Below are 71,366 nucleotides of genomic sequence, written 5' to 3'. Positions count from 1 at the left end.
CTCCAATGCTCACAATCAACTGTGAATTTTTAAAATCATTATTTATATAGCTCTCCTTTCAGAAGTGCAGATGACTGCAGTTACACAGCGGTGTCAATAGGGAACCTGGGGTAGGAAATGGGCATGGGGATTCCTCTGGGTGTGCAGGTAAGAAACTCACCTTTGCCAGCTTTTGACAGGCCTCAGAAGCAGATCTGTCAAATGCTTACAAAGCCCTGAGCAAGCTTTGCTAGCAAAAGGGTGGGTGGGTGGGGGTGTTCATAGACCACCTCCTTTGCAGCAAGAGCCTTGGTGGAGGTGTTCGCACAGGTAACTTAACCTGCTTGCTAGATACAAACTATTCAGACAAGTATGCAATGCCCTGTGTGGAAACTGCCTGCTACCACTTCTTGCTGAGTAACAAAACAAAACAAAAACAAGCAAAATGCACATGAAAGGGGGCAGTGACCGGTGGTGCCAGCACCAACACCCCGCAATTCCAGGCACCCTCCAATGGTGCCAGGCATGGTAAGCAGGGGTAGGTGGGAATCCACCCTGGTACCAGCATTGCTGGGGAGAATGAATTCTGAGTCATTTAGGAAAATATCCCCAGGCGATAAGAATACTGAAGGCCTATTAGCAAGCCTTCGGCTACCACAGCATTCCGCCGCGCTTGGCTCGTGCTGATTAAGACAGCAATGCTCACAAGAACAGGGCATGGTTTGATTTCGACTTGATACTTAAAAGTGCCGAGCAGCATGTTTCGGAGCTGTACTCACGATCTGACTGGTTAAAGAGGCTGTAAGCAGCCTGCACTCCGGGCCCAGTTAAGGAGATCTGAGAGGTGAAGTTGATGGTGACACCAGCGCTGGACACCACTGGGATCCTTTCAGCGTAGGCCTGCAAAGTCCGCAGGCCACACAGCCTATTTTTTTAGAAGCAGAAGAACAGGAAGAATCACTCTAAAGCCAACAACGTTGGCTTCACGTGAGGTGGGAATTTAGGAGAAAAGCTGTTGAAGCTAGTCCAAGGCCAGATTCAGGGCTGGTTACAGGTTTGAGAGATCCCATGGAAAAGAGCCCCTGGTGGCAGTGGCAGAAGCACTGGGCACCAGTAGGAGTGCTTTGACCGCCTGCCGTTACAATTGCCCACAACCGCCCAAGAGAGGGTCGGGATTACAGTCTCCCAGGCCCAGTCACTTGGCCCAGGAGGCCTTGGAATGGAATCTGTGGTGGGCCTGGTTGGGGTAGCAGAGCTCCAGCTGCTGCCCAGGGACTTTGGATGCTGGTGGCATCTCCAGCCAGTTTAGAAAACAGGAGGTGGTTTTAAGCTGAAAAGTCACAGTGGGAGGAAAGGAACTGCCCCTGTGACAATGTGATGTTACTTCTGAAAGAAGCAAAGAGAAACTTACATGCAGTAAGAGCTAACTCAGATTTGGATCTCTTTTTAGGACTGATCTGTGCACATAAAAAGCTAGTATGTTCTCCTTTGATGCAGTGTACCTAGTCCCTAAATTAAGCAACCCTGAATGTGTTGGGCAATTGTACTTGTATATTTCTCCCCCAGATCTGATTTAAAGTAAAGGAAGAATGCCACTTTTTCTCCTGGCAGAGACTTGGTGCTCAAAACAAAAACAAAAGTCCAACAAATGTCTTTTTCCCAGCATGAAGAAGTCACCAAAAAAGAAAAAAAGAAGAAGCATCTCTTGATTTTCTGCCTGTTGTGCAGCTGTTAAAAGTACAGGACCAGAAGAACTGAAAGAAGCAGAGGATATGATGTCAGAGGAGCAGATGGAGAGAACATTTCTTAGCAGCTGCCTCCTTGAGACATGGGCAGCGGGCGATGGTGGGTGGAGTGGGGAAACAGAACACAAGTCTGGGAGATAATTTCCACTTGCTAAGCAATGAGCTGGAGGGTACATGAAGAAAGTTATTTCACTGCAGGGCATAACACAGATCTGGCAAGAAACTAATTTGACACAAAACTTGTGAAATGGATCCAGTAATTTGTCTAGAAAAGGTTTCATAAGATGGCAAATGTTGTGCCACTGATACATTTCACATGTACATCAACAAGTTTGGTTGGGGGTAGGTCCCATTCAACCCAACAGGGCTTACTTCTGGTTAGACATGCACAGGATTGCCTGGGTGATTGCTCCTCCACACCTTCAAAATGATCAGTCCTCACCATCTAGAAGGCACTGAAGCACCTTGCTGTCCTCCCCCTTTGCAGCCTCAAGGATGCAGAGGTAGGTATGGAAGAGGGCACCACTGAAAGTTTTGAGTCTGCCAACCAATAAAGCATCTTTAGGTCTTTGCAAGGCAGGCTTTTACTGCCACACTGATGAATCAAAACAACATATTTAAATGCGAGTGGGGGGCTTCAGAATGATCACTCTCATTTTGAGCCAGCCCCCTCAACACAGAGAAGAGGATTGCCTTCTTTACTTTCGGTTCTGGATGGTCCATTGCCCTTGAGTGCATGGGAGGTCATATTTCTGTCTCCTGAGAGTGTAAGCATCAAACCAAAGGACAACACCATATTCCAGAGATGGGACCTGCAAAGATAGAATAGTTGCTTTTCGTTGTAATGAGCATATTTGTTACAATGGAATTGTTAATAGCAGCTTTGCCCATGGGCCTCAAATACAGAAGGCAGTGCAGCAAAACATGGGAGAAGAGAGAGAGAAGTGGGCCAAACATATGAAAACTTTATGGACTATGAGAGAGATGCCCTTGATGCTGAAAGGCAGCCTCAAAATTAGGTTGAGATCCATGGATAACGCCTTAAAGGTTCAAATGAAAACCTGGAATGGATTCACTACCCTGCAACATTGCGGCCACCAGCTTCTACTGGTTATGTGCAAATAACCTGATCAAAGTAAGGGAACAGAGGCAAAGCGGAATTGTGAATTATGCCTACCTGGACCCTGAGGTCATTGTCCGAGGTCCTTCTCAAAGAGCCCCCTCTTAAGGAAATAAGGAGGGTGGCAACTAGGGGAAGGGCCTTTTCAGTTGTGGTTACCCAGTTGTAGAATCAGCTCTCCAAAGAGGTACACCTGGCTCCGACTCTATTTTGGTGCCAGGCAAAAACCTTTTTATTTAATAGGTAAATGATTTTAATTCTTTTAAAACCAATTTTAACTCTGCATTTATGTTGTATTTATTGTTCTGCTGCTGTACCTTTGGACTAACTTGAATGCAGTTGTTGTAGGCCTGCTGTTGCTTTATATTATATACATTTGATTTTAATATTACTGATTTTGTTATTTGGTATTTTATTTTGTGCTGTTGGATTTTTGACTCAGTGAACCACCCAGAGAGCTGCTTTGGGCTTATGAGATGCATAGAAATTCATAAATGAAATAAATCATGAACAAGGCAGCCCAGGTCGACATTGCCATGGACCTGGACATATTGGCCAGTCAGTATCTCTCCAATTAAACAACCTCACAGATTGCCTAAGTGTGACTGAGAGCCAGGGACAGAGAGAAGAAAAGAGAGAACTATGTATACTGCCCTGAGCTCTTTGAAAGAAGGGCCAAATAGAAATAATAGTAACATTAAGAACAGTGAGGCGTGCTGCTCACAACCTCATTGTTATCACTGTGTGCAGCACACATGGGGCAGAAGTTAATTTTCTTGTTGAGGTGGAGAAGTGCACTCAGTTCAGGGTCATCTAGGAAGGACAAGTTCTCACCGTCATGTGCCAAGTGCACTGCGTGTTGGGGGCATAATAACTGGGGTAGTATGGAGTTTTGATGCTCCCTTGCAGCTCCCAGGTCCCACGCAGCGTTAGAGTCATCTGGCAGGCTGAAAAGAGAGGTGGATCTGCACGTCAGCTGAGCCACACTCAAAATGTTGCCTGGGTTCCCAGTCCCCCTGCCTGAGATCCTGTTAAGTGGAGATGCCAAAGCTGAAACTCCGAAGCTGCTGCAAGCAAAGCGTGTGCTCCACCACTGCATGACAGCCCCAGTCCATGACAGACCATAGATGCACCAGAAAGCGATGCCCTGATCCCGCAGGACTGACCGTTGTCCCTCTTCTTGGCTGAGGATCTAATGTGGGTAATTACAGCACAACCATGTGCCTCAGTCAGGTGCTCTCATTTAGGGCAACAATTTGACTTACGCATTGGTGCTTAATGTCTGCTCTTATTTTAGTGTTAAGGTTCTTTCCAGCCATCAATTAATTCCGGGCCAAAGTGTTGCATAATGTTGCTAGTCTTACTCAACCTCAGTTATGCTGCACCTCAGACATAAAACTGTTGGCAGAATGTATAAAATCGATTGAAGGAAGCTCATGGTTTGCTCCCTGCATTGGCTCTCCCCTTCCTCCCCAGGTTTTCCAGGGTGCTGGCCCCTTGCTCACCTTCCAAGGGCACAGCCTGGGCAGAAAGGATGAAAGGATCGTAGTAACTGTACATCCCCTTCTTCCACACCACAGACATGACGGGACCTGAAGACAGCACCTCTACTACAGGCTCCTGACGGCTGCAGCCATAGAGCCTGAGGCAAAGATTGAAAACACAGGAGATGCATGTATTGACGAAATGGTAGGAAGCAAAGGAAAGTGGAAGGGGGCTTTGAAGAAGAAAAATGAGGCAGAAAGAGGTTGAAAAGATGTTTTGTTGGCCCTTTATCAATCATTGTGTGTGTGTTGCTGAAATAACTGCTGATGGGAAGACTAGCAAAGGTGTGGAAAGTACAGGTGCGTAAGGTAAGGGCAGCAGAAATCTTTCATGATTGTCCTGCCTGGATGGGAGGTTGCTTTGGAACTCTGTGTATATCTCCATGAGCTTCATGGCAGGAAAAGCAGGATATAATCAAATGAGAGAATAAATAGAGACAATAAATATTTCACGTGACAATGAATGAAGGCTGTGTGGGCTGAGTATGCAGTCATACAGAACACAGATGCCCCTTATTCAGAAGTATATCCATTGCCATGAGGGCTTGAAACTTACATTACTTTGTGTATTTATTTTAAGCAAAAGTTGTTGATGCTAAGCTGTGCAATAGGGGGAAATTGCCAGTCCTGCATGTAGCAAGCTGTTACTCAGGATCCTGGATTACAATTTCTGTGTGAAATCACAAATCAATTTGTGACACATAAAGAAAAAGAGAATAAAATCACACAGATATGCTAAGAAAAACCTGAATGGGAGCATGTAATGAAGTTTTGATCAGCTCCTGGAGTTTTCTTTCTTTCTGTTGATGATTTAAAGATTATTTAAGATATATGTGTGTATGCTTTTGTGCTGTCCGTTTATAGTTTGTGATTTTTTAAAATACTATGCATAATGTATTCTTAATTTTTTAAATCCTTGCAAACACCCAGAAAGCTGCAGCTATTCGGAACTACAGAAGTGTAATAAATGACATGAATGAAAGGATGGAGATTACAACATGCATAAAGTAGCTAGTCAAAAGTGACATCTTCGATTTAACTTTTTTAAAATCTGAAAAGGGCTATTTGTTTCATCTTAACAGCATAGCTACAAGGCCTTTGATTCAGCAGATTAATCAGGTCAACCACACCAACTGGATCATAAAACTAAAAAAAAGATGATCTGCTGGAAGTCCTGACAAGTGCCTTCCTTATAAATGGAAAACTGGAGAGGAGGAATTGGGATACATGGCAAATCTGATATGGGGGTGAAAATCTAACACATTTTCTCAACTTGGCCCCATAAATGTTCTTTCAACCCTGTACTGGTTATAGGCTATGATTTGCTTAATTATTATTTTGTTTTTAAAGCTGGTGAAATCTGCACAAAATTTAGGCTTATACCCTGCAATTTACGCACATTTGCACAAATTGTGAAATTGAGGCCTGAATTTTGTATAAATCTGCAGGCAAATACCAGAAAATTCAAGGTGACCAAGGCAGACTGTGTGCATATGTAGTGAGGAAGAGGCTTCTGTACTTCTCGTGTTAAATGTTGCAACAAGAACCACCTCAGCTAGAAACAAACAAGTTGGCCCTGATTTGTATGAATTGTGCTAGAGGCACAAAGTTTTCAGCAGCAAATTTGCACAAGTATTTCAAGTATTTGTGGAAGTAGAACTCCCTCCTGTCTCACCTCAATTTACTTCTGGCTGCTGGATCCAAAATGTGTTAAAAACCCATTGAGCTCCAATGGAGTGAGTTTTGCAGCAATGCACATCATGAAGAAGCACCCTAAGACTGCCTGCATTTCCCCTCACCATTCATACTCCTACAGTTTCAAGGCTACCTACGAAGTGATGAGCCGCTTCTCTAATGGTCCAGCTGCGTCATACATGACCAGTCGGTCCCGGCATTCAGAAAGAGTCCATTCCAGGCGTATCTTGATCATGTAGCCTTTGGGGCCATGGAGGTGCCAAAGACAGCTGGAGGCGAGGTAGTCTGGGCCCTTCAGCTTGAGGATGGCATCTTCTCGGATGTAGCTGTACCTGTAGCAGCCTGAGTAGAGGAGACAAAACCAACTGCAGAGCTGAGGGAGGGCCACTAAGGTGGAAAAAGGTTCCTGGGGGAGAAGGACACTTCACATACTCTCCGTGTATATAAAGATCAGGCAAAGTGCTGCTTTAATCCAGGCACTTCTGATGTGTCTGGCCCCACTCTGGTGACTCTCCTCTCAGCTACTTAAAGCCTTGCTAGTCTCATTCTCACGCACAACTCCTCTTAAAGGTAAGCATGTTTGCCTCTGTAATTTCAGTGGGGGAAGGTAAAGCACATGCTCAACTCCCCCATTGAGATAAGTGGGATTTCAAAAAATGTACTCAATTTTGGCTGGATGGCATTCTCTGCTTCATATATTAGATTTTGTAATGTACGAAAAAGTAAACTTATCAGCGTGGCTATCAAAAACAAGTATTTTGGAGTCCATCCACCATTGCTGACAGAGTTATGGGACTGACTGCAGCTTTGTGCTGACAAACCCAAATCTGTTGCCATTTGATGCTGGAAACAGGCCTGTGTTGCTTTGTTTCCTGGCTCTTTCCAACTTGGATCCCCTGAGCAATTTTAGTGGGCCAGTTTGCGCATCAGAACAACCAGGGTGGGTTTTCTTTGTTTTTAATTGGATGATTATAAACAAATGGGCGTAGTGGTGCAGAGTGCCCAATCACTTCCACTTTGAGCAAGAGTGGCAAATAACCCAAGGACCCTCCGTCTCTGGGTTGCTTATTGCAACTTGCAAGCTGAATATTCTGCCTTGTTTCTCTGCTGAGAACCAACAAGAACTTGTCCAGCTTTTTGCAGGAGAGACAAGCCAGAGTTCTTGGCAACAAACTAATAGGGACAGAGTGTCCCTGGACTGTTGTATTGCAGTATGGCATTGCCCAAGTAACTCCTGCAGCACATGACTACCTGCTTTTCTGTCACTGCCCCTCTCCCTCTATTCCTGGATGCTCATAGCCAGCTTCATTCCAGCTGTTCCCCTGCTTGTGCTGCAGTTGTCGTATACGTGGCATTTCAGGTGTGCTCAGCGGCAGCTGTCCTTACCCCCTGTGGGGGCAGGGGGAGAAGAACTGTTCCACCTAGGCTTGGGCCCTGCAAAACAGGGCAACAATCCTGACCTTTCAGTTGCTTTCCTCTTGCATCCCTGCTCCCTGACTTGAAAATGCACCCTCCCGGGAAAATAAAATGTGGCGTCTTTTCATGTCTTCCTAATTGCTCTCTTTGCCTCTTGCTTGAGAAGCAACTAGCTGCAATGCACATCTACTCAGAAGTAAACCACATGACCTTCAGCAGCCTTACTCGCAATGAAATCCCACTGACCAGTGGTTCCAACTCCCGGGGCCGTATGCAGGGGAGGGAGCTGTACTGGCCTGCTTCTGGGTTGAGGGAAAGGGGGTGCTGGTCTCACTGGCCTCGAAGGTCAGCAGCAAGTGGCAGCACCCCTTCTTCTCTGTGATTTTTTTGGGGGAGAGCTGCATTTCTCCACCCTTTTTTGCTGCTTCACACCTGTGCAGAACTAACAGAGCTAAACACAAGCATGCACAAAAGGACGGCGACTTCAAGGGCCCCTTCCCTGCACACAGCTCTTTCCTTTCAACTCCTCCTGCCATGCTCTGAACTAATGGCAGCCATGAACAAGCAGGTGAGCACATAGCATGAGGGAGTACGTATGCAGCACTGGAAAGCAGCATGCAAACTGCAGCTCTCCAGCAGCAAGTCTTGCCATGTGCAGGACAAGTAAGGAATCAGGAATGTGGGCACAGCGGCATCCTGATGAGATCCTAATGAGATGAGGTTCAGAGCAGATCCAGCTCTGCTTATAGCAGGAGCAATCAAAGCCATGTGCAGCAGAACATCGCCATGCTCAGAACCCTGGATGCTTGTGACATTAAAACAGGGCTTATGTGTACACATGAGACTTACGTGTAACACACATCAAAGTGCTTCAGAGACCCTTAACTACTTTGCACCTTAGCTGCTAATATCGAAATAATTTATTCATCTTCTATGATCCCCTCCACCACTCTCACCCTTCAGTGCAACAAACATAAAATAAGGGGGGAAATAAAAAGCCTACCCAATGTGGATTTCAGCACTATTACGTCTCTCACACTGGACTCTGTCAAAACAAAACACAAAAAAACATAAAAGACTAACAGATGAGAGCAAAAACGTAAAAACACTTGAAAGAAACATATTAGAGCTGCACAGATTAGCCCCCCCTGCCCCACTTCCATCCCCTCCTCTCTTCCCCTCTTTCCCAGAAAAGAAGTTTGGAAGCATTTACTTCTGGGCTTGAATCAACTGCAATTTGTCATGATCTCTGCAGTGGGAACTCTGGTTTAGCAGTCCTGTAAACTCAATCCAGGCTGCCTCAGGGCCCAATCGGGTCCTCTGGGGTTTTCCAAATGCGCTCACCCTCTCCTCTGGCCCCAGCCCTTTCTAATGAATTGCTAGTTGCTTGGTGATTTCTTGACTTTTGCATGCCTTCCCCATTCTAAAGTCAACAGAGTTAGTTATTTACAGGAAGAGATTTAAGCTAAAATATGCTTGCATTTTGGTATTCTGACTCCACCTATTTTCCCTCTGTTTCCATCCTCTACTGGAAAATGTCCCCCAAGAGCTTCTCCAAAAATGATTTGGCCTTTGAGCTAGAAGAGGTATAATGACTCTGGTTTATTAGTAGAACTCAGTTGCAGAAACCACTGTTTGATCATGGCTTGTTTCAATAAACTGTAATTTAAATGAAGCACAATTTGTCCTTGTCATGGCAAACATCAGTTAGCCGACATCCAGAGGTGGATGCTTCTGGTCTCCCCACAGCTGGGCTGGAGGAGCACAAGCGGGGGAATGGTCCACATGCAAACCTGAGGCACACCCACACGATTTCTGCAGCACTGTGCCCAAACTGGTCTGTGATGCGCTGCCTGCAGCAGAAGAAACTCTCACAGAGTTTAATGGATTTTTGTCCAAGCCAGCATCCCTGCAGTAGATTATTATGCATGCCTTCCCCCACATCTCGCAGCTAGAGGTAGGCTGCAGCTGGACATGAACTTTCAAGTTTGTTATTGAGGCTGGTAGCCAACATGCTTTTCCTCCTTTTCCAAAGCCATCTCAACTAGAGGCCATTCTCACATTGCTCCGCAAGTTAACTACTCCTTGTATGCAATGAAGTCCTCCTCTCTTTTCCTTTGTCCTGAATGTACTTCCAACAGGTCACCCAGAGCACTAGCACTACACACTCATTTCTACCCTGCCTTCTGTTGCAAACAAAAACAAGTGAAAAAGCAAAACACAAGAACAAGTTTGCAAAAGTTTAAAAGTGCAATAAAATAATAAAATGGACAACAATAGAAAAAGAAAGTTCACAATGACAAAAACAGACACCTTAAAACCGATTGCTAAAAGTTGGACACAGCAGATTGGCATCATCTGCTGCAAAACATGCTGAACTGAGAGCATCTGAGAGGTACGGAATGAGTAATTCCATATAGGAATTCACAAAGACCACATTCCACAATCATCCCAAGTCACCCCATTCATTTTGTTGAACTGAAATTGCAGCTTGCTCTTCAGCCACAGGCTTAAAGACCAGCACAATAAGGCAGACTCTGACTTCAGGCTTACAATCTCAAAAAGGCAGAACACATAAAGCAAAAGTGGTGGGGAGGTAAAAGGAAATCAAGAGCCAGTGGGTATAGGGTTGGACTGGGACTTGGGAGATCGATCCACAGCTGTACTTGGCCCGAAGCTCACTGGATGACTTGGGGCACCCACAACTCTCAGCCTAACCTACCTCCTAGGGTAGTTGTGAGGATGAAATGGAGAGGAGGAGGTTCATGTCAGCTGCCTTGGGTTGTTCATCTTCCTCTCATTACTACCTGAAACATTTTAAAGCGAGGAGGTGAGCCAGTCAAGTGGCCCTGCTTTGTATCACTCCCTCTTCTGCAAGCTCAGGCCGTGGCTGCCAGTGACAGCAGGGATGGGCTGAGAGTGGCCCTGCTTTCCTTTAACTACTCCTGTGGCAAACATATCTTTCCAAATGTACTCTTAATGCTGGGAAGGGCTATAGCTCAGTTGCAGAATCCTTGCTGTGCATGCAGAAAGCACCGGATTCATTCCCAGGCATCTCCAGAGAGGGTGTGTTATATCAGGCCCAGGTCTGAAAGCTCGAGGAACTGCCACTAGGCATTTACTTCCAGGCAATCATGAGTTACCTGGAGCACAGGTCAGATTTTGTCTCCCAAGGCAGCATCATTTATTTTGTAGCTGGCAACCAGCAAGCAAGCATCCTTCCCCAGCCTGGTACTCTCCAGAATTTTGGACTACAGGCCCTGGAATCCCTGACTCCCAGTCATGGTGCCTGGCCTAATGGGAGCTGGAATACAAAACATCAGGAGATCAGTGGGAGATGAATGCTGATTTATAGTATCTTTCCTGCAAGCCTGTTCTGGCCCTGCACTGCCCACCCTTCAGCGCCCACTTTTCCCCACTTTACCACAACCCCTTCTTCCCCCAGCTTATCTATAATCTCTCAGCGGCTTCAGGTCTTTCTTTGTCTCCCTTTTCATCCTTCCTAATAACCTGTCCCTGGACTCTTAAGCACTTCCCAATTTGATTTTTCGGTCTCTCTTCTTTAATTAAAATTTGCACTTCAATGCATTCTTTGAGGGGAGGGGTGAATGCACTTAGATCACGTTCTGTCCAGAGTTTCCAGCACGACTGCTTTTTGACTATAACATGAAACAGAATTTGTGGGGAGTGATGCCTGTTAAAAACTGGAACCATGTTCCACTGGGTTTCCTCCCGCCTGCTGCATTCTTCCCAAGGGCCTGTGCTACACATGCTGGGATTTCAGGGTGGTCTAGAGCTAGGGTGGTGGCACATCGTATTGTAAAAGCTGTTGTCTATCGACCTCAACAACACCAAAGATGGAGAAATAGTCTGAAATCAGAATAATAAAGGAGACACTCACAATATCTATGCACAGTAAATGCTAGCAAGGTTGTAATGGGGTGTGTGTGTGTTGGTGGGGGAACATTCAAAGGGATGAATCATCTTGAAGACACATTAAAAAGCTCTGTGCCCTATTCAGAAATCTCCACTGAAAGAGAAGAAGTATTTCCACTGAATTTAATAAGTGTGTATTGCATTTAAGAGAAGAGGCGAAAAGAAAGTGGAAAGTGAATGGACCCAGGTGAGTGATGTACAATAGAAGAGATACTCAGCTATTCTTTAATGCCAGATGGTTATGACAAGGGAAATAAAGGAAAAGACATTTAAGGAGAGGAAAAATCAACAGCTTGCTATGAATAGAGTGGAAAGAAAGAGGAAAAATATTTCAGGTATAAAACAACAGAAATGAAGGTGTCAGTTACCAATGATGGTGTACTCTTGGGGTGTTTTTAGGATGGAGCCCTAAAACTTTCCTCAGTCATTGCTGTTGTGCACAAATCACAAAGCAGAATTGCAGCGGCATCCAGTCTCCTGCTTTATCCCACAGCTCTCTCCAGCCTCCAACCAAGCCATTTGCCGACAAGTTTGGGGTGAGGAAACCTTTGATCAGGGCCAGCATCAGGAGCTGGCATTGCATGACGTTGGCCTAATCATGCTGCAGATATCCCTGGAGATTTGTGGAAAAGAGCCTGCGTTCTCTGGTTCTGAATGGTACTGGCCAGTGTTTATTCCCTTCCCCTCCTTTCCTTGGAATAACATAGATCAAATGCCGAGCTGAAGGTCTGGGGGGAGGTTTTAACATTTTTATTTTAGGAACAAAGAAGATTTGTGTGCAATTGACTGACTCAGCACTGCCAGGCAATTTCAAAACTCAGTTAGTTGGTGTCTGCTTCTTTCCCCCAGTCTTCAGCAGTCTTCTCTAATACCCAGATACACTATCATCAGGTTTCAGTCTCTTGCTCTCCTGTCTACACCAGCAAGAAGTGGAGGCAACAAACTTTTGCACTCTCCATTTTTTGGGTGTGAGTGTGTGTGTGCCTGGAGGTTGACTAGCAAGAAAGACTGGGTGTGAAGGAAAACTGCAGCCAGGAAGGCAGGAAGACCTGGAGTGGATTTATTTGGGGAGAAGGGGAAAGACCATGCTTCCAAGTTCTTTAGTCTTGGATATGAAAACAGATGCCATTCTCTCGGCTGTGCTAGCAAGAGGCAGCAATCATTTCCAGAAAAAGACCTGTTGCAAATTCAGGCTTATGTGGAAAAAAGTCATCTTTGCTTTTGGCCTTCCGCATTATTCTGTGGGAGTAGCAGGTTGGATAGAAAGGGAAAGACACTCTGTATTTGTTAAGAGATGCTTCTGTGACATTCTTTCTGGCGAATAGATTGCAATGCTTCTCATCAGCATTGCAGTCTGCTTGTCCACCACAGTCAAGAAAAACTTGTTGACTGACTTTCTCCCTGTCCAGCAGGCAAGAGGTGGCAGTGATGAGACAAGGAGCAATAGCAACTGGTGACCATGACACTGAGAAGATGGTCTCAGTGAGAAAGGGGCCACACCAAGGAGGTCTTGCTGAAGGGCCATCAAAAATTAGGCACCTCTGCTCACTACCTGCAAGTGACTGCCATGAGCGCAGGCATTTTGTATTCTTAAGAGAGTGAGGAGGAGACAGAGAAAAGGAGCAGCTGCTTCTGACAGGAGCTGCCTATTTGCCATGATATCCAGCCCATACCTGCCCCAGACAGTTTCTATCTCTGCATAAATCCCTGCTTGATTTGGAAGGTTTCACACTGAAGCTGTGTTCCTCTGAAGCAGCTTCCATACATGGTTAGAAATTATTCCCAAAGCTAGTCAGGTTTTTGGTGGTGGTGGTGGTGTTCCTTTCAGATATGCCTATTCCCAATTTTAAAAATTCAAAACTACATAAAGAGAGTTAATGCAGAACAAATCCCTCAAGTTAAGAAGCTCTTAAGGCATTAGAAGAATTTGCTATCAAACTGAGTAAAAATGAAAGATCGTTTTTGCTGAGAGGTTTCCTCAAAGTTACAAAAGTCTTTTCTGTTCCCGCTGAATAATGAATCATGCTTCTTTGCACTTAGTAGGGGAGAAAAGCATTTTCTCTTTCCATCATCATCATCATCATCATCATCATCATCATCATCATCGTATCATCAATCTGCACAGCACCGAACTGATAGGCAACAAAGGAGAGAAGAAATTAAAGATATGGCAGACTGGATGATGACATCAGTAGAACCTTGAGGAAGAAAATGGGGCTTCAGAGGATGAGAACATCAACCTTCAACTCGATGGCTGTGCAACCCTGAGCCTCCGTGTGGTGGGGGCAGTGACGAGGCAGAGCAAAAAGCTCTGCAGGCTCTCATGCCAGCCATGGAGTACGTGCAGAGGTGAACCCAGTGCCTCCTGCATGGATCTCGTCATATCCTGTACATCTTTTTAATCCCCTGCCCCTTGCAATAGGCTGGGATGGAGGGGAGGCATCCTAGAGCCTCTCCAGGAAAACCAGGCCTTGGATCTTCCATCCTCATACATAAACTAACCTTCTTCACATGGTGTTTGTAAGGGTCATAATAACAATGCCTGAGAAGCAATTTTAAAATGCTATATAGTGGCTTGTATTAGCACTAGCACTAGTGCTCTTAGAATCACCCATGTCCTATAATATACTGCATGCCCCACATTATGCTCAGAAGGCCTTTGGGCTGAGGTAGCAGACAATGAGTCCATAAATAAATATTCAGAAGCGTGGGCATTCAGACATATCCTCCAAATAAAGACTCAGCTTGGATCTTAATAGTGAGACTTGACTACTACAGCTGGATTTGTCTGAGGCAGACCTTGAAGGTAGCACAGCAGCTTCTGCTAGCAGAATCCACCACAATCACATTGGGACTGAGCCTTGTGGCCATCTGTGTTAGTACATAACTTTTGCCACTAAGATGCACAGAAATGCATCCTTCACTTCTTTGCTAAGTGTGCAAAGGTATAATGCACATATTACTTAGCAATGGGTACCATCACACAAAATGCCCCAGGAATAAGAAAGCTTTAAATTAAAAAAAAAATTAATTTTGGTCTTTTAATACAGAGAAATTTGAGATAGCACAGAGGTTTGATCTCACTTACTATTTCCAGCAATAACCAGGGATAGAAATTAAAAGCCAACATTTGTTCATGGACAAGAGCAAAGGAGAGAAACGTCTGATACGTTAAGAACTAATGAAGCTCAGTGTTCAAGCGGTTGCCATGCGCCACTGTGCGATTCTCGGAGTAACAGGAGGTAGTGGCAAAGCTTATGAGGCAGCCCACACAGTTATCAGCAGGGCTTTATAAATGTTGGGTTGAATTACAAGTCAGGTATTATTTAGGGTTGTCATAATCTCCCCCTCCACCCCTGGAGTTGTCCAGCATGTACAGAGGGCTTGAAAAAGATGAAATCATGGTATTTCAGAGTTGGTGTTCCACATTCCAAGGACACGCTCAGGCTATGCCTTCTAAACAACAAAGCTACGCCTTCTTTTATTTAGACAAAGCGTTTCCCCTGAGCTCTCTCAGTCTGTGGTCTTTCCCCTCAGGCCAGAAGCAGTACATGTTGCCCAGAAGCCCTTCCTGGTTCCTTCCAGGAAACGCAACCCACGCTGGCTGATTCCGGTGCTTCTTTGGTATTGTTAATAGCAGTACTTCCTACTGAGACGATGTTGCTATATGAGCCATATTCAAAGAAAAGTCTGCTTGTTTTTAAGGGCACATATCCACCAGCATCCTGATCCACCCAGCAGGATCCACATTTCAAAATCATCTTCCAATGTGGACCGCTCTCCAGGGTGGCCTAGCATTTTTTTAAAAATAACATAAAATCCATGTAACAGGCACCCTGATCTGCACACACCATGACCCATCAGTCTCTGACAGCTGTGGGGAGACAAGGCTAAATCGAGACTTTTTCCTCCCAGAGGGGTTCAGCGCTGATGGGGTGGATGGCAAGTAAATATGGATGTGTAGATTCCAGTGGCACTGGAACAGTGAGGCCCTCTCAAAGCCAGGGAAGGATACCTCTTCATTATAAGGAATTAAACAGAGAGCACACTCTCTTTCATCAAAATGACCTAACAGCACTCCAAACACTCGGATAATCGGATTTTCCAGGAAACAAGGAACAGAGCTGTGTCTTCCCCATTGAGGTCAATGGGATTTTGACTTGGAATTTTTGGCTGGATTGTGCTGTATATCTACTACCTATTTTTCCTACCACAGATAATCTACCACATTGTAACAAGTGGCTTTATTTATAAAAAGAAATCAGATGTTTTGCAGAGTGGTGATTCAGAAGCCATTTCTTTACAAGATAGAAGTCATTACATCTTTCTTCTTTTTTCTGTACTGTCAGGATGTACTCAGGCTTAGTATTTTCCTGATAGTTCTTGCTCACAGACACCTCCACTCTACCTTACATAACTGCATTTTGTCCCTTCCATCTTTCTTCTTTCCCTAATATGAAGAGATACTTTAATATTACCCATTATCGAACTGTTGCTTCCTATTAGGGGAAGAAAGAGTCAATCCGTGTAAGTCTCGTCAGCCCGTCTTTCTTAGGAATGATGAGTTGGATCCTATCGGGCTATTTTGTTAGCGGAAGGGAAACAGCTTGTTGAACAGATATCCCCTTTCCCATCCCGAAGCTGCCTGGTCACATCTCATTCTGTTCTAGATGGTTGGGGATGCACACGGGGGAATCCAATGCGAGAAGAGGATAGGGAAACCCTGTTGCATCAGCCATCTTTTTCTTATGCAATATGGCTCCAGCCCACGCACTTCCCATTCATGGTCATTGCTTACCTAGCAGAACCAAGGATCCGGGGTCGAGCTTGTATTCTGCCTGATAGGAAAGGCGGCCTGTTCTATTGAGACTGGTCAGCAGCTCTTTAAAGAGTGTGACTTTCACTTTCTCTGCAGTCATCTCTTCCTGCTGGCTTTTTGGGACTTGAAGGGCGAACCAGAAGAAGCATGTCAGAGATCCCTCCCTATCAGGCAGATAATAACTGTATTGACTACCTTGTTTCCATTTTCTTTTATATATTATGGAACAGCTAAACCCTTTAGCGTGCTCCAGCTAAAACATTTCTCACCGCAAGGTGCAATAACCCAAAGCCATAGTTGAACTACATGAAGAGCAAGTATGGCAGATTCTCCAGACTTTTTAGATAAAGAATGCACTGGAATTTCCCAGGCTGGGCAGGCTTCAGAGTTGCAGAATCTACATTGGCTTTTATTTACCACCCCACTCCAGCTCCTGCAATCTGATGTTCAGAGGCAAAACAGCCGCTCAGAGGGGAATAGCCATATGCAGATGGTGGCTTGAAGAAGATCCAGTTACATCCTACGGTCCTATTAGCCACACATGGATTCGGTTCTCATGGTCACCATAGCCCACCACTTGTTATGCAAACCTGTCAAGGTTGGGCTATTGCCATGGTTAAGACCACCCACAAACCCAGACCAGCACATGGCTTGTGGATGGGTTGCTAACCCTCACAACAACCCACCCTCACTGGGTTCACACAGTATGACAAGCTGTGGTTGCAACTTAAATGTGCAAAATGGCTGCCTGCACATGCTACTAAGCCCCGGGGATTCATTACACTGCTGTGACTTAGAGGGGTGCATGAATTGCACCACTGAAAAAAATTGCATATACAAGTACAAATCTAACATATGAGTTACTATGAATTAAGAATTCTGCACCACATGATAAAACCATCCAGCAGAACTGTAGAACTGCTGAGTCAAAGCAAACTGATTAAACTCACTATTTTAAACTTTAAAATGCCGCTCTAGATAGGCCCTACAGAGTGTGTGTTTGTGGGGGGCAGTTAACCCCCCCACCTGCCTCCATGCTTGTGTCTAGACTGAGTCTCCTACACTTACTTTAGAGTAAAAATGAAAACAATCTGTAGCCTTTTGACATTATTTTAATGTCTGTTTTGGCCAGAAAATAATGTGCAAAGAGGCTAATAATGTTTCACTCACCCAAAGGCATAGACTGTACTGGAGTTGTAGTAATGAGCCAGGTCAGTAGCATGGATAAGATCTTTCAGCTGTGAAGAAAATGTTCTCAAATAATACCAGGTTGTCATTACCAGGAATGGTCTCATCACAAAACAACTCCCACATCCTCTCTACCAAAACAGTTACCTATTATTCAAGATGAATAATCCAAATCCCTACAATTGCCATTGTTACTAATATTGTTATTATTTTACTGTTCCTGCTCCAGCACCCGCATCTACATTTGGATATTTATATATATACATTTAGCATGCAAAGTTTGACCTGCTGAGGAAATTCAGTCATGGATGGCACGAAGGAGTTACTTCCTTTATTTTTATGCACCAGGCTGCTAGTGGGAACCCTGGATAAAATAAAATAATAAATATGACTTAATGGTCTTACGAGAGAACTCCTCTTTAAGGCTTCATTTACTTGGAATTGTGCTAAGTCAGCCTGGCTGTATTTAGGGGGCCCCCTTCTCAATCTGCTGGGTGGAGCCCCAAAGTCCTGCAGTGATTGCACCACTGCAAGTTGCTGCGAGAGGCAGTGGATGAGGGTTAGTGATCCTATCCTATCCTATCCTATCCTATCCTATCCTATCCTATCCTATCCTAAACTGCCATATCACACCCTTCATTGCCTTAGTCATAAAGCTGTGCCCCACCATCTTCTTTGCCTTTGCTGTTTCTGTCCAAAAGGTTCTGGATTCCATACGTCCATGATCCAGGGAATACTGCTGGTTGAGGACCTTCAGGCTGCCTGAGTAGAATTGCAGGTGAGTTGTCTCCAGATGCTGTGGTCGGTAAACTGTCACAAAGAGACATGAAGTGGAGGAGTAACACTATTACTGATAGAATCACCAGGTGCCCTGATTTACAGACAACAGCTCTCTAGTTTGGGGAACTGGCTGAAGACAGTCCTCTGCTTGAAGGCGTCTTCTGTCTGATGGACCATTAATCCAAGCCTGGCCTAAAGCCAAAGAGCCTTAAGAAGGGTGAGCCAGTGGGGGCCTTGAAGTTGTTTGTCCACCATTGGTACCTGGGTTCCAGATAAAGGTACAGTGGTGGACTAAGCATTAGGCATACAGGCCACCTTGTCACTCTTCTCTCCTATGGTGAGACCTATTTCTATTTGAATTATAGTTACAATTTCTAACTTGGCTTCTATGCATATAAATCAGTGGTCCTCAAACTTTTTCAACAGGGGGCCCATTGAAAGGCTGTGGTGACCTTCGCGGGCCAGTGAGGTGGGGGTGCCTGGGGGCGCGGGCCGGTGAGGTGCCGTCGGGCGCGCATGGCAGTAGCTCGCTCACTCGGAGGTCTCCCAGTGAGTCAAAAACCATCTCAGAGTGAGCAAGCCACCACCTCCCCACCCGCGCTGCAAGGCAGCGCCGAGCGCGCGCATACAGGAGGTGGGCGGCAGCAGCTTGCACACTCGGAGATGGGTGGCGAACGGCAGCGTGGGCTGGATCCATCCCATGAGCCGTAGTTGGAGGACCCATGATATAAATCATCCTATACAAACAGGTGTTTTCTTTGGGGATGATGTAATGCCCCCTCCTCTTCTTTTTTCAAGTGGCCATGGTGGCAGCATATTCTTTCTCAAACCAGTTTTAATCTGGAAATATGCTGAGGCAGCCAGTCAATTGTTTCACTGCTCCGCCACATCAAGGAGGACATCAAAAGCAAGCTGAAAGCAGCCACTTGATGCAGCCCTAAGCCAGGTCTGGTGCAACACATCTATTTGGGATACTTGTGCTAACCTCCTTCCCCCACTAGAGCACATCTGCTGCAACCAGCACAATGTACGAGAACAAAAGATTGCCGTTATTACCTAAGAAATACCACGTGATTACTCCAGCTCCACTCAATAACACCAAAAGTATCCAAAGCGGGATGTAGCGTCGGCAAATACGAAGCCTGCTCTTCTGTCTATCTTGAGACAGTTCAGGGGATTCGTCCTCCTGTTCCTCTCCCTCCATCATGGGCATCTTGCCAAGACAGAAATCATCTGCATTGATCTACAGCTGTTCCATGCCATAAGCATAACCAGTTCAAGAGCACTAAATAGGAAGGTACCCATCCTGACCCATGAGGCTTGCATTGGGAAGTCAGAAAATCTGCAGTGAATTCAAGCAGCTTTGGATTTGTATGAATCCAGCCCACACATTCTTTAGCAGACCAGCTTTTCCTGACTCTAATAGATCCTATCGAGTTACAGACCATTTTTTAAAACTTAACAATTTTATGTAAATTTAGTCACAGAAATACATACATGTTTAAAAAAAAATAACATTCTAAATGTGCATTTCCCCTCAGACCAAAGCATGAAAATGTGCATTTGGGGGGTGGGATTTGCCTATTTTTGGAAGTGTGACTATATTCCAGTGTAACTTTGTGCAAATGCATATAAATGCATTTATGCAAAATTCACTCCTGTCAATGAGTCAATGATGGAAAAAAGGCACCTGACCATCCATGAACTGCCACTGAAATGAGAGAAAGCAGAGTGAGCAACAGTTGTCTTGCTAGAGTTCTAGAATGTTCTGAAACTAGTTCAGCCTATTATGTGAGACTTCAGACAGACTATGAAGAAGACCACCCCCCCCCCCCGCCGCTGCATTGGGAGTAAGCTACTTATCTGGGAGTACACTACACCAAGCACAAACAGAGCTACCTCTGAGTAAATATACACTGGACCTTCAAGGCCCTTTCCCCGCACACATCTCCTTTCCAGTGGCTCCTGACTTGCTCTCAAATAATGGCAACCATCATCAAGTGATCAACACCCACACATAACAGGAGGGCGTGATATGGGGTGCTGGAAAACAGCATGAAAACTGTGGCTATCCCGCAACAAGTCTTGCCACGCATGCTAGAAGTAAGGAATGTGGGATGTAGATATGGCAGCAGCATGAAGAGATCCTAACGGGATGCGGCTAGGTGTGGACCCAGCCTTAGTGTACTTCAGACAGTAAGTCTGCTAGAATACATTTGAGAAGGCGTGACCAGTGGAGTTGGTGACTTCTATGGCATTAAAAAGTAGCTTGTCTTTTGGCCTAAATAAGGCCTCAAATATGACTACCTGTGAAAAACAGCAACAATATCAAAACACTTAACAAAACTTTAAGACAATTTTGAAAATGTTAAAAACAATGTAACATTTTTAAAATAGCATCAGAAGTTAGTTGACTGGGGAATACTTAAAAAGCTGCAAGCAACAAAAAAGCTATTAGCACTGAACAGAGAGGAACCACCCTGACTTCCTTTTGGAGGGAGGCAGGGTGCTGCCACAAAGAAGGCTCTACCCTGTGTCCCCACCAAATCAATCTCTCTTGGTGGTGGGACAAACAGAAGGGTTTCCGAGGATCTCAAATTCTGGACATGTTTCTAGGGGTGGATGTAGTCCTTCAGTTGTCCTGGCCTCAAGCCTCAAGCCATTCAGAGCTTTCTCTATAAGCAACAGCACCATTAATTGTGCCTGGAGCACAGGTGATGCAAGACAGGTGTGATATGGTCAATAGAATGTGCAGTCTGGCAGCCACAGCTTACACTTAGGTGTAGTTTCTCTTGAAGGACAGCCCCATGTTAGAGCATGTGAACTGGAGGGGAGTGTTATGGGTCCCTGTGGTCAGATCTGACTTTTCAAGGGTGGGATGAAATTGGTGTACCAGTCAAAGCTGGCTGAAGGCACTTCTGACCACAGCATCCACCTGATCCTCCAAGGAGCAATCCTGGGACCAGAAGCACCTCCAAACTGTGAACCTGATCCTTTAGAGGGAGGGCTACCCCATTCTGAACTGGCTGTACTCCAATCCTACATTAGCTTTTCTACTGGCCAACAGTACCACTGACTTATTTGGATTGTGCCTGAGCTGGTCTGCCATCACTGCATCTGGGCAATGATTCAGTGTTTTCCCAGCTTCTTAGGCATCCGCTGACAAAGAGAAATAGAGCTTTACATCATCAGCATAGTGATGATTATACCCAGCCCCATAACTCCAGATGACCTCTTCTAGAGGCGCCATTTAAATGTTAAACAGCACTGGGGTAAACTAGAAACCTCAGGGATCCCATGCGCCAGAGGCTCTGGGACTGAGCAGTAATCCCTGAGCTTCAGCCACTAAGATCCAGGTAAAAATCAGAACCACTGCAATAAAGTGCCTCCAAGTCCCAGAACAGCCAAATCCCCCAGAAGGATACCATGGATATAATGCTGCTGAGAGGACCAGAAGAACCAACACTCCTCCATTTAGTCCCAAGTGTAGATCATCACCAAGGCAACCAAAGTTGTTTCAGCCCCCAAATCCAAATTGAACCATAATGGAAAAGGATCCATATGACAGTGCAGAGTCCCTGACTGATGGATAAGGGTATAAGGAATGCTGACTCTGATTCTTGTGTACCTCACAGCTGCTGCTGGCCATGGGTAGTTTCTTTCAGCCTAGCTTGCCTCACAAGAGTTTTGGTAGACTAACATCCTGCTTTGAGTAACACAGAAGGTGTGGCCACCAATGTAATATGGAAGTACATAAGATACATGTCCTAAAACCAGCAAGAGCTGAAATACGGTGACCAAGTGGCCTACTTTACAAAGGACAGCCCTCTGTTTGAAGGCTTATCTTGTCAAAGTCCATCTGAAAGACCAAGAGCCAAGAGAAAGTCAGCCTTGAAATTGTCCACCAGCTGTTCATGCCTGAACAACCAACTGGGCAGACACTCTGGTCACCTGGTCAGGAGGTCTTCCTAGCTGCACTTCTGCTGAAATTAGAGTAAATCTTTCTAAATTTGCATCTATTCCTATCAATTTGAATATCCAAGTTCTATGCAAATATGTATTCTCCTTTGTCCTCTTTTTGCAGGTGAAAGGGACTGGGAAAGGGGCTAAATGTTTCTTACTTGTCTTCCATTTTGTGGCCTTTTGGAGGCAGAACTGGTGCTTTGCATTATGTCTGGAAATGGAGTGGGGAAAGATCTCCATATCCCAAACAGTAAGGTTAGGTTATCAGCATATTCCCAAAGCAGCAATGCAACCACACCCTGCAAACACTAGCAAGACCCACTTTCTTCTCTCCCTCATAGCTGTAGCACTGAGCCAGAAAGCACAGGCCTCTGTTTTGCCTTCCCAAACCATCAGTCCCTGATATTTCCTCACACTGACACATCCAGGAAAAGGGGGGTTGGGCCGCACCTGCCCCAGCAATGGAACCACCCCCAAACCTCCCTCCTTAAAAATAAGAAGCCAAAGACTCGCGTTACCCGAAGTGACAGACATACCTTTGGAGCTTCCGTTGTACTGGTGGCCTGATGCGCTCTTATCCAGAATCACTCTCACGCATGCCTGTATGTAAATATGGAGTGAGATTTAATATTTACTTAAGCCCAAGGTCTTCCCTGCCCTCAGCCATCCAATGCAGTGCATTGCCTCTCTTTCGGCCTTTGCCCTGCTTCATTTCTGCACTGGAAGCTGTGCTTGACCCAGGGAAATAATCTCCACTCTTGTTCTGACAGCAGTGCAAGAATAATACACTTGCCCATTAAAAAGACACCAATTACCTATGGGATGTATCTCATTCCATGGTGGAAATATAGCAATTCTCTGTGCCAAAGCTGAAAGGCTGTATTGTAGTCTTTGATGCAGAGGAGAATACTTGGGCTTGGGGAGAATAGCTTGCAGGATGAAGGAAGGATGGCTGTAGCGAAGAGGCAGGGGAAGGCAAGGCTGGTCTCCCAAGCTCTCCTTCCATTGGTCCCTGCTCCGGAGGGATGCTCTCTAGTTGCCCAGCAACTTTTCCCTGCCTTAGTAACACCTGTTGGTTCCAAGGGGATAAAGTCAAAATCAGACTGAATTGTGTGTGTGTTTGGGGAGCTGGGAGCTGGGAATGGGTGTATCTCTATATTAGGGTTTCTACTGCCCCGAGGTTTCGGCAAGGGGCGGCATAGAAATGTAATAATAATAATAATAATAATAATAATAATAATAATAATAATAGTGCCCCCTCTGCCTACAAGAGCTCCTTCACCTTTAACAGCTATGCAACAGGTTAAGAGGTCAATGTATGTCACCACCATCCAAGCAACCCATTATGGAGATGCAGGGGTAACAAATTCTCTTCTTTAATGTCTGCATTTTGCACAGCTGTTAAAAGGCACAGGTAAGGTGGTAACACTAAAGAACAGTGGACTGGATAAAGGAGGGAGGGTGAGATGAGGAGCCAGGGTTGCCAAGCACTGCCAAAAAGATGAAAGGCAAAAAGAAAAAGGGAGAGAGAAAGAGAGAGTGAACCAGAGAACAAAAGAGGGCACGGATGAAATGTGCCTGTGCCCGTTTATATGTGCAAAGACAAATTTAGAAAGCATTTCTGTAATTTAATAGCAGTGCAATACTTCTCAGTCTAGCAGGAAGAACTGTGATCAGGTGAGCTGTGGGCCTATTCAGCCTGCTGCCCAGGTGCTGAGTGTGGACAATGGGCATGTTTAAGGCCTCCTTTGGCTTTTCCTCTGTAGAAGTGATGCAATGCCTTCATCCATGATAGACAGGCAGGGTGCCCTGATAAGGGCAGAAAAGTCACAAAATGCAAGATATGATATTTTTAGGAGTGCTACACTGTCATTGTGCATCCGGAGTTGTTTCTCTTGTTCCTTGGTGTGTTCTTTTTATCCTCCGCTCCAAATACAGTTTTGTTACAGTTCATAATGCTTCTTTAATGTTTTTTGAACGTTCCATGAGGTTCTTCCTCAGTAGGGCTTTTCAGTTCCCAGGATCTCCCACTGTTCTGTGTAGGCTTTTAAATGTCATGGAATGTGATGCTAAGCAACAAAGAGCACACACAAGGAAGATACACAGGTGTGTTGTTATGATGTGTGCTCGCACATGAATTACAGCCACAAACAGTTTTGACCTCCACCCTCAGAAAAAAAAATCCTGTAGATTCATTAAGCTAAAATTTGTACATTTGAACATTAAGCTAAATTTGTTTCTCATGCCTTCTTCGTAGTTTCTCCACTGAAAGATGGGAAGAACTGGGCTCCAATCAATTTTCATCCCAAAATAACCTTTGGCTCATCCCAAATCATATTCTATCTGGACAGTTGGATAGCTATCCCCTCTGAGCTATTTTATGTTAGTGGCTGGCAGTCCAAAGGTCTATAAGACAAGTATGATGCAGGGTTGCTGCTTGGTATAATTATCACAAAGACTTCTGAAAATTCCCTAAGGATTCTAGCTCAAGGTTTTGGTGATTTCCTCCCTGACAAAGCCAGGAAACCAGACATTGTGGGTGATGCCTTAAGAGTTGTACCCCATGTTCAGAAGCGATGTTGTACAATGTCACAAATGGTATTTCCTTAAAATCTACCCTCTGTGCACCCATATATTTCCTTGTATTCCAGGTTCAAGTATGACTGTAGCTGAGTATCATGTTTTTGGTATGGCACTTTACTTGGAAGAAAGGCAGGAAATCTAGTAATTCAATCAACACGCATAGCTACCAGGAAATAAGCTCCACTGAAATCAGTGATGCTAATTTGTGACCTGTGAAAAGCCTTGTGTGAATCCAGACTTAGCCAAACTTAGAGCAGAAGCAATGAAATCAGTGGGACTTGTTTGTCATGGAGCACTCAGTAGGACTCTTCTAAATTTGACCAGTTCTGAATCTAACCCCTCAGTTTGAACAGAAACGTTTTCATAAACTGAAATGCAGAAGTTAACTTTGTCTAGCTATAAAACGGAAACAACTTTCCCATTTAAACTACTAGACTAAAATAGGAACCCCATCAAAGAAAAGAGAGACACATCTGGTTTCTGCTATCTTCCTCAATCCCTGACTTCTGCTCCTCCATCATAAACAATAGTAGAACTTGAGGGACACACATTCATGACATTCCCTGGCCAGAGTGAGGAGCTCCTGGTGCAGATTGCTCCTGCTTGGATATAGTCTTGTAGCAGCACTTCAGTGTGTTCCCCTACTACTACACCACTGTCTAGGAGAGAAAGTTTACCGTCTGTGGCAGGATTAATAAAAATTAGATAGAGAACCTAACTTTGGCAGTAACACAAGGAAGAGAATGATTCCTTTGATAAGAGACATGTGTGTTGCCCCCGAAAAACTTTTTCTTCTGAAATGTCTGATAGTCAAGGAGGAACGAATCAGAAGGCAAATCCATCTAGACATTCATAGCTCATTCCTCATCACCATGGTATCCAAGTGTGTCTGAAAAAGACAAGGACACAGCAGGCCAAAATTAGAGCTAGTTACGAAGGAATTGCACCCACTCAGTGGAGCTGATCTGGGTTCTCACCAGCCATGTTTCCATGGGGATGTTTCATATCACTTCAGAAACCACAAGTGAGGAATCCTGGCCAGGATGTCAAGGTGTTGCTATAATGGAAATGTCACACTGGCCCTGCCTATGAGGCACTTTCTCCTCTAGAGGAATAGCATCTTCCCTGTCTGAGAGCGTTAGAGCACACTTTGTAAACAGAAGGGACTCCGCCAGAGCAGAGCATTGTGCTCAATACATCTTCTCTCATCTTGTATCCTAAAAAAGCTGCTCTCTGTGGAGCTTCTATGACATAAATGGTGGTGCTCAAGGAGCAGAGTCCACTCCTCCATGTCTTCCATGTTGGCATCCATGTCAGACTTCAGGCTTTGGACTTCCTGGAGGGCCTGGTGGAGACAATAGTTCCATGGTTCAGCATTTGCTTTTCTGGCAGAAGAGTCAATTTCTGCTGTGCCCAGTTCATGGGGCTGGCATCATGGGCTGTCTTCGTTAGGCACCTGCCAGGAGCTACACAAATCCAAGAACCTCATGGCCCTGCTGCTGCATCCAACTGTCATTCCCTGGCACTTGTCTTCTCCAGAGACATCAGCTTACTAAGGGTATGGTATGCAACCATCCTCCAAAACTGAAGTCATTGCTGCTAGTTTTAAAAAGAATTTGAGCAGCGGGATTGGGAGACATATGCCTGAAAACCTGGCAAGTGGCTACTAGCCAACACTTGGCTGATTGGATCATTGGTTTGTCTTGTATCAGGTAGGTCCACACCTACTAACCCGACAGTAGGTCCACGGGACTCCTTACAGAGCTCCAGGGTGAAGTTTACTACATTACAGAGCATAGTCCCTGTCTGAAAGGCTGTGAATGGGCAGTCCTCTGTTGGAAGGTGCTCTCTATTTGTCCAAAATAGAGCACCCATAAGAAGGGCAAGCCAGCAGGGGCCTTGGAACTGCTGATCAACTTGAAGTTGCCTGGACAAAGATGAATGGGCAGTCACATCAGTCACCTGAACCCAGCCTTCCCTATATGCTGGTGTGTATTCTATTTCTGTTAAATTGCAGTATTCCCTTGTTAATTTGGATGTGGACATAAGATTTTCATATTGTGCAAATTGTGCAAAAGTTGCGATTGTGCAAAGCTATGTCATCTGTTTATTTTGGGGTGGTGAAGCATGAGTGACCACCAGACGTTCCCCTCCTTGCTTGTGTGATCCCTTGTGTGTGTCCTCCTGGGCTTCTCTTACATCATCGGCATACTGGGCATTAGAAACAAAGCAGCAGAAGTGTTCTCCTAAATAACAGTCTAGGGTAATTTGCTGTAAAGAAATCTTTGCCCGGAATCATTTCGTTGTACCTCAGAGTCAAAACGGATGCTATTTAGAGAAATGATCCCTTGATTTTAGCATCTACAGCTGGGGATTACTTCCTGTGAAACCAGTACCTAATTTTGTTGAATCACAAGATGTTCATTAATAGCTGCATCTGAAACCAAAACAGCTCTTTGCCTTAAGAGACCAATGCTTATGCTTGAAACTTAGACCTGGCAGCAGTCATGCTCCCTGAAGCTACTGCCTGATGATGTGTGACTTGAGCTTTAAGCAATTGGGCTGGATATGATGGGGCAGCCTAGACTGAGTTGCCCCCATTCCTTTGAACCAACTCCTTTAATGTCCAGAAAGGGCCCATGGTGTGTATGACTGCCACAACACAACAGGGCAGGGCAGCCTCCTTTAACATTGCACATCACTAGTGCACACCTCAACAACAGGAGAAAAGGGGAACAAAGAGGCAGTCGCATCCCTCTGCTCTCCAAGATCCAGGGTAAGATCTTAGAAGGGCTGGAAGATCTGATCAAACTTTGCAGTGGTCCATAAGAAAAGTTGTAGTGTTTCTTATGGGATTTTTAAAAAATCAAGCCATTTAGATCGAAGAGCCTGTGGACTAAAGCAGTTCTTTAGCAAATGGCTCATTTTGGTGCTTCATCAGGTCCACTGATATTTGCTCACAGGGCAGAGAAATGGAGGGCAAGATAATAAGATCAGGTGGCTTGGGTTCCTTGCCAGACTGGGAGGGAGGAAAGGCAGAATATCAATGCAATGCAATAATTGTAATAGCAATTATAGCAACAATAATAATACCCAAGATGTAAGGTTAGCATTGTCACTCTTCTAGTGTGCTGCCTTAACTTATGCAGCAGTGGCCATTGTGAAAAGCTCTATCTTTATATGGGGTACCTGTAAGATTCAATGAGTGACTGATCCATATCACTGGGAATGTCACCGCTGGATGGGAATCCTCCCACTCCTCATTCTCTTAATGATCTCTAGCCTGCCCGTGCAGGCCATACATGTGAACAGACAAACAAAAACATGCACCCAGTATGCACTTGTTATTAGAAGAGTTCAGTCAATAATGGGATGATTCACGTACGTTTCCTGTTTTTGTTACGACAAATAGCATAGGAAACAAATGTGGTTAGCCTGACAAAGTGCAATATTAAACCGAGAACCACTCACTGATGCAACACTGCAGAGGTGGCAGCACCAAAATGCTTTGGTATTTCATGGTTTCCTGTTCTAAAATCAGGGCATAAATTCTCCAATCTATTGCCATATTCTTCATCATTAGTCAAATCCATCTGACAAGTTTTACACAATAGTAGTCTAATCTCAGGAGGCAGACCATTTGGCTTTGCAGCATGAGCAATGCATAAAAGGAGAATTATTATGCATTATTGCCAAACTAGCATAGCTGTACTATATTATGTGGAGTTGATACTACCTGCCTCAAATAGGGAGGAAGTATGAAAAAAATCCATTTAATTTGATTGCTTTAAAATAAATACTTTAGTTTTGGTTTTAGGCACAGATGCAGATCTGCATCTATATATGGGAGATGATTCACCTTTCCTCACTGCTAATTATGTGATGATTTCCTCAAATTATGGGAACAGGCTCTTTCAATTAGACAATTTTTCACTAGTCTAGCCTAAGAGCTGCTCTGCTTCCTAATAATCCTATCATAATCAAATGAAAGGAGGATATTTTGTCCTGAAAGACAAATAAAGCCATCACTGCCATATTTCAAGTGTAATGGGAAATTAGAGCCTTTTTATTGTAAAAATTTTTCACGTACCCAGTATACATTAAAGCTTATACATACATAGTCCTATGATTATATTTATCCATATTCTGATTGTTTTTAGAAAATGCATTTTGCCTGGTAACTCAAGGTAGTTAACAGCATAAAATACAACATAATAATATTAATTTAAAACGTCATAACAATAACTTCAAAAATCCAGTGGTAAGAGTTTGTCAATTTTTGAAAAAATCAAGTGGATGAGGAATTACAGTAGATCAGCAGTTAACAACACTCGCGCCTCCCTGGCATTTTCTTTTGCTTCATTTATCCTCTGAAAAGCTTGACCTTCAAGAAGAAGGAACAGTAGTACTTGCAGAAGTTTGATTCCTGGTCTCTCCATTTAAAGGGATTAGGTAAGCAGCTAGTGATGAGAAAGATCCTTGCCAAAGATCTGGAATGCTGCTGCTAATGAAAGTAAATAATGCTGGTCAACATGAACAAAGTCTGACCTCTTAGAGGGAAGCTTCCATTGTTCCTAAGAATATAGTCCTATATAGGGATGTAGGAGAATTTTGTTTCAATTCACAAATAACGCAAAATGCCCCGCTTGCAATCCTGAGTATAAGCATGAATGAGAGTATGTTTTCTTCCAAAATGTTTGCAGGTTCCTGGGTTTGTATTCACATGCTCAAAATACGTACTTGAAAAATGCAGAACTTTTCCAGTTGTGCGGCTTTGGGAATGAGCTGAAACACCCCTACTTATTCAAAGCCTACTGAGAAGCAAGTCCCATTGAGTTCAGTGGAACTCACTCTCAAGTAAGAGGGTGTAGGAAAGCAGCAGTTGAGTCTTAAGAAAGTTTCAACACAGTGTTCAGAAAGATACAGGAATCAAGTAAGTCAGGCTGGTGTGGCTGACTGCCCAGTACCAGAATAAGTCCCAAGCCAGGAAACTTACATCAAAATTTAAAATACTGTATACAGAGATTAACATTATAACCTAGTTAGCACCTTGTCTGTAGGTGCAATGTGTGACAGTCAGAAAGGAACACTTGGAGGTCCTCTCCTCTGGTCCAGTATTGTACTGCTTGATGGACTTTTAAATGCAGAACCTGCTTTTATTAATAAAATAAACCTAAAGTAGCTTGCAAAAAATAATAATGATACAGCCCATAAAACACAAAGATGTTCACTTAAAAGAAACCACACAGTTGATATTACTAAAATCAGTTTCATATGCTAAAATGAACATCTGGATAATATGAATTGCTATCAAACAGGGAGAAAAACTTGAGTCCACACTAAAAATGTGGTGAAATAAGAAGGCCTAGCAGCTTGTCTGAATCTTCAGAGGGAGATCCTGTGTGTGGTGTGTGGGAACCAGATATTTCGGGGTGCTGCAGAGCAATTTTTAGATAAGAACTGCTTGGATCCTAAGAGGTTAACTTAAGGAAAGTGTTTTGTCCTTCTTGCAACAATCTGTAACTCATGCAAAGCCTTGCTGGGAAGAGCAGAGAAAGACTCTTGAATAATGCAGGATGAAGCATGCGGGGAGCAGAGGGCTAATGGCGGATAGGAAGCTGTCTAGCATGCACATCCTTAACTTCTGCTTGGATTTCACCCCGTTTGGTGAAATTTCTCCATCCCCTATAAAGGAGAAGGGGGCAGGAAACTTTCTTTCAGTTTTTACAGTTTTGTGTGTAAAATAACGACATAATATAAAACAGTTTAAATCAAACTTGGAACAGAAAAGACAAGAGAAACCAGTTGGTTCCAGATAATTCTTCAAAGACCGGTGGAATAGAGTCCAAAACAGGAACGTAAACAATCCTTTCAAGGGAATGCAGTCCACAGCTCCGGAGCCACAACCAAAAAGGTCCTGGTAGACACTCATTTCAGAATTGGAAAGTCCGCTAGAGGGGCCATATGGGAAAAGATGCTCCCGGGTTTTGTGGGGCATTATATGTAGAAACTAGAGCCTCTTGAAAGGTTCAGAGCATTTTTCAAAGGCAGCCTTTTCAAAGCCTTGGTGCCTTTGAAAGGCAGCTTTTCAAAGGCAGTGTTGCACTGAGCTTATTGCAGCAATCTAAGCTCAAGCACAGCAAGGAAACAGTGCTAGTGGTTATGTACCCACCATGAGCACCAACTGAAGCTAAGAAAAGCACATCATCTGGCCAGCCATACTCTATTGTGGGATAAGCTAAGAGGCAGCATCAGAGGCGGACCTGAATTCGAGCTCTGGCAGCATCTCTTGGGTGACTCTCCCCAAATCTGATGCAGGAACAGTGAACTTTAGACACCTTTCTGAGTGTTTAATGCCATATGTCAGCTTTGCTCAGCCTGTATCTCTGTAAATAAATGCCAACACACCCCTGGTAATCCTCCAGTGACTTCATTCCACAGCAAACCAAACCGAAGGTAAGCTCTGGAAATTGTCACCAGTAGGGTTCCAGTGGTACTAATGCTCTGTTCTGTAAACAGGAATGGTTCCTCAAAATGAGGGCAACCTGGCGTCCCTGGGCTGCTTGTGGTCCTCTGAATTTTTGACAGTCCTCTGCACTACTGCATCTTCACTGGCAAAAAAGCAACCGCTCACCACCACAATTCAGTGGCACAACAACGAAGGATAAATTTTACTTGAAAATAAGAGAGGGAAAGCATCCTTGTAACACAATTTTGTTTGGAAGCAAGGTGTGCACTTCCAGCCTGCCTTGCTTCTTGTGTCTCTCCCCCAGCATCAGCTTACAGTGCTCGACTCAGCGGTGCTACAGTGGTAAGGGTACCACTGAGATATAGTGGAGCTGGGCAAGCACAGTGGAGCTGGGTGAGTTTGGGTGCCTGTTGGTCTGACCTTCAAATTTTGCAGCAGGCCAGCTTTTTCTGAGTCAAAACAATTTCACGAACTTGTGGATTGTCGCCCCCCCCCCCCCACTTTGCGGTAGATTTGCACTGATTCCCATTAGTGCTAATGTCAATAAGTGCTAATCTCTCCCTGCTTCCTGCAATGAAAAACTGGTCTGCACATCCATAGAATCCACTAATGTGGATTAGTGCTAATAGGAATTAGCATAAATGGAATGACACACTGTTTTTTTTTTTTTAAAAAAACAGCTTCTGTCAATGGGTAGATGAGAGGAAGGCACCTAACAAATTCACAAAAGACAGAAAAAATGAACGAATGTAATAAAATCCTTGCAACCCTACCTAGTGGCAGCAATTCCATGGAGGGTTTGTGGCTACTCAGGGCATTCTGAGAGTGTCCAACTGCCCCCGAAACCCCAGTTCCTCACCCCCAGTTTATGGTGTCACAGAGATATGGGGCTCTTTTGCTTTTGGAAAACATAATCCTAATGTCTTGTAGTAGCAGTAATATACAAAGCCATAAAATCAAAAGCACAAAAATTCAATTAGATGCCTGAGCAAGAAGCTATTAGGTTCATGTATTTCCATTTGAGGCATAAAAACTTGACAGCAGCTTCTTATGTTCCTAGGAATGAATACTTGAGTGGTAGTTAGGGAAGGAGAAAAGTTACAACTATACCCCAGAAGACCATCCTTCTGATTCATTCTCTTTGTGTCTTGCTGTTGGTATGTCTGATTTTCCCTTCAGATTTGGGTTTTCAAGTTTACTTCATGCTAAGAAAAGCAGAGAGCCATGTGAGATAAGGAATGAATGGGTTCTGTGAGTGGTGCTCATGATGGAACAGGTATCCTTGAGCAAAAGAAAGCAAAGCCAGCTCAGACCATGAAAGGATGGACTGAGGAAACATGCTGGAGTTGACAAGTGAACATTTGTCTCTTCTGGAGAAGAAATATCTGAACCCATAAACTGATCTGAGCATGCTTTCTTGATTCCCATGGTGACAGCAGTCCCTGCAGTCCACAGAATTTTCCATTCTTCCTTTCCCTGAACTAAACTGATGGTTTAATCCAGTTCAATAATCTTGATTTCAGAAATGACTTCCCTGTGCACAGTTCAGGCTGAGTGATGGCTGTAATGGCACTGGAGATCCCTCAAGGATAGGTAGGCATCAGAAGAACTAGGGAGCTGACTGGAGGATACTGTTCTGCAGAGATCATTACCTTGGCCTTGATTTTGAATCACATCCTGGAGAGCAGCAGGCCTGTTAATTTCCACCAAGCTGAGTTGGATCTCCATTTCTGGAGGATCTCCATTTCTGGTCATTTCTGTTCTATTACTATTGAGGGCTATATTGACACTGGACTGCTCCAGAACACTTGGGCAGCTCGAGGAATATTGTTCCAAAGACTTGTAGAGTGGACCTCTGGACTCGCTCCCTTCTTTCTTGCAATTGTGTTCTGCTGTTGATGCTGCGGGGAGGCTCTCCTTTGATGGAAGAGCTAATAAACAATCGCCCACTGTCTGGGTTGAGTCTTTTGTTTCTTGCAGAGAAGCACCATGTGCCTGGTTTGCCAGGTTGCCACAGGTCGGTGGTGGCTGGCTGCTGTCTCCTGTTTCATAGAGTACTTTGTAAGAGTCACCGTCCTCATTGTCACTGCTCCCTTGAGAAACGGGGTCATAGGTGAAGTACACCTTGCAGGGTTCAATCTCGACAGAGTCAAGATGGTGGAAGAAAAAATAGCCACCATTGGTATAATGGCTGGATGAGGAATGTCCACTATTCTCTGGTGTGTTGGTATTCCTGAGATACTCCTTGGTAAAGAGGAAAGGTGGTTCTTTATAGCCCTTCTGCATTATCTCAAGCACAGAGACATCTGGAGCTGCAGTGGCAATGTGGAAGGAAGAGATGGTGGATGGGGAGGACAACCACTTCTGTTGATTTCATGGGAGTTGGGGGGAAACAAAAGACAGTGGGTTCACATTCAGAACAGCAGAAATGAAACCTTCAAACAAAATACTAGAAGATGTTAAAGGAGTTTCCCTCTCTTTCCCTTACTCAACTGATTCTGAACATTTCTTTATGGCTTTCCCATACAGAAAATAACTTTCTCCTGACCTCTGTTCCTCAGATACCCGCCCTCTTCTAGATTTATATATGATTACATTTATATCCTGCCACTTTTTTCTCTTGCAAGGATCCCGAGGTGGCTTACATGGTCCGCCTCTACATTTTATTCCCACCACAATCTGTGAGGTAGGTTAGGCTGAGAGCCAGTGGCTGACTCAGAGTCAACCAGTAAACTTTGCTGCTGAGGGGAATGGAACATATCTCCTAAATCCCAGTCCAACAACCTAACTGCTATACTACACAGGCTACCTGAATGCTGAGCATCTTTGGGAATATTTGTAGGATTTCTCTAACTTTTGCGGGGTGGGGTGGGGGAACCTGTGTTAAGCCAGGCCTTGGAGCTGCAATTCAGAAACAATATTGTTATGCAGACCTCAGTCATGTTTTGCTTGTTCTTGGCAGACATTCACACGGTCTTATGCTGTGATTGTCATGTGGGAAGGTGCCTAAAAGAGGAAGGGACTGCAAGCTGCCTCCTGATGCCTAAAATAATTAAGATGAAAGAAAGAGGCAGAAGCTCTGTTAAGGAGGGAATCATGACTTTCCTGGCATTGTACATGGATGGCCTCATCAGTACAACTGTCAACCAGGACATGGCTTTTCAGGGTCAGTTTTCCAACTGGATTCTACCCTGGGAGAGCTGCTTGAGAAGTTGCTGAGTGACAGCTGCTCCATGAGGCTCTCAAAATTCCCTGCTATTGTTTTCAACATGGGCTAATAGTGCCACAGCTGTCAGTTTAGTGATTTGCACATAGGGATGTTTGAGGATTTTGTTCAGTCCATGATTGGAAACGAAACGACCTGATTCATGCCTTCCATTTGGATCAGAAATAGAGTTAAATTCAGAGCTGTTCAGAAACTGTGGCTGAACTAAACAAGTGTGGCACTAAACCAGTAATGTAATGCAAAGGTTTTGTGGAATCCCACCCTGCTACATGCACAAACTTTATCTCTAGTCTGGTTTGTCAAACCATTTCTCCGGTCCTTCAGCTCATTTGATTGGGAGAATGTCCTACATAATCCATGGGTTTTACTTCTGATTAAACATGCATAGGATGGCATTGTTTATTTATGTGACATTGGGGATAATACATTAAGATAGCATGTGATGTATTTTAAAACTTTGAGTAGTTTTTTTTGACCATTAATCTTAAAGAGCAATCCCATGACTCCTAGACAGTATCTGATGTTGGAAAGGAGCTCAGTTCTTGGCAAGGGGACTCTGCACTTGAATTGCAGATGGCACAGAAAAACCCACACTGGCTGCTTCTCTAAGGTCATAACAGTCACCTCAAGGCGGGGGGGGGGTGGCTTAAGCAGCATTTCATTGGGTGGGGAGGAGAGGAGACTGGTGGTGCCAAGACATGACACATTCTGGCAGGACTTTAGCCTCCTTCTCTCCTTCTCCAGAACACTGCAAATGGATGGCTGGAATCAGTCATCCAGCCACAATCCAGGATATTAGGAGGCAAGAATGATCTTCACCTCTGCATTCCTCCCAACCTCCAAGGATGTCCATAAGCAGGAGGCTACAGACATCCCCACTGGATTGCACCCTGGCCAATGATGCATAGGGTTGCACCTTAAGACCCTCAATCTTGTTTTTACACCTGCTACAATGCCCAGGGAGGGCCCCCAACACAACGGCTTGCATTTGGTGGAATTTTTTGGGGGGTGGGTGGCTATTGAAATTGTCACAATGAGTGCCTACATTACAAACATTACTGTTACATCACTGACTAGGAATGCACCCTTTTATCCTGGTCGCTGGCCAACAGCCAGCAACCTAATCATAGTCTCCCCATACCTCAACTTCATTTTCCCATACCTGGAAGTCTCCTTCATGGTCAGCAGTGAGAGATGGGAAGAACTCTGTTGGGTTTGGCAAATGTCTGTCCAGCATGTTCCTAAAACTGTAACAGGTTACAGACAATGTTCAGGAAAGAATGCGAAATGAGTATGGTTTTGGAGGACAGACGTGTTGCTACATTTGGTGCAAGAACTGTTGGCTCCTAGGAAGGATTGCTATATTGAATGAAGAACCATCACCCTATGTCAGACGCATGGCTCTCCGGGTATTTTGGCCTGCAACTCCCATGAGTCTTAGCCAGCACAGTCAATGGTGAATGATCATGGTAATTGTTGATCAAAACACTTGGAGGGCTGCAACTTGCCTATAACAGAGAGTCCCATCCAGGTAGAGGCCACCTAGTGGTAACAAAAGCTATTCTGTCTTTCCCATCTTAACAAATTTCTTTGGAAAGGGAAAAAAACCAGTGGGAAAAGAAACAATGGTTACACATGGAAGCGTCCTCAGGACTCTGATTCCACTACATGTGATTCCATTGCATGCATGACAAGAAAAGCCTCATCTGGAAGCAGTCCCCAGTCTAGAATTCTACTTCCATTGCTGCATGTAGCAAAACCATGCCACACTTTGCTGGGATTTCTTTTCCCCTGGATTCCAGTAGATCCTGCCTTAGAGACCACATTCCAGCCTTCCCCAACCTGATGCAAGCCAAATGGACCTGCAGTTTGCTTCATTTCCAGCCATCATGACCATTTACAGGATGCAGTCCAACATATCTGGAAGGCCACTGGCTGTGGTGGCTTGGAGTGACGGGAACTGTAGCTTAACACAACTGGCAGGCAACATGCTGTGGGAAGCTGCTATCTTCTCTGACCTTTCAGTGGAATTAACAATAATAAACATGCCCCAGCCATTTGTTATTCTGTGCCATGACATGATTAAACCACATAACACAACTGGAAGACAAATTAAAGATTTGTCACTCCTGCAGAGGGAACTGCTTGGGAGAGGCAAGAGTTTTGGGCACAGGGCAGGGAACTGGTGATCGTCTAAAAGATTGCAGGGTCAATATCAGGAGAGGACAGAAGCTGCATTTTGAATTCTCTCTTACCGTTTCAATGCTGAAGATCTGGCCTCAAAGAAAATGACGATGCAGGCAATGATTATCACACTTACAACAATGGGCAGAATAAGTAGAAGGTAGGCACTTGAAGATGATGCTTGAAGATTAGTTAGAAAGAAACAAGTAGAGATTAGCCATTTATTGGAGTCAGATGTTTCCCACCTGGACCTAAAGGACAGTCAGTATGAAGAAGCTGAATTTAAGGATGCACAACCAAATGCAGTTACCAACTTTGATCTCTTGCTGGAGGAACATCTTTTTAAACTAACTCTTTTGATTTATGCCCTTCTTTGCTTTTATTCTAATGATTTCTTTGGCACACCCTTTTTATTTTTATTTCATTATTTTTATTGGATTGCTGGGTTTTGAACCTGAAAGTTACCTTGGGGCACTTTTGGGGGCCAAAACATGAGGAAGAACTAAAACAAAGAGCAGCAACAAAAGAAAATTGCACCGCTGTGGTAATATAGGAGACAAAAAGTGTCCTATATTACAAATATATATTCACACACACACACAAACTTATATTAGATTTATATCCTGCTTTTTCTTTTTTTAAGAACTCAATGAACTTATAATAATATAGGATACAGAATATATGTATCTCAATCATCTCAGAATGCAGGACATGGATTAATGGGCTGAAGTTCCAGGAAGCCAGATTCTGGTTGAGTGTTAGGGAAAGCTTCCTGGCTGTTACAGCAATACAACAATGGAACTGATTACCCAGGTCATGGGCTGTCCTACACTGGAGGCATTGAAGATGCAGCTAGGCAACCAGTTATTAGGAATGGTTCAGCTTGGGGTGCTGCACTGAGCAGAGGTTTGACTTGATGACCTTATTGGCCCCTCCTGTCTCTAATATTATATGATTCCAAAGGAATGCACCAAGGTTGCCTAATTTCTTTGCAAAAGCAGCTAAACCAGCAGCATCTTATGGCATAGAATTCCAAAAGACAGGAATTGGGGACCTCTTTAATCTGAGGACCAAATTAAATTTCAGAGAAGCTCTTAGGGTCTGCATGCTAGTGAGAGGGGTAAAGTCAAAATGGTGGGGCCAAAATAAAAAATGCCAGCATATTGTAGAGTAATGCTCTTACAGCCAGTAGTTAAGCCTAAAAAGAGGCATTTGAACTTTTAAGAATGGGGGGAAACTGCACAAATGTTAGAAACTACCAAATGAGTGGGCAAGGGGACATACATAGCCCTGTGAGAAATCCTAGAAGACCAGATTATGAGGTTCCCCACCTTTGTAATAAATGTATTGATATACTGTGTAAGGAAGGTACATTGCGTATTATTTTCTATTTGTTTGGAAACTACCAGTGATCAATACCATCATGTGATTGTGAAGTTTTGCATGCAAGGCAGCTTCTTACGTTCTTATCCAGCTCCAAGAAACTTTTGCTTCAAATGTGGATGTCAACCAAACATCTTCCAAAATGCTCATTTGCATTGCAAATGCTTCTGCTCAAGCTTTCTTTTCCTCATGATCAGTGGTCACTTCTTAACATGCCTAGCTCTGGAGAGGCACAAATGCTACACAAGCCTCCCATGCCTCCCACTGGTAGATGCTCTGAGCAGGGATGCCAGGGGGATTCGAGTTTTGCAATGTCTTACATGAATCAATCTGGTCTGCACCCCCTGCACTAATGTGCAGATCAGAATATTGCTATGCAGTGGATTTTGTGCTTCTCCAAAAGCTGCAATGGAATTATAAGTTTTGCAGTGTAAGCCATACGTGTGTTTAACTTGGAAGTATGTCCACTGTGCACAAGAGAACTTGCAGCCTAATAAATATTTAGGCTTTCACATTCAAAAGGAAATGAGCATGTTGGGAGAAAATAGGTTTAAAAACAAGAATTTAAATGTGATTCTTGTGCAGTTTTCTTAACATCTCAGAAATTAATGCACAGAAACCTTAACGTCCAGAAGGCAAACTGTGAGTGAGATTCAGAGGAAGTAACCTGCCCAAGAACTGATATACATAGTAATGGTGGGGGCTTAATTCCAAAAACAGAACTATTCATCTGAACCCAAATAAAGTGGTGCCGGATGCCTGCTCTTCTCTTTGCTGCCCGTCAGCCTCCTGGTTAGAAGATAATAAATTTTCAAAAATCTTAACAAAAAAATAAGTCAGAAATCCTGATGAGTTCCAAGATGGGTTTTGACAGGCATAACTGCCCACTGGAGCCATGTTGCAGACTCCAGCATCACAGCCTGTGCAATGGAAGCATTGGTCCTAACACATACGTAAGGTTTTGGAATCCTTATCTGCCCCAATCCTCTAATACTGGGCGTGCCTTTTTCTGGACACCTACCTGCAGGATCAGTCCTCCATATTACTGGCATGCTCCAGTTGCTCCACACGCTTTTGAAAATATCCTCTAGTACCTTTGCACGAACGGCCGCCTCATATTCTGTATCAGGAGGAAGATTCTCAAGGAAGAGCCATCTCTGATCTTGATCAATATTGAGGATTTTGTCGGTCTGCAAAATGGAATCAAAGACAGAATGATTTCTGTGTTGTTAAGTCATTAGAAATGCATAGGAGGTCTGTGCTTTTGCTGTCCTCACTGGGCTTCCATGCTGGCTAAAGATGATGAGGGTTGAAGTCCAAGCATACCTGGAAGGCACAAGGCTGGGGAAAGCCTGCCATGTTATAGGAGACTTCTCCTGCATGTGAAAACTTGATTGTCCACAATAGCATCCCTAACATTGAGGCAATGGTGGCCTTCCAGATGTTCCAGCACTCCCATGAGCCCTAGCCAACACAGCTAATGGTGAGGGATGCTGGGAGTATTAGGCCAAAGCATCTGAAGGGCCGCAAGTTGTCCACCCTGGCTTAGATGGACTAATCACCTGGCCACTAAAAGGCAGGCTATTATAAAATTCTGGCTAATGAGTGATGTTGGCCCAACATCTGGAAGGCCAGCCCAGGTTTATATGGAGTGTGTGTCCTGCACCCACCCTTTGCTTCTTGATCTGCCATTTTAGAGCTACTGGCTGATTGAAGCAGAGCACCCTTCTTTCTTTGGCCTTGTAGTCATCTTTTGAAAGTTATGTATCACTTACACATAACATAAAAATGTCAATAAAAATCTCTTAAACAGTTTTTAATGATCAGGGACAGAAAAGTGGAATAAATAATAAATCAAATCTGTATCATTCAGGAGAAAATCCCCCCCCCACATAAACACCTTCACAAATACACTCACCTTGTTAGAATGTTTTATTCTGTACCACACTTGGTACTTCAGGTTTTCTCTGATATAATGGGAGAGAATACAGAGGCTCCAGGTCAAATTGTAGCCATGCCTGTTGGTCCTTTGCAGTTGCAAGTTGCAGGGAGGCCTGAGTTGAACTAAATGAATAAGGTCAAGAAAGGCACCAATTACTAATATTTACAGCAGCAGGAACAGCAAAGAAAGCTGCACTGGTGCATGCAAGATACAGAAAAATTCAAAATCTAACCATACTGCTTCCAGGACCCCCCAAAATATCACAAAGGTGTGAATGTTTTCTCATTCGGGCATTCTCTGGAGAATTTGAAAATTTGCAAACTCATTTGTGTCATTTTTGCTGGACCTAATAAAGTTACTGCCCCAAAGTGTATTAACAACAACAAATTGGTTCGGCCCTATTTGACGTCTCAGTGACAGACCTTTTCATACCACGTTTCACCCCATCTCTGCACAATTGGGTCACGGAATCAGGAAAACACAGTCACAGGGAAAGAGTCAGGGAGAAGCACCATCGCCACAGCATTTTCCACTCTTGCTTAAATCTGTCCCTGCAGGAGAAATAGTGCCTAGAGCTTCGCGCATGCATGGGAGTTGTCCATCCAAGAACAGAAAGGAGCACTTGTTGCTGCACAGTCAAGGACTGATTTGTTATTTCTAATGTGGAATGAAGGAACGGAGGGCTTGTTGCTGCATGGCAAGAAGCCGGTGCTGTGTATCCTGCTAGAGACACAACCATAAGTGGAGTGGGTTCACTGAGTTTATTGCTGATGATGGACAAGATACCTTTGGCCAGGGTGGAGGGAACGTCTCGTTAATCTACTGTCAGTGTGACGAGGGGACGACACGATGATGGGAGAGGTTACAACATTAACCTTGCAAGATGTGGCTGGGTTTATTTTGGATCTAATCTTCATTCTGTCCTCAATGGTGCAGTTTCTGCTACTCTCTCCCTTAATTAATCCCTGATCAGTTAAAATCAAAACCTTTCTCCTTCATGATCTTATCTGGAAGAGAAAGTAGATCTGGTAATTTTTACTAAAACCTTCTGGAACATTGGTATTAGATCAACAAATGGCTCTGGTCTATCATCAGTTTTGGACTGAGGGATGCAGTGGTTGAGTGGCTGTTGTTCTCTGGGAGTCAGATGAAGTCAAGTCAGAGCTTTCCCTAAAAGCAAAAATGACAAAACTGAGGCTGCCATGCACATTAGGAGAAGGCAAGACTCCCTGGGAAAGACAATCATGTCAGGAAAAGTTGAAGGCAGAAGAAGAAAGGGAAGACCAAACATAAGATGGATTGAATCCATAAGGGAGAGCTGAATGAAGCTGTCATGGACAGGGAATTCTGGAGGACCTTCATTCATAGGGTCACCTTGGGAGAGCGATGACTGGAGGGCACATGACAGAACAGGTGAAGATAGGCAATATTGGCAGGATCATCAGGGAGCTGAATTCCCAGACATCTGGAGATCTACCTTCTGTCCACCCTGCCATAGTAGACACGTCTTTTTAATGTGTTTTTGGTGGCAGGTGCCAGAGAGAAATGGGGAATACTACCAGTATATTGTCTACCTCACCAGTCAGATTACTTCCATGAAACACTGGAGATGGCCTCAAGTCTAGTGTTGGAGGTCCCTAGCTTTTGCTACTGCATACATGCTTAATCCATCGTGTCTGGTTCAGCACAAAACTTTATGGCAACCTTGAAATTGTCTGAGGGCGCCCATATCATGAGAAAGCTTCACCACATTGCCTTCTCTCCCTGATCTTTAGAAAGAATGATAAATGTTCTCATTAGAACTTTGGAGGCTGTAAGGGGAGACAAAAGTTTCCTCAAAACTGTTTGCTTGTTTTCTGTTTCTGGACCTGATAGTAGCACTGCTAAGATGCCTGTGGGCTGCCAGTCACCCCCCTCCACCCCCTTCCACCCCCTCCACTTTTTGACTCAGAAGATTTTTTGACTGCTGAAGTGATTATGGTATTATTTGTTTTCAAATTTTAATTTTATTTTTCATCACTGTTATTGTTGTTTTTAACATTCTTTCATTGTATTTCATGGTCTCACAATTTATTTTAAAATTCGTGCAAGGGATTACTCTGAAAGGCAGCTTTTCAATCTTTTAAATAAATGAATTCATCTTCCTTTCAAATCTTTGATTATCTCCCTGTGACAGATAGCAACCACCAGCAACAATATCTTTATCATAAGACTTGATATGTCATGTAATGAAAAGATCCAAAATTGATTTTTTTCAAATAAAACTCAGCAGGGAACACAATTTATGATATGCCAAGACTCATCTTTGCACAGTATATTGAGCTTTGTTTTGGTCTTCAGAGAGCATAAATATTTTTTGAAAAAAATAAGAGCAGCAATTTATTTGATATCTTGGTGATAGATTTCATACTGGAGTTAGCTCCTTAAGTTAAAAGAAGGATTTATCCAAAGACCCAACAAATGTTTTTATTTACTTGATCATCTACCCTTCTTGCTTTGATGAATCAATGTCTTATTGAGTTTTATTTCTAGCATGTTATTTTTGCTTTGTACACTACTCTGAAAATAGGAATGTAAAGAAATTAGTCTCAGTTTGCTTCTGATCAGGATTGACCTATTTTATATCTTCTAGAACAAACATGGACTTGGACACTGTCTGCAGTCACAATCCTACATCCTGAGTTTGTGGTGTGAATCGCCAATCTCCCGTCCCCCTACCCCAAAAAAAGTTCATCAGTACATGAACATTTAAAAAAATGCTTGAAATTATGTACTTTTTGAAAATGGGCACAAATGCACTTTAATCTAGGGGAAGAATATGCACATTTCAAAGGTGTGCACAATTGAACTGTGTATTTGAAAATATCCACATGAAAATATCCATGGATTTTTTTCAAGAAAAAAAATGAAGCTCAGAATCTGATACAGCCTTGAGATGGAGTAAATTTTGAGATGAAATGTGAAGAACTTTGATGAATTTGAGATTAGCTGATTTGCATATCCCTACCTGGAAAGCAGTTTTGTGCATGGAGGGATAATCTAGAAGTGCAAAAATCAACAAATCAATCAGAAAATCATCAGTGTCTTGATCTATGTATATTTAAATTTGTTTAATTCATTTACACCTGCTAAATTTCTACTTCAGAGATAGCCAGATCTACACATTACTTTTCAGAGGAACTGCAGTGCAAGAGTAAAGCATGCAGAAGGTCTGTGATTCAGCTCTTGGCATCTCCAGACGAAATGATCAGATAGAAAGTAATGGGCAAAGACTTCTGGCTGAGATCCTGGAAAGATCTCTGAGATCCTAACAGCATGATGATAAGTCGGGGGTATCCAACGCCTCCAGTGGCTACCCACTAAAGGCACTTTGCATGTAGGTCTTACTATTGGCTGTGGGATAAGCTCATCTTCTCTTTTTCATGGCTGAACATTAATTTGGCTCTGCAGAAGTCAGTACTTAAAGGTTCAAGGGTCAAGGATATGCAAAGGTGTTTCATGATCTGGCAAGTGGACACAATGCATGGCATCGTGAACTGAAATCCAGGGGCTTTCCACTCACTGTTCTGAAAGGGCTTGAACGTCTCTTTCTGAACATTCTCCCAGTCCTCTCCAACACGGCAAGACACGACCAAGGCAATGGCATCTGAGACGGTCAAGCTGTAGCGCTGAAGATACATGAAAGGGTAGGCATTATGACCACGATCTTTTTTATGATAATCATTAGTGTCTTTGGAAAGAACATTCAGAAAGAATAATATGTGTCATTAGGGCCTATTAACTGGAATTTCATAAATATCTGGTAGCTGCAGCATAGATTTTCTTTCCTTTCTGAGTTAAAGCTGGGAGGCTTACATTGCACTTATACCTGATTGGAAGGAGGCCCACCTAGAACAATGCTTCCTATGGAGTAGTATACTCCAGCAGGTAGCTCTCAGTGGGCAGGTAAGTCAGGCACATCTCTGTACTGGGTGCACTCTTGGATTTGCGGTGTGTGGGGCTGGTGGGTAATCCTGATGTAGCCTTTACATACTCACCTTAAGGACCAGCTCACAGTTTCTGGTGTCTGTACCATGCAGGTGGCACGTCTGAGCTTTTTTCCTGTAAGATACAATTCCTGTAAGACACAGAACTTTCTAGGGTAGCTTTTCCCTCTTGAGCACCCTCCAGATGTGTTCGGTTACAACTCCCATAATCTCGAACACTATAGCAATTGGGGGATAATGGATATTGGTGCTAAATACATCTGGAGGTTCCCAGGTTGGAGAGAGGTACTCAGGACCTTTTACTCTGAGCTTGCATATTACACTACAGCAAACCTAGGTTTGCTTCTGAATACACTCTCAGAAGGAGCTACAACCAGTCATAGCAGATGTGTCTGTAATTTACACACTTTTACATGTATATAAAAGTGAATTTCTTCTGTCCATGATTTTAGGGATACACCTCAAAACAAGAAGGTAAGCAAGGGTAAATCAACAGTGCATTGTTGACATTCAATGAGATGCAATCAGATAGCCCACTTGAAAGCCCAAATCAGGTACCCTGTTTTACATCAGCATCAACCGCTCTGACTTTCAAGGCAGCAGTTTTACATCAACTGCTGCCTTGAAAGTCAGAGCTGAATCCCCTTGAATCCCTGGGAATCTTAAACTTAAATGTCCACCTTTCCGACAGTCATTAGGTTTCCATTTGACTCAGCTTGGAAAAGCGGCAGGGGCGTTCAGCTCTGACTGTCAAGGCAACATTCCCTGCTCATTGCTTGATGTCTACATTATGAAGTGAGGATGACTTCTAGGTATGCATGAACTAGGATGGATATCATGCCAAAGACAGCATGCTCAGCCTTGCATTATCTCGGGCATAATGAATACAGTGAACCCACCCGTCTGCCATCCATTTGTTCAGGGGAGATGCTAGATACCAAACAATTCCACAGTTCAGGCTGACAGGCCAAAACCAAAAAACACATTTTCATACATGCTGATTTGCATTTGTTCATTCTTTCAGTGTGTACCTTTAAAGGATCCAGGCAGGGATGTATGGGCACATGAGAGGAAACATTTGATTTCAGGGAAAAGCTCCATCAGCAAATATTCAAGGCTGTGGGGAAGCAGGGGTTGAAGCACACGTGGGCGCAAGCTGGAGGGTGATCAGGTGCAACACAGATCAGAGCACCTTTCTTTCAGCAGGTTCCCATGGATAGCAGGGTGGTGGCCAGAGGCCCTCCCTGGCTCAGGGGCTTCAAATGAAGGATCAAGGGCTCCAGCCCCAGTGGGTCAGCCGTTAAAACCACCTCTGTGTGCTTTCCTTTGGGGCAACTAACTGCAGCTGCTGTGCCAAGGGAAAATCTACATATATTCGTGGGCTGCTGTCCTAGCACCATAGATAGAACTTAAATGTGTTTCGGTTGAGTCACATTCAGCTGCCAATCATCATGCTGCACCCGCTCCCTACCCCATACACACACAGAGAGAAAGGTAGATGTTTATGATTTGGCAAACTCTGGGATGGCAGGAGGAAAAGGTTGTAAAAAAATAGGAAAAATGCTATTTTTAGAATTTTAGGTTGTATATCCACAATATGCATAAGGGTTCCAAATGGAGAGGATATGCATCTAGATTTATAAAAAGGTGGGTAGATTGTAGCCATAGATTGGAATACACACATGGTGTGGGCTGAAGTTGCTGTCTATCACCTTAGTTGTCTTCAGTATCTACCAAGTCCCAAGAAAACCTTCACAGAATTTATCAAGGGTAAACTGTGGGCTAATCAAGCTGAAAGTATATATGAAAGGAAAGTATATATGTGTGAAAGTACATATGAAAGGAAAGTATATATGTCTGTGAAGTGAGCCTATATGAAGAGCAATGAAAATGTAAAGAATGCCAGGGAAGCATATATGTGCATGAACCAGCCTTTGGTGTCTAACGGTTGACTGTTGCGCAAAGTTTCCACATCGAAAAACACTGTGAGCTTTTGATATGAGCTTTTGAACTATGGCACTGTAGCTGGTTCAGGGTGTCAGAGAAACCTGAAACAAATTTGAATGAGTTTGAATGCCTAAAAATCCAATGTAGATGTTCTGCAGCAGACCAGCTTTTCATGAAGCACAAGGACTCTATAGACTTATGGATGATTTGGGATTTTTTTTGTACATAATTCAATGCAAATTTGCCCATAGGTAGATAGGCAAAATAAAAACCTGCCCCAAATACATATTTCCTCTATAGGCTAATGTGTGAAATCCACATTTTTCATGAATTTACACATCTGGCGGGGGGGGGGGGAATTTGAGCATTTTTGGGGGGCAGATTTGCACAACTCCATCAATACATGGTCAGTGGAATGAATGGTACCTGACAATCCATGAAACACAGACAGCCTGGATTACGGTGTCCATACAAGCACGGTGCTGGTGCTGGTGCTGGTGCTGGTGCTGGTGCTGGTGCTGGTGCTGGTTCGTTCATGTATGCGAGCCATGACATACTGTTACCAGCATTAAGCAACAGCCTATCATACATGATAAACAGGGATCAGGGAGAAACTTCTTCAGTTTGCATTTTAATATGAATGGGCTTAATTCATAATTTCCAAGTCAATAAATGAAATAAAACTTCTCTTTTTCAAATGTTGTGATGCATTTCTCCAGATCAATAAATAGATGTGCCTGCAAAAATTAGTGAAAATTACATAACAAAATGCATCATGTTGGGAAAAATTGCTTGGAATAATGCTAAGGGGAAAGTGAGTAGAAAAAATTAGGAGAAATTGAGCATGGAAATGGAGTTTTGCACAGATTTTTCTGATGCAGTAATGAGATGGAACAAAATTAAGAGAAATGAGAAACTGAATGAAAACAAAACTGACAGCTTTGTCTATCCCTAAGATTGACCGAACAGATAGATTGACAGACTATTGACTGGAATAGTTTTCTGGAATGTGGTACCCTCCAGATGTGCATGGCTACATAAGGATGATGGGAGTTGTAATCAAACACTTCTAAAGGGTACTGGGTTGGGGAAAGCTAGCCTAGGAAGAATTGGAGAAGACAGGTTCATGGAGTCACTGAAAGTACCAAAACTGAAAGCAAACGATAATGGCTGTTCTAGTCATTTTGCCAATCTCCTGTTTCCTGGCTAAACAGATGGAACAGCTCAAGATCCTGGCAGACTCTATGAGAGCCATCAGAGGCAAGTATTCGATGTATCTCTTCTACTCAATAAAAGTTGTCTTGGCAAAAGGACGCAATGTGCGATTCTTGGCTTTGACAAATGGCTTCTGCAGACTTAGGGTGGCAGAAGGCAAGGCAAGGGGCTGATCTAGACTAAGAAACCTATTCTCTGCCATTGATATGCATTTGACTAATTACTCACACATAGTTGACGGAAGCTGTGAGTTGGCATGGTGCGCCTGTGACATTTTTCTTTGGGGTCCAAGAGCAAATGACAGACTCCATGGAGTCAAACGAGCAATGCAGACTGGCAGATCCTGTGAAGGAAGAGATGTAAGGGACGGTCACTGTGGCATCACATCCAGTGCCACAAGGAAAATGCTGGGCTGAGCTATGCCACCAAGGGGGCTTTCGCACACACACACAGAAGCTAGAATTCCCTGTGATGCCTTCCCACTTGTTATGGGGCAGCTGATGCCAGCTTGAGACATGTGTACATTTGGCAGGGAGCTTCAGCCAGTAGCTCCAGTCAGTAGATCTGTTCTGCCCATTCACATCTCTCAGCATGCTGGTGCACAGTTTCCACTTTTTCTGGAGCCTCTCAGTGTAAATTCCTGAACACCTCATTTTGCAAACCAAGTTTCCTTGCACTTTCTGTTTCTCTTGTCAACTCATCTCTTGACATTCAATTAGAACCTGTGTCTGGCTGACGTTTGGGGTTAGTGCCTGCTGCACCTCAGCTGAGGCTTCCAATCTCCAAATGTGCATAACTGTGAAAGGTCACAATTGTACAAGTGCGGCTCTGTTTTGAAATAACTTTTGCAATTCTGACAGCCATAGACAGCACTTTCAAGATGCCACTTAGGTAGCTGGAATGTTCTCTTAATGGCTGTCTAAACAAACATTGCAAAATACAGAGCCTTTATTTATCTCTGGAAAAAGGGTAAAGAGGAAAAAGCCACAGTGTACCTAAAATGGCTTATGATCATGGAAGAAAGGATGAGATGCCAGCTGACCCCAAAGTTGTCATTTTGGGGAGAGCAGGGACTGGCAGTCACTTGGGAACCATTTGTGAAGAACGGCATAATTTTTCCTTTTTTAAAAAGAACATTCTTGCCCAAGAGCTTGTTAGCTGATTTCTTATACCCATCATGGGCTCAGTTGTCTGGGTTCAGATGACATGATGATGAATTGTAGGCACAATGATAGCCCCAACAACAGCCCATGGGTTGTTGGGGTGCCTAGTCATCCATGAACAAGCCACCCTGGTGAAAATGATCCAGGTTCGTACAATCCATGGTGGGCAGCAATGGCTTGTCATGTGCCCTGCAAAGCCAGTCAGTGACAGGAGCAAGAACCAGGCTCTGCCCTTGCCTTCTCAATGTTTGGGTTTGAAGGGGAGCACAACCTATGGACAGTAACATCAGCAAGAGGCAAAGGTTGACCCACTGCTGCAGGATGCTCACTAGGTCCTCTTTTCCAAGTCCCCCTTTCCAAACCTGGAGGCAGCACTGGGTAGTGGACAGGCCTCCTGGGATCTATTCCTGTCCCTGGAGCATGCCCAAGAGCACACTCAATGGTCTTTTGTAGCCGAGCATTGTACAAGAAGCTTGCTTGTGCCTGTTGGACACTTATCTATATCACTGATTTTCTCAGAGTCTTCCAAGCTGGAAAAGCACAGGCATATACATTTATATTTCTGTAATATTTGGAGGACCCCAACTTACCTTGCCCAGCTCCTGAGGCCAGCAAGAAAGACAGAATGCACAGCAGCTTCAGACGGCTGGTCTTCATGACTGCAGGGTGAAATGCTGCTGAAGAGAAAAGAGGCTATCAAAGTGAAATCCTGACCGCAAGCACATATACTTCTCTGTGGATGGGACCGTAACAGCACTAGTGGTGCTGCTAATTTTAGACCCCGTGTTTAATGTTTTTATGGGGGAGAGGTGGCTTTGCACAGCCCTGTCTGCATTTTAAACTCACTTAATTCATAGCACCATCTTGCCTACAGGAACAAAATTGGAGTATGCCTTTACTACCTTGATGTTACCCACATTTACTGAGGAATAAACATATTTTGTGTACCAAAGGCCAATTAACTTTAGATGAATAATAATGGAATAAGTATCCCTAACTATGTATATGCCAGCCTGGCTATCCCCAGCTGTAAAAGTTTTTTTTAGAATAAATAAAAAAGAAAAGGTATTATGGCAACCATCCTCAGCCCTGGTAAGCTCCGGCATACCTGTGCTAGCCCAGGTGCTAAGTCAGGGCCTGTTTTCCATTGCTCTATCATAAGCAATTCTCTGGGTGGTCCTCTGGAGCCCTTGGCCTGCAGAGACCTGGTATTCAGCCCTGAACTTCAGTCCTAGCTGCACCACCCTTTCACAATATGACTGCCCTATCACTGGGGAGGGAGGGGCAAGTATCTCAGGCAGCTTATTCATGGTGTTATGAAAATCAGCAAATGCTTGGGTATTAATTGATTACTATTACTATTATTGGGTTCAAGCAAATCCTATTTTTTCCCATTGATTTCAATGGGCCAGTTTAAATATCTCTAAGACTAGATCCAGGATCTCTTCTTGATCATTCCAGAGGGCAGCACATAGAATAATAGGCTCAAGTTACAGGAAGCCAGGTCGCAGCTGAACATCAAGAAGAATATCCTGACAATTACCTAGAGAGGTCATGGGCTTCCCAACATTGGAGGCATTCAAGGTGCATCTGGACAACCATCAGTTAGGGATGCTTCAGCTTTGAGGCCTTCACTGAGCAAGAATTTGGGCATGGCTTTATTGGCCCCTTCATACTCTATTAATTTTATTATCTATTTATTTAAAACTTTTCCATACTGCCCCATCACAGACACAACAAATCTATTGTTCCATGATTCTGTGACTCTCTGATTCTAACTCATTAGATTTGTACTGCCAAGGGTGAGGAGAGATGCTTGTGAGATTTTCTACCTCAGATGCCAATGTAACTTTGTTGGTTTCTGACATTATGAATATTCACCTGGCAGGATAGGAAACATGTATTGCTTTTTCTCAAGCAGAGAAACGTCTTGTGCCAACACTACCAGTTGGATAAATGGTTCTCACCAAGCTTAGGTGAGATTGTACAATATCATGGATCTGAGACCCAAGTGCCAACCTGATCTCCTGACACAAATGCTTATCAAGAAAAGGTGCTACTCAATAGATTGTGTGCAGATGTTTGTTATATCTCATTTCCTGGGTAGTTTCTCAGTAATTATACACTAATCAGCAGTGCTGACATTTAGGCTTTCATAGTGGAAGGTTTCACAGTAAAGCTGTCTCGGAATGAATGTTTCTACTCACCACTGAGAGCTACTTGGGCAGCAGAACATTGTTCAGCATAGTTGCAAACAGTTTCTTTGTCACAACCAGGGAATGGCATGTACAAGAAACGGGGTATGTCATCAGACCAGGGCAGAGAGGTTGTGGGACTAGCACGAGAGAAAACTGTCATTCATAGCCCTCCTTTCCTCCAAAAATGGCACTCTAGTCAGCTAATGATGAGAGAATATAGATTAAAAAGAACATTTAATTAAAGCGTAGCGTAAAGTTTACCTTTAGCAACCATTTGATTAAACTCTCATCCCTCATACTCCTGTCTATGTCTGCTTGGAAGTTGAGGGCACAAGGCTATGTAAGGTTAAACAGAAACAGAGACTAGAAAGCCTAGCACTTTTACAAATTTTACAAATTGTTTGATGCTTCACCATTCCAAATCTCTCTGAAGCTCTTCTCATCCATTTGTGTGTTACATTTCTTTACTGCTGAACTGCCAAAGATCTCTTGTCAGTTCTCCCAAATTAACGTGCCCATATACAATTTGGTTGTATATCTGTCCCACCATTTATTTACATGCAATTGCGATGCCTCTCCTTGGGAGTTACAAAGTTTGTGTGAAAGCAAAGCATAGCATTTGTTCAGTGAGGAGAGCCAAGAGGTTTGAATAAACCTGGGAATGAGCTAAGGATAGGGGCCTCTTGTGCAGTGCCAGAAAAAAGGAAAATCATCATAAAAAGAAGACACAGGAGGACATGAAACTCACACATGCTCATTCATATGTATAGGTGCAAGTGCAGGACTAAGTATTACTATTCTTTAAATAGAAGAAATAGATTACCTCTGAGCAGGGTGCAGAAGCCCAAGACCAGGTGACCTGTGTGTCTGCCTGCTCAGTCTGCTGTCCAGGTGCTGACTGTAGGCAGACAACCTCAAGGTCCCTGCTGGATGGTCCTTCTGCTGGTTCTTGCCCTTGAACCAGGCAGCCCTTCAGACAGAGGAGAGTGCCTTCAAACAGAGGTCTCCCATCTGTAAAGTAGGAGACATGGACACCTGGCTACTGATTTCAGACTGTAAGAACCCAGATGTAAGAACTTGCTTTCCATGTTTGACAAAATGTCCACCTGGGCTAGCGAAGTCCGTCTAATTTATTTGCTTGAAAGTCTATCTGGTCTAATAAAGGGCCACCTAGACTAGTGGCCTGCCTCCAGAAGTGGCCAGTCCAATAAGCTGGGCATAATGGAAATGGTCCAGCCTTCTGTAGCTTCTTCTCAGTAGCTGGTAATCAGACCGCTTTTGAACACAGATGTTCCATTCATAGCCTCATGGTTAACCCAAAATCCCAGGTAGGCATTAAGACTGCACACCTGAGCCCTAAAAAGGCGGAGGAATGCAGGAGCAGGAGCAGGCCCTGCCCCCAACATCCCCATGCACGGTGGCTTGGCTTGCCCTCCCTGTTCCTAACATTGGCAGGTTGAGGAGCAATGTCTGAAAGGGGCTTAACTTGGCCATTTCTCCTCTGGAGACAAAGCTGATGGGGTACCGATTTGGACTATAGTCCCTATCCAGATTGTGCCCTGTGCCAGTTTCCTGCAGATGTCTCCCTGGCTGCTTTTTACCCTGCAAAGCTGCTTTCCATGAGCAACAAGTAGCCAGGAGAGAGCAAATTCCAAGAGGAAAATGATGCAGAATCATGTTCTGAAGCAAGATCCCAGGGCTACTTTCCTCCAAACCAAAAGCAGCCCAGTGAATTGTTTAAACACATGACCATACAGTTTGGTCCTCAGCCCCCTTGAAACCAATGGAACAAATGCATTATGACTAGCCTGTTGTTTTCGATGGGACATGCAGCACAATCCTTTGCACACCTTCTTACTGGGTTGGATCTAGACTCGGTCATAGTTACAGTAGACTTACTGAAACCAAGCAGACTTGCACAGGTCATGACTATCTTCAGTTGCATTGATTTCAATAGACTGGCTTTACGTATGTAAGTCAGGATCCAACCCATTGTGTTCAGTAAGGCTTATTTACTAGTGAGTGTGTTCAGAGCTGCACAGTCTTAGTCACAAGCAATAAGCTTGGGGTCTCTGGTTGACCAGTTTTGACTAAGAGGTCCTAAGTCTTAAGAGCTGTGAGGGAGGGGAGAAGTTACAAGGGGGGATTCTCCTATGCTGTGCCTCATTAAGCAAACCCAATACTCGTTTGAAAGCTCTTTGCCATTCCTTCTCTCCTCAGCCAACCCAATGGAGACCCTTTAAATCCCATTATACATTACCTGGTTGCATTATTGTCCTCTTGCCTCCGAGCAATGTGGGTCAGGTTGGAGTTGCCATGTTGGTCCTGGCCACTTGGGGTACCCCTCAGTGCCCAGGCAGTTGGCCTCAAATTCTGCATACAGCCGCTGCTCTCCTAGAATAAAGAGCTGGCAGCATTAGAACAGAGTCAGTTCTGCATAAGCAGCGAGCCTCAGGCGTTCACTCACTCACGGAGCTTACCTTAACACAGGAAGTGGCAGCTCCTTTGCCGTGTCAAAGTGAGATCGGGCTCAAAGTCTCAGTAGGGTTTGCAAGGCCAGCAGCAAGAAAGCCCCAGACCTCACCACATCCCACTTCCTGATTTGCAAAGGTGATGTGAATGGGTGGGGAGAGAGAGCAGAGTGCCAAACCGGCAGAGTATAGAGATTGCCTGAAAGCAAAACTAGGGGGGAGAGAGATGGACATATGCCTCTTTAGGTACCCCCCCTCCCAAAAAAGGCCCAGCCCAGGCCTTTGAGGAAGAGTCTTAGCTATACCTCTGCACATGTTCTCCAGGCTTGGAAACCCCTCAGTTTGCCTCACTGCCGCAATGAAACCATTTGGGAGCTGCGCAGACACTCTGCCCAAAGACGGTTTCCATGCCTGGTTAGACCAAAGGTCCATCTATGAGAGTTCTCAGGGACATAAAAGAATTTTGCCGTACTTTGCAAATCATTCAAATTGACCTGCTCACAATCCTGATTATGTGCATGAACAGGAACATTTTTTTCTCAAGGAATGGTTGTGAAGTCTCAAACTTGGGATTACTTTTCAAAATGTGTGTTTTGAAAAATATGCTTATGAAAGAACTGACTATGCTTTAGACAATGTGTACTTTCCCAACTGAATGTTCCACAAAAGCAGGTCACAAATGAGAGTGGAAGCAAAACAGTCTTAAGTTTTGAATTGACGTATGGAGAGTCTCACCAATCTCAAACTCCCTGGTTCTTTCACCCTACCACCAAGTTGTCTGGTTTCCAGCTGCTATGCGTTTGATGACTTCCAGATGCTTTGGAATTCATTCCCCATCAGCCCCAACCATCGCTGCCAATGTCTAGGAATTGCGGAGAATTGGACTGTGTTGGTCAACCAGATACCTCTGGGAAGTTATATGCAAAGGACAGTGTTGGTAGCTATTGCTTTCTTTTTGTCCCCAGCACCTAATACTGTAACTGGGCAACATTTCTAGCCTCGTGGGCAGTTTAGCCCTAGAATAAAGCTGTTCAGTGCCCTTCCTTGCAGGTTTTCAGGTAGAGACTACTCAGGGTCTGGAACTCTCTAGGACTCTGTTTTTGAGAAGTGGCAGCAGCATGATTCCAGGACCCATATGAGTTACTGATTTTAGAAGTCAAATGACACAAATGTCAAATAAATGTGTGTATGACTGAACAGGGCTTTTTTGAAGGAGTTTTCACCAGGGATCTTAAAGAGAAAGACCATTTAATTTTCATTTGTTTTGCTCACCAGCTACACCCTGTCCTGGATAGGGATAGCTTGGCCACTGTGTTGTTGATACAAATAGTGTTGTGATGAAACTCTGAGAAAGTCATACCTGTAGTGTCTGTCAACCTCTCCTTGTGATCATCCCTACCTTAGAAAGTAAGCAGACCTGAGAGGAAGTCTATGAACACTCACAGAATTGAAGGTTGCACTACTTGCAGCCTTCTTCATTGTGATGTTCAGCACAATCAAAGGCTACTGCACATGATATGAAAGACAGATGCCACTTCTGCAGTGTCAATGAAGGCCTCAATTCCTGGCAAAGGCCACATGAATTATGGGAATGCTTGCCAGGAATTTCATGGCTGCAGTAATGTGGGCAAGAGTCCAGGGAGCCGATCTCTCTGAAACTCCCTGCCTCTAACTGTGTTTTGGTGCCTGATGAAGATGTCATTGCTCCAGGAAGCCTTCTTCATGATCAACCATGCCTTTAATCTTTACCCTGCATTGATACATAACTTAGCATTGGTCACATAAGGGGTCAATTTTGACCCCAGGCAAAAGTGCCTCAGTCAAGGCATATGAAAACATCTTTGGCTACATGTTTCCTTCTGGATGTTTCAATAAGCATAAAAATGACTTTCAGCTTTCCCATAGTACAGATGATTAAGATTTAACCTTTCCTGCAGCTATGCATAACAATAAAATTCTATAATAATAGTTTGGTTTGAAAACATTTAATCATCATAAAAAGCTTTTCTCACTGGATTTAATTTTGTTTGCTGAAGATTTGGCTCATACTCTTGGCTTTTGGAAGAGACTAAAATGATCTGTAGTCGACCCCTGTGCCTTTTTAAGAGACTTTTCCAGGTTATAGAAGTTCATTGCAGAACTATTCTTGAGCAAATTTGGGGACATTATGTTACTCCAAGCATATCTTGGTTTATCAAAAGAACATTGTAAAAGGCAGAAGACTGAAACTTGGGGGCACTGTTTACCAGACAGAGTTTGACAATGTCTTAGCGGGATTAGACTATAGGTCTACTTATACCATTTACCCCAACGTGCAGGATTAAGGTATTATCCTGTTTTTAATGCACTGTTTTTATGCTTTTGTTTGTTTTATTCTTTTATGGTTCGGTCTAAAAAATGTTTAGGAGTGAATCTGATTAGACATGAAGAGACATACAAATGCTGTAAATAAATGTGAAAAAACACATTTATTTAAATAAAGAAATGTCATGAAACATGCATGTTAAAGTTGCAGTTTAAAGAAACTTGGCCTTTAAATGCAACTTTTTGTTTTAGTTTGTTTTACAAAATTCTGCTTAGCATAAATTCTGTCTCTGGTTGAAAGAAACTGGACAAGAGCAGACCAGAGGCAAAAATAGAATCTGTCCCATTCAGAGCCACAGTTAGCTGCGCATTAGCCACTTGTGTCATCTTACTCATTTATGTGACACTCACATAAGATCACTCAGGGACAACATTCTTTCAGTTTGCCCTGCACTTAGCACTAGAGTTGTGACTGTTTCCAACAGTTTTTGCCCCATCACTGAGGTTTTGTGCAACACCTGGTTAAAAACACACTGATGGAACATGAATCGCTGTCATGTGAGAAACGGGGGCACTTCAGAAATTACTGGCCACCGTTCACATGCTTCATCTGCAAACAGCCTATCCTTCCTAGGAATAGTCTGGCATGCAGAGCCAACCCTGTCTTCACAAACTGCAAGAGTACTTGTGTTAATGGCAGAACTCTGACAGCAGACAAATGGATGCTGCTAAAATAAATAAATAAATAAATAAATAAATAATCTGCTGCTTGCATCTTTTCCACATGAATCGTACTTGCATTTCAACCATTTGTTGTAACAAACTCATTCCTTATAAGTTATCTGCTTTCAAAATGACTACAAATGTTAAATTCGTCTTCAGATTGATGTTTCCCAGGGAACAGTCCTTCCTTCCTTCTTTCCTTCCTTCCTTAACAGAATTTTTGCACGTATGTCTGGAAAAATAAGGTCACAATACTGCAGATTTTTCTCCAGAACTTAGTAAATGTCTTCCATAAGTTCTGTTAACCAAATTCGCTTATCATCCCATATTTTCAGAAAGCCACGGTTCCTGCTTTTCTGTCTCCAGTCTCCTTAAACATTTTCCAAACCTTCTGGCATCCAGGTCAGTTGTATAACGTGCTGTTAATGAGGTGGGCCTGGTGCTGCACAAACCTTAAATCATGAAGTTATGGAAGCTGTTTTGCTTCCCGAAACACAGACTGCAGCAGCTTCAAGTTATACACTCATACGTAGAAGTTGAGGTCTAAAGTTAATGTGTTAGCCTTCCAAATCATAAGTTCTGGTACAACAGCAATGAGAGACTTTGTGGCAAGTTCTGATTGGTAGCACGTACCACTTGAACATGGTACATTGCCATCCTTGGGTGCTTGTTCACTCCCTCTGTATATTCTTGACATAGTTTACAGGCACAAGCATTTTTCCATTCTTAGAGTCTTCAAATGATTCCAATTCTGAAATCTTTTTACAAGATACCTTAAAATCAAAAATTTGTTCTTTGATAAAAGCTCCCTTCCTTTTCAATGGTTGTTAATTTCTTCCCACTCTGGTCAGGTTTTGGAATATCGTTCATCTCATTGTGTACTTGCAGCTCTTCCTGGGTGATGGAATTGCCATCTGAGAGAACAGTAGTCACAGTAATAGGCCATGATGAGTGCTTGATAAACATGCCCTTCCATCCCATTGACCTTGCGGCAGATGCTCAACGGCATCAAAAGCTCAGAGCTCAGGATCTGAGGAGCATCCAGTTGCAAGGTGCAAAGCATGGTAATTATCTTCTTACACCCCACATTTTATCTAGACAGGCATTTGGGGTCATCTAGATTTAGCACCAGGGAAGGAAAGAAGTTGGGGTGCCAGCTGGAATTGACTTGACTCCGTGGTCCCATGTTCAGTCCCCTTTAAAACTGTTAAAGTGGGTGGCCATCACTACTTCTTGTTGCAGTGAATTCCATAGTCTAACTAGGCACTGTGGGAAGAAGTGAGGTGAATAAGAGTGGCACCCGCCAGAATTTCACTCAGTCCCTCTGAGATTTCTCCCCCATAACATATGCATCTGGGTGTTCTTTAATCTAGTGGAAGGAATAGTTATTGATTCATGGTGAATTTTAGGGTAGATTTAATCTCAGCAGCAAGCTCGGGTGACAGGCATCCACCTAATTTGGATTGCCAAGTGATCCCTTGGGTGCTGGCTGAGTCTCAAGGGACATCACAGCCTGGCTGGCTAGAGTACTCAATAGGAGCACTCGATACTGGCTGTCAGCAGACCAAAAATGTAACCAACAGCTCTATCTGTTCTTCTGCCAGGAATTAGCAGCAGGTTAAACTTTGCACAACATTGTCCCCCGCTAATGAGATCACAGTGCTGATAAAAGGCACAGGGGGAGAGATCGGTGCACCCTGTGGCTGTGTGCCTGGTGCTGTAGCATTTCTAGGTAAGCCTTAGCAACTTCCTAAAGTATGATTCTGTCACCTTGAGCACAACTCAGTTACAAGAAGTGCCACTGTGAAACCCCCATGATAAACATTCATTTAGACTCTGCCCCAGTTAAGACATCCGCCCTATTGATAGTTGGCTTCCCGGACAGTCTGATTAGACTTTTTGGACTTAGGAGCTACATGCTGTTTCAAAAGCTTTCCAGTCCTGTGCTGTATAAAACTTCTTTCAGGAGTGGTACAGCTCAGATTCCAACTCCATTTCTGCAATATCAGGAACCTGGGAGCTACCTCGGCACAACATTATCTTCTGTGACTGACACCTGCCAACACCAACAACCTGTGCATGTGCTAATCAGAAAGTCACTCAGCCCGCAGGCTTTCTGATCAGAGGCATGATAGAAAACCAAAGATGCAACACAGGCCAGCAAAGATGGAACCAAGGGATGTCAGGCTGTGTCTGCTAGCCGCAGCTTTTGCAAAAGACAGGCAGGCATTACAGTCACAATGAAGATTATTTGGCCTGATGCTCTGCAAGCAAGATGGCCATATATTGAACAGCCCTGGTGAAAACTTTGCAGCCTCAGGGCCAAATTTCAACTTGGGAAGGGCTTTGAGAACTGCATTCCAGCAGTGGTATGCTAAGGAAAAAGGGACTGGGACCAGGAGTCATTTGTACCCATTTAGATGTTTTCCCACCAAACATGCAATCCACCTCTCTTTCTTTGCATGTCTATTTAGGAACAAGCCCCAGTTGCAACAGCTTTCAGGCTTACAAAGTACAGATCAGTTCCAAAATGCATAGGTACTTAAAAGTTTAAATGCCTTTACATCACTGTTCTCTCTGATCACGGAATGGAGCACTTGTGCTGAAGAAAAGCTCTTTTTGCTGGGGCAAGAGTGTGATTTGTGGCCTTGGAGAAGAAGGAGCAGGGAGTTTAGAAAAAGCTCACAGATCGGATAGGGGGACTTCTATTTGCTGGTGGTCCCCATTCCTGATATAGGAGGCCATTTGCTGCTTGGGCAATAAAAACTGGCAGGGGATAGCAGATGAAGTCGAGGTCCAGGCCCCAATGTAGGCCAAAGTCATCACTAGCAGTTGCTATTTCTGTAACACCCAGCGGCTGAAGCTCTCTGGGTGCTTCTGAACTAGTCCTGAGTGTCTGATTTTGGGGCTTTTTTGTTTTTAAAACTTTTTGAACACAGCATCAACTAGAGTTGTGAGTACAAATGGACTCTTGCAACTATAGGGCCCATTTCACCAAATTTCCCCAGGATGGAAAAGAAATACTTCTTCAGTGTCTTTCGAGGAGGGTCTCACCATTAGCAGTGGCAGAGCCCAGCTGCTGGCTGGCTGGCTGGCTGGCTGGCTGGCTTCCCTCACCCACCCCTAATGGCCATGTTTCTGTTTTGCTGCTGCAAACAACTGACCACCAACTGTGCCACCAACTGGCACGCCAAGGATCCAGACTTGGGGTGATTTTAGGGGAGATGAGAGCCATCACACAGGCACAACTGACTTCAACCACTGGATACTTAGGTCAAAGTGGGTGCCATTGATTCACTAGTCCAGTTTATTATAGGCTCCGGAGCACATGGTATCTTGCGACCTGTGCAGATGCTCCATGGCTGGGGGAAGCAATGCAACTCCAGTGTGGGCACTGGCTGGCTCTGATGTCAGAGTATGCCCACAATGGGCACATTTTCCTCTACTTCTGTTAAAACGAATGGCAATTGCTTCACTGACTTCTATAAAGGGGGAAACATAGCTTGGGGTGGGGCTGAAGCCCCCCGAAAGGAGCACTGGTTGACAGGATCCTTGGCAGTGGGTGGGCTTTCCTTCTGCCAGCTTTTGGAAGTTGCCCTTTCCCCCACATCTGGAGATGTGACTGCCATTGACCTTAGCAGAAGTATGGAAAAGTGTGCAGAAAGCATCCTGACATCTTGAGAGAAGAATGCGTACATTTCAAAGATGTGCACAACTGATGTGTACATTTGGAAAAATAGACACAAAAACACAGAGAGATTTTTATGCAAAAAACCCAAAACAACCCAGCATTCTTCTACAGACATGAATCGCAATAAGTTTTGAGATGGGATTCTGAGAAATCTGAGGCACTTATGTATGTGTGTGGTTTTTTAAACTGCATATCCCTAGGTAGAACATGGAAGAAAGTCTCTGATAAAGATCATAGTGATTAATTTTGAATTATTCTGATCTCTGTTGGACTCATGTTGGAGGACGGGGGTTACCCTCTTTTCTCTCTCCCTACTCTCATTAACCTAAGTCACAACTCAGCATAAGACTTAGCTATGGAGTTCAGAAAGTCAGGAGTTAGAAGCTAAGGAGTTAGAAGCTCAGATATTTAGGTAGCAAAGATCAGCTAGAGTTAGTTATCATCATCACCACCACCATCATCTTATGACGTAAATGAGTGAAAATGATGTGATATATTTTGGAAAACAACTAGAACTCAAAAAGATTGGGATTAAGATAATAGAAGGTCATAGTCAAAGGAAGGGAACTCAGGGAACTCAGATTTGATCTAAAGTCAAGTTTGCTTTTTTTGGTAGAGCGGGGTGGGGGGGTGGGGGGAGATTTAGAAGTGCTGACCAGAGAAATGGGATGAATATATTAGTCTCCTGTCAAAGCTGTGAATTTTGGTGAAATCAGTAGTCCGTTGTAAACAAGCACTGAACTTAAGTTCTTCCATTTGTGAAGTATCACCTACCAGTTTACCAGGAGTCACGCAAATATTAAAGACCTAACAAAGAGATTTCAGGATGAAAGTACCTCTTGAACTCTTAGCTTTTGAGAAAACTCATAAATATCACATGGGTACAGCTTTTAAGGGCATGATCCTACTGAGATGAATGTGAGCCCCTGAACTGGGAGCCTCGTGCTTATCCAATGCTAGAGCAGCTAAAGTGATCTTCACCTCCCAGCTTCTCCCACTCTTCATTTTTGCGGAATGACTCAGTTTTTGGTGGGGGGAGGAGTTTGGAGTGACCACCTCACTGCCCTCCCCTCTCCTCCCTGTTCCCTTTGACTTCTCTCCAGCCTCAGAATGTAGTTGTTGTCTATTTTTCTGCACCAGTTGTAGGAAGGCAGGGGACTGGTGCTCAGATTGGCACTCTGATTCCTAGCGCTAAGGTTATTTTGCTGCTCCTGGCCATGACAGCACCAGGTAAGATGGCAGAGAGCGCTACTGACAGAGGTAGCTCCTCATTCTTAAATGTTTTAGTTATTCTTAAATTTCTGGGATTCTGGATTACATGGCCTTTTGCAGTTTTTGCTTTCTACCCTTTCTTGTAATCCTAAAATCTAGACCAGATGTTGAAGTGTCACACTTCTTAGCAATCTCATCTTCATAGGATTCAAAAGCACACTTGGATACCTTTATGAGGACCAGCCAAAATTCTTAATGCAGGTATTACCCCACTTTGGGTTTGGGCTCCCTGGACCAGCATCACAACTCTTTTTTGGTTGGTTGGTTGCCTTTCAAATGATCACAGTGGGTCATCTCCATGTTTCTCTTTGGCTCCAGATCTTGCACTGCTCTTCAGTGCATATTTGGCAGTTGCAGCTCTGAGCAAATCCATTCAGAGGTCTAAGGACATAGACTTTCCTGAGAGTAAATTCCATTCAATGCAATAGATTTACTTCTGAGTAAACATATTTCGGATTGCACATTAAGGGTGCAATCCCAGGGTTACCCAACATCGATGGCATTTGTCCTCTCGGGGAGGCAACAGGCACAGTTCTTTGTTCTGTCTGGTGTGGAAAGAACTACAGCTCAGAGAGGGAGGGAGGGGGCCTGTGGTGAGGGGCAGTGGGAAGGGAGCTGGGGCTGTCTGCTTAAGCAAGTTCCTATAGGCACCCCAGCTGCCCTCCCGCTCCCTCTCTGATGCTTTTTCTAGATAGCCAAAAATGTCCTTCTAGATAAAACACACAGGATGAGGCACAACAGCAGTGGTGGCCAGCCCTGCCACGCCTTGCTCTGGAAACCTCGAGCTTCCATGTTCGGAGGACTATATGCATCAAGGTCAGGGCCAATAGGATTGCACCCTAAACTGATGTAATCCTGAACATGCTTCCCTATATATAGATCCCACTGTACTCCCAGTTGTTCCTTTCCTACCCTATATTATTTCCTGCACCATCTTAACTCCCTTCTCCTACCCCACAGGTCTCTGCAGCCGTCCGCAATACTGTCTTTCTTTTCCTCCATCCCAGAAAGGAGATACAATGATAATTGTTATAATTTTAAAAAATACAGAACGGTATCCTAAGTATGCCATGACATTTGAGCAGCTGCTGCTTTGTATATGACACATGTCGCTTCATTTTCAAGATGCCTTTTCTGGGAGTTCTGTTATTCACGCAACCATATGCCTACTTATTCAGCTGTCATTTCCACTATTTTCAGGGGGTGGGGCTTACTACTCCCAGGTAAGTCTACATAAAATTCTAGCCCAGTCCATGATCAGATGGAGAAAAGGATTTCTAAGCCTCCAATATCAATCACTTAGCAGCTAAGGTAGTCCTGTCTGCCAAACTGGATTTGAAAAAAATATAAAAATAAAGTATGGGGAATTTTGCATTCACAACTTAAATCATAGCACTGTTACAACACTGGGAATAAAATAGTATTTGTTTCCATTGCCCTGACATCAAACACAGTTACCTGAGAACAAGCATCATTTTGTTGTTGAAAAGGAGAATCTACTTTTATGTGTGTCCTTCCTTCTCTCCATACACCCTCCTGCTGTTGCTGGGGCAGGCATCTGGTCCTGGAGGCTGAGAGGGGCAAAGTGCAGCAGGACCCAGACCGAGAGTGGGAAGACAGGTAGGTGGCCCTCCAGATCCACTTAGTCCAGGGTGCTCAACAGGACTGAAGAAGGAAGGCAGGGAAACTGGAGAACTCCCCAGAATCTTCACAGTTGGTCCGAATGGGAGGAAAGGAGGAGGAGATGCCCTGGCCCTTGCTCCACTCCCAGCCTCCTGCTACTAGACGGCCAGACCGTGCCTCCCAGGAGATGTTCTTGATGGAAATCTCCGTGCTGCCAAGATGGATGCTCCCCCTCCCACTTGCCTGCACCATCACCTTTGTCATCATCATCACCACAATCAAGCATCTCACTGTCCTCTCTCCCACTTCCTTTCTGCTGCTGGCCAAACCAGACCGGAACAACCACTGAGTTACGTCTTCATTCTGAACATTTCTACAGCTTCTGGTCTGCTAAACAGCCACCAAGCCAAGGGGGACTGTAGTGACTGTGAGGCAGGGTAAGAGCAGTTGTGTGTGCATGTCTGTGTGTGTGGGGGGGGGCTTGTGGAGGGGATGGGGAGGGGGGAGGGGTAACCCCTTTTAGCTCAGTTTGCAATGCTCTAGTGGGTTTCATCTGGATCAATCCTGCCGGCAGTGACTCTTTCATCTTTAGTACAGCATGCAGGAACTCTGAGGGGTCCTGCGCCCAAGCCCTGGAGGGAAACGAACTGCCATGGCTGCCTCTTTCTGTGCCAGTAGTAGCCAATCAGAGAGCCCTGAACACTCTCACCGTTGACCAATCAGAAAGAAACAAATGACAGAAAGCTCCTTTCTTCTGCCTTGGCCTTTTTCCTGGGATAGGAAGGCAAAATAAGGAAAAGGGCAGCCTGCCCGTGTTCCGAGATCCAAAGATTCAAGACACCCCAGCTGGCATTTGGGGCTACTGCCCTAGTGCTCCCTCATATCTCTGATCATGGCTGCAGACCACATAAAGTCTGTCCATGGGCCCTAAGTACTGAGTTTTCTGTACTCAGCAATGGCAGAGGCAGCCCTGAACAAATCTTCTACACATCCAAAGAGTATCATCCCGAGACTCCAGCCTGTATTCTGACAAGAAGCCTGCTGAACTGCCACTTCATTTCCTCCCTGTTCATTGAATGACTCATCTCTGGTAACCATCAGAGTGCAACTTTGCTAGGCCAATGTCAACACCCTACCTGGGTGTCTTCTAAGTAAGAATTAGGAGCTGGGTGTCTTCTTGGTGAAAGTTCCCACAACATGAGGTATGAAAAACAATTACATTTTGGTGAAGTGACAGCAATTTGAGAAAGGTAGCACAGATCAGTGGCACAGTGTGAGACAATTCACACTCCTTGACCTGTTGTGGCATCACCTGATGCCTTACGTCTTCTCTCATGGATGTTTTTAGGTCTATATTGGTGCAATAACCTCCATCAGGCCAACCAAATGGTCACAATGATGTGCAAGCTTTTGAGATTTCCAGGTCTCTTCATCAAGCAGGTTGGGTTATCACCCCTACTGGGCTATTGAATGTCACTGCCCAGAATGCCACAGAATGTCAGAGCAAGGAGAGATCCTGTGTGAACCCTGTGTGTACTCATTTTCACAGCTGAAGACACACACACTCACAAAGAGGATGGCCAGGTTTCATGCAAGTCAAGATTCCTGCAACTATCATTAACATTTTAATGTATCCATTTCATTTATATATTGCCTAATAGCTGAAGGTCTCTGGGCAAATCACAGAAATTACAAGCACAAATACAAGATGATAACCCATACTATTATTTATAAGATAGTGTAAACATAGTGCAACAACTTAATATACACAAGGTAAAAAAATTAATAGATGGGAAGATATGAAGAGAGTAGGTTCTGACGGCTGCAATATATGGGCTGTGTTGTTTGAAATTCTCTTGGCAACTTTGTTTTGTTCACTTTACTCTGTTTGTTTGTTAGTATTTCCTTTGTTCTGTATGTTTTTCTATGTGATTGCATATGTTGGAAAAATAAGTTATTTTTTTTTTTAAATAAAACATGAAGTAGCAAAAACAGTATCAATAAGATTCTGAAACTGATCAATGCAGCTGACATAAATGCCCTGACAAAATGCCATTGAATACCTTGGGAGTGGAAGAAAATCTGAATGTATACTGAAAAGATGACAGCATCTCAGTGAGCAGGTCTCAGTGAGGAGACTGATTCTTAATTGTGTGTGCATGTGCATGTTTGTCACGGTGGTGCTGGGGGCATTACTGAGAAGGAGCTTTCCCTTGTTGTCACCTTCTGAGCATATCTTGGACATAGCATTGCGGGGAAGGCCTTGCGGTTGTTCATCGTGACTAGGTAGGGTCACATCAGGAGAGATACTTCATCAGGAATTTCAGTCCTTAACCACATGAGACTTTTTAGGTTAAAACCAGCATCCTGAATTGGGCTCAGATGCACATAGACCGCCTGTGCAAGCTGACCAGAAATGGTGAGATGTGCTCAGATTTTGTGGTCCTGGTTATCAGTCTACCAGCCGCATTTTGCACAAGCTGAAGCTTTTGAACAGTTTTCAAGGGCAGCCCTATGCAGTAGTCTAGCTTGGAAGTTACCAGAGTATTTACTGCTCCATCATGCCAGGTTATCCCTGTCAAGATCGGGCAAGGTTGGACCTCTGGCAGAAGCCAGTAGAGGGCACCTGAGCCTGAAGTAACAAAGATGCTTCCAGGTGATGCCCCATCCAGAATTTGTACAGTCTTCATTTAATGTTGCTTTATTTTTATCTGTTACACATTATTTCACACATAAATCAAAACCTGTGAAAATATTTTGGCACTTAGCTTAAATGATATATTATTATATGCAACAATAATTGTTATTATTGCATATATATCCTCACTCAAGGAAACTGGTGTGGATGCCTCATCTGATTCACCTGCTGTAACACAGGATTATAAGTTCTGCTAGAAGCAAGAGATTTTCTCCTGGAAGTGCCCAAATGTATTGCAGATAGAGCGGTGACCAAGCTCCTTGGAATCCACCCCCTTCAGTTTTCAGATTCCCTCTTGTGCTTAGCCCTCTCTTGGAAAGCGAGCTGAGAGGACATCCATGAACGTGCACAGTCCAATTGTGCAAACAGCAGCTTGCTGCCATGTCAGGTGCAGTGCAAAGGACATAAGCCACCTGTGTGGAGGGTGGAGGGGACTTGTACGACATTCCCAAGGGCTCAATTCCTGGTAAGTTTTCACACAAACATTCCGCACACTTTCCAGGCAGTCAGACTCACAGCCACAAAAAAGTGGGCTGGAGTCCAGGGAGCTGAGCCCTGGAAACTGGATGGATTGCCAATCCAGAAATGGATTCCTCACACTTCCTTAATTACAGCGGGCTTCTGATGAATCCCATCTACTTAGTGACAGTAGTGTAAAAGCCCTTGGATGAAAGCCAACATGGTGTGGTGGTTCGGGTGTTGGACTGTGGACTGGGAGAGCTGGGTGCTAGCCCCACTTAGCTGTGAAGGCTGCTTGATAACTTTGGGCCAGGCACTGCCTCAAAGCCTAACCTACCTCACAGGGTTGTTGTGGGAATAAAATAGAGAGGAAGCTGCCTTGGAGTCCTTGCTAACTAAGACAGGCAGGATATACAAGCAATTAAATAATAATAATGACCCTGAAAAACACCACTGGGGTCCCATAGAGAATTCAACAGAGCCACTGAGATGTTGTTTCTTTGCTGCCTTCACTACCCATTAATATATATGGCCATGGACACTTAGCAGCATTTGACTGCATCCACTAGTTCCTCTCCAGCTGCATTCAGGCTGTCTTCTACTCTGTTTCACTGACCAGGGTTTTGACAGATGTGCCATATCAGCTGGACAACCCCCAGGGACTTCTGAAAAGCCATCTAAATCTATTTGCCTTTGGGGATGGAATGCCTTAATATGTTTCCCACCCATGTGGAGGGAAGAAGTCGCTTTAGGCCTGAACAAGACAATGCTGTCAACTAGAGGTGTTCTGATCATGACAAGGGGACTAATCCACCTCCAGATCGCCTTCCCGTGGCCAGCGGATAAAGGGCTCCTCTTCATGTCTAACACAGCTGGCTCACATTGTCAATTATTCCGAGCATGTTTCTTCCACATGTTGGCTCTGTCAGTTTCTCCTGTTAGCAGAAGCAACAGTCCAGCATGCCCCCAGCAAGAAAGCGAGGTGAGGGCTTGGCAGATGGTAAGAGAACAGGTTACTGGCTCTGCAAAGTTTCCCGGTTTGCTCGGCTGTTGCTTCAGGACTTGGATCTGTATTGTGGATAGGTCCATTCACAGCTTCTGGGCTGGTGTGGGAAATACTTCTGCATAGCTGGATCCAGCATTCCAATAATTTTTGAGGGAAGGCATCACACAGCTGGGACACTTCTGCCTCTGCGGGTGGCAGCCACATAAAAGTGGCTCATGTGACCTTAGAATTGACTGGTGGCTGCAAAGGCAGCAGATCCTCAACATGTGGAGCATTTTGTAGTGTGACCAAGTCAGGGGAAGTGACATGTTGAAAATTGTTCTTCTGTTCAATATACACTTCAAAATGGGTATGCTTCAAAATAAAGCTGATAAATACAAAATGTAGCAGCCACCCAGTATTTTAATTTTCTAGGCAAGGTTTACATGGGCCCCAGAGTCATCTTGGGGGATGAAGATGGCACTAGAGAGTGGCACTTCACATTGCAGCATGGCATACCAACCTCCCAGTTTTCTTTTTAAAATTACTATTTTTATAAAATCAAATCATTATCAGGAGGGGCAGGATGCCTGGTAGAGGCCATGAGAAATTTCTGTGGGCAGATTCTCTGCAGATCCCAGCTATGGAAAATATGTTGCTATGGGATCTAAACTGTTGGCCATTTGCTTGATACAAGATCCTTCCTGAAAATAATTGGAATACAAGAACCATCCTAGAATTATTTAACTATTAGTATTAATTTCATTTCTATACTGCTCCAAAGCTGCATGAGTTGAGTATCTTCTTTCCAGCTGGGAGAACCACTCACCAACAGCATCTCTGTCTTTACTCTGTTCCACCTCTTAGCTAAGGATGATGCCTTTCAGGCCTGCGTTTGAACAGGAAGAAGAGGGGGTTGCCATTTGAGTTTTGAGAGAGATGGAAAGGAAAGCACAGAGAGCTGAGATCTGCACTCTGAAAAGCTGCCTTACTCCCTGGAGATCTGATGTGAGAGCATGCATTTTGGAGTAGGTTCCAGAATGTCCAAATTCTGCCTCCATCATTGCTCAATCAGTATATTTTTAAATAAACACAAGTATTACAAAACGCCATCAGCGACCTCTAGCCAAAGGAAACAAAAAACTGAGTAAGCATGAAGTCCCAGATCTTCCCACCACTCAGAGAAAGTCATTGCTCATAAGAATACAAATGTGCACAGATACATAAATAATAAAAGTGGTACAAGTACAAATATCTCTTCCAGGTTTTTTCATGAAGCGATATTAGCAGCTATGTCCTCCCACCTTTTTACTCTAAAGTAAATGGAGGGGTTCAATTTAGATCTTAAAAGTTCCACTTTCACCTATGATGTGGTCATGATCCAGATCTGGCTCCCTATAGCTATTAACAGTAAACATTGCGGAATGCACACCTGCCAGATTTAAAATAACGTATGCCTTTGCCCTTGTACTCTACAGGGCTGCTTCACATGACATAGCCAACTCATTGTGGAATATTTTACCCATGATGTGCTGCAACGCAAGCTGGATGCATGTGGCTGCCCTTTTGCATATGCAACCTCCAAGTGGAGCAAACAGGAATGTGCCCCCTTTCTTGAATTGTTCAAGGATTAAATGACCTTCACATAAACCTAGCATTAAACAAGGCTTTTGTGAGAGCTGTTTTACTCTTGAATAACCCTCAGTGACCAAGTTCACAAGTCATGGCACGAACCCTGATCACTCCTACGCATTGAAAATGGTGGTGGCATGTACTGTAGCTCATGGTGGATTAAATAACTCATGATGACTGAACTGTGTCCTTTGACCCAGCTCACAGAATAAGAGCTTTTTAGGAAAGAATAACAGTGACTCCTGGCATGCACATGTTACTGGATTCCAAACACTGTATGTTCAATTTGAAGAAACCAAGCTTTGATGTTTGCATCCCCAAATATGTAAACAGGATGTTAGCTATGATGACTGTGTGTTTGTTGTGTGTTGCTTCTTGAGTGGTCCTGTTTGTTGCTGAAGCCCATAAATGTTCCACATGCAACAGATCAAGGAAAATGTTTGATTCCCCCCCCCCCGCCCCAAGCTGTTCCTTCAACAACATTTACTCCTCTCTCCCCACACCAGTTACAATCGCTCATAAAATAGCAAATAAAAACAGCAGTGAACAGGAACATCAAGATAAAGCAGCAGTGACCCTATTAAGTTTGGCCTTTAGTTGACACGTTGGTAGCCTTGCAACACACTCACACAGGCACGTGCGCTTGCACACACACATGCACACAATCTTTGTTGCAAGCTCTGGGAGGCAGAGGAAGCAGCGTGGGTGGTAGAGGGTGTTGTGGTCTTCATAGGTGTGAATTAGCATCATAGCGAACACACATGAAGTGGAAAGTATCTGAGTTGTGGTGTGCAATCTTGGCGGCGTGGTGTTTGCGTCAATGACCGTTTCCGCTTTTCTTTTCATCTTCTCCTTCGGCCATCTCAGTTTCCTCCCTCCCACCTACTCCCTTGCAGTTACTTCTAAAACTCAAAAATAAATGAGGTCAAGTTCAAAATTAAATACATTTATGTTTGAAGGGTGGGCAGATGTTAGCTTTCATATACATGCTTGTATCTCTCCCAGCAGTTGATGCTTCCAGACAAAATCTGGTACAGACCAGGTCAGGGTAGATGGACTTCAAGCCTATAGAATCTATTCTATTTATTTCCCGAGAAAACTGAGATTCACTACTTGGAGCCAAGGATAAAATAGTGGCTTAGAAAGAAGGATGGGCATCCAATTGAAGGACAAGGGGCACCTCCAAGAACATGCTCACCCCAGAAATTTTCTTGCAGGACCCAAACTGAGCTCACAATGTCATCACCAGAAAATCAGTTCCTGGGTACATGCTTTCTATCATGTTCTCTTTATTTCAGTTAGAGATATGTGAGAAATCTGTGGGGAGGTAGCAATCCATCAGATTTTCATGAATCCACCCCCATCCCCCAATTCTGGTTAAGTCCCACCCTGGCAGTAACTTGCTGTCATGTGAGTTGAACTAATTCATGGACTTCTGTCTCTAAAAGAAGCCACAGTATGCACACTAAAAAGGGGTAAGGGAATTTGCACCAATCCCTCGAGTTGTATAACCTGGAAGCCAAATCCTTTGCAGTTCTAGTGTGATTTGTGCACATTTCCTTGGCATTTTAAAAAAATGCACAGATGACAGCCTGTCCACAGAAGTCCACAGAAGAACAAAGATTATCAGATTGGAAGTGGGCCGAAAGCCTATTACTACTACTATTCATTTTACTTCTATACCCCCCACAGCCAGAGCTCTCTGGACAGCTCACATCATTAAGTCACCCATCCAAATTTCAACCATGCCCAACCCTGCTTAGCTTCCAAGACTAGACAGGATCAGGCATGCAAATGAGCCAGATTTCCAGCATCAGCACAATTTAAATTTTCAATAGCCTAATTGTGGCAGAGGGGTGAGGGAACTATTGCTATAGTTCAATGCCTGGCGGACAGGAATGGCTGATGACCTGTGACAGAGTATGTGCATGTGCGCATGCGTGTGTGTGCGCATGCATGCCAAGATATGTCTGCAGCAAGGGCCTTTGTGGCCAGCTGGGGCCAGAGGCTGCAGCACCATGGAAAGCTCCCACTGTGCAGCTTGCTCCAACAAAGGCTGGGAGGTGAGCTGAAGCCTTTGAGTCCTGCCATGCAGTCTACTTCCTGCCTGAACAATATGAATCCTGAAAGGGCTAATGTCCAGGCCGAAGCCAAGTGCTTTTCCTTTCTGTGACCTCCTGCCAGCCTGGTGCACTCCCCATACAGCACTGAAGTTGGATCGGGAGTTACTTGGTTCCTCAAACAAACCTGGCTTGCGAGATGATGAGGGTCCCGGCTCAGCTTTTGCAGGCCAGGCCATGGCAGTCTCCCCACAGCTGTGCGGGAAGAGGAGAAGGGACGGGCCAAGTGTGGAACCCTGCAAAGCCTGCCGATGCTCATGGACACAATGGGTGAGCATAGCATCCACCTTTTGGCCAAGCTTGTCCATGAGAAAATGTTCTGTGGATGAGCGGAAAGGTGCAGCTTTTTTTGCTTCTCCCTTTTCTTTTTACATTTCAGTACAGGCTGCATGGAACCATGTTTTCTTGTCCCAGTTCTGCAAATGAAGACCTTCCCAGTTTGCAAATGAGGTTTCATCAGCTTTCAGACTCAAGTGCAGTTACTTCACTTGTTATATTCTCTGCTATACCCCCCCTCCCACCATTAGTATTTAAACTTCTGGCCTGAATGAAATCTGGTCAACATACATTCCAATCTAAGCAGAAGGCAATGCTCTGCAATTCCTCTGGTGTGTGTGCATGTGCGTGCATGCGCTTGCACATGCATGCCCGTATCTGTTTGGTTTCCTCACATCTAGAGCTGTCATCAGCTGAACTGTTACGGAAAAAAAGAGAAGAAAAAGATCATGCTATGATGTGATAGAACATCCTGCCAGAACGAGACACAGTACACACTACAATAAGGCTCGATCCAAAGGGTGACTGATCTGATTTCCTTCTCCTAATAGCTGGAAATGGAAAGCCTGGGCATGTTTTAAGCTGAGCAAGGGCTCTGCTGGGAAACGGGGAATAATCTAAAAAGGTCCCA

The 71,366-nt window shown here is 44.1% G+C and overlaps 2 protein-coding genes across 7 annotated transcripts in view; both read right to left on the bottom strand.

Annotated features, from left to right (window-relative positions):
* TMPRSS6 (transmembrane serine protease 6) overlaps positions 1–22,767 on the bottom strand; it is a 33,227-nt gene extending 10,460 nt beyond the window's left edge. Inside the window, exons 1-11 of one of the 4 annotated variants that reach the window (XM_044441167.1) lie at positions 22,722–22,767; positions 19,279–19,435; positions 18,110–18,252; positions 17,425–17,492; positions 16,234–16,418; positions 8,503–8,544; positions 6,221–6,470; positions 4,350–4,486; positions 3,679–3,791; positions 2,427–2,536; positions 759–904 (exon numbers count right to left, since the gene is read on the bottom strand). In XM_044441167.1, coding sequence (XP_044297102.1) covers positions 759–904; positions 2,427–2,536; positions 3,679–3,791; positions 4,350–4,486; positions 6,221–6,470; positions 8,503–8,544; positions 16,234–16,418; positions 17,425–17,492; positions 18,110–18,252; positions 19,279–19,435 — 1,351 coding nt within the window. In that variant the 5' untranslated portion in view covers positions 22,722–22,767. Of the gene's footprint in view, positions 1–758; positions 905–2,426; positions 2,537–3,678; positions 3,792–4,349; positions 4,487–6,220; positions 6,471–8,502; positions 8,545–16,233; positions 16,419–16,539; positions 16,545–17,424; positions 17,493–18,109; positions 18,253–19,278; positions 19,436–22,721 lie in introns of those variants that run through there. The other 3 variants (XM_044441168.1, XM_044441169.1, XM_044441170.1) reach the window with 3 other exon arrangements.
* Positions 22,768–28,823: 6,056 nt separating this feature from the next.
* Positions 28,824–52,895, bottom strand: IL2RB (interleukin 2 receptor subunit beta). Of its 3 annotated transcripts, none has more exons than XM_044441275.1 (12): positions 52,742–52,895; positions 51,305–51,492; positions 50,491–50,681; positions 48,874–48,960; positions 47,349–47,463; positions 44,010–44,073; positions 43,535–43,640; positions 39,949–40,094; positions 39,052–39,220; positions 36,719–36,827; positions 35,626–35,710; positions 28,824–33,601 (listed from the first exon to the last, which is right to left on the bottom strand). In XM_044441275.1, the coding sequence occupies exons 3-12, from the start codon at positions 50,639–50,641 to the stop codon at positions 32,783–32,785; spliced, it is 1,851 nt and encodes a 616-aa protein (XP_044297210.1). In that variant the 5' UTR covers positions 50,642–50,681; positions 51,305–51,492; positions 52,742–52,895; the 3' UTR covers positions 28,824–32,782. The 3 variants fall into 3 exon arrangements, with proteins under 3 accessions (XP_044297210.1, XP_044297211.1, XP_044297212.1); XM_044441276.1 differs by having other exon boundaries at positions 48,874–48,957; XM_044441277.1 differs by lacking the exon at positions 50,491–50,681.
* Between the last annotated feature and the right edge of the window lie 18,471 nt (positions 52,896–71,366).

This window comes from Varanus komodoensis, unplaced genomic scaffold (genome assembly GCF_004798865.1).
Source record: "Varanus komodoensis strain SLA01 unplaced genomic scaffold, ASM479886v1 scaffold39, whole genome shotgun sequence".
Classification (NCBI taxonomy): Eukaryota; Metazoa; Chordata; class Lepidosauria; order Squamata; family Varanidae; genus Varanus; species Varanus komodoensis.
The sequence above is the reverse complement of the archived record's forward strand: the minus strand, read 5'-3'. Positions and strand labels throughout refer to the sequence as shown.

Excerpts from the sequence above, each read along its gene's own strand:
- IL2RB (XM_044441275.1), bottom strand. The coding sequence starts at position 50,641 with ATGACAGTTTTCTCTCGTGCTAGTCCCACAACCTCTCTGCCCTGGTCT. Across the intron at positions 44,074-47,348 it reads ACAGCTTCCGTCAACTATGT|GAAAAAAGCTCAGACGTGCC; the intron begins GTGAGTAATTAG and ends TGTATCTTACAG. Across the intron at positions 40,095-43,534 it reads GTTCAAGCCCTTTCAGAACA|TTCAACTCAGGCCTCCCTGC; the intron begins GTGAGTGGAAAG and ends TTATTCATTTAG.